The following is a 72,089-nucleotide window of genomic DNA, read 5'->3' as shown; positions in this document are numbered from 1 at the left end:
CAAAGCTGATCAAGGACATCAACAAGTCAAAATCAAAGTCAAGAAGAAAAATATGGCTATTATGTTATGTAATAGGAGTAGCTCATAAATTGTAGTATTTTTTTAGCTTATTTTTCATGTGTGTGCTTTGTGCATGAGCTAATCTTTATCTAATCTGATTAGGAGTGAGTATGATGATCAGTTAGAAACTTGAGAAGTTATTTTGAGACATTAAGTAGAGTTTTTGAAAACTGACTCAAAATAATAGATTATCATTAAATATAATCGATTATTCCAGCAACAGGTAAAAAGGATACCTTGCTGCAATAATCGATTATTTGTGAAATAATCGATTATCCCAGGAATCACTCTCTGGAATAATCGATTAAATTGTTCTTGGTTGATTTCCAGAAATCATGAAGAACAAAATAATCGATTATTCTTTAAAATAATCGATTATTCTTTAAAATAATCGATTATCTGGTTCTGAAAATGTTATAAATAGTTCTTACATTTTGAAACTTCAAAACAATATAGAACAGAGAATTAAAAAGAGAAAAACGTTATTGTGAAGTCTTTGTGACCTTCTTGGAGTGTTTTCTTTGTGAAACCAAGAAGTAAAACGTTTTTGAAATGCTTTGAAAAAAGATCATCATCATCATCACATTCTTGAAAAAAGAAAGATTAAGATTTTCTTCTGAATTCCAGGTGAATTCGTTCCTTAATTCTTTGTGAATAATTGTAAATCTTGAGTAGGTTTCTCAAGTGGTAAGGAATTCTTGTAGTGGGTTTCTACAAGGGGTGTTTTCTTGGGGTCAAGAAAGTGGTTATCTTGAATGTAGGAGTGTATGCATGTGTGGTATGCTTGTAAAACTTCTTCATTAAGATAGTGAAACAAATCTTGATCAGGTTATGATTGAGGACTGGATGTAGGTCACATGTGGAGTGGCTGAACCAGGATAAAAGACTTGTGCAATCTTCTCTTATCCTTATTCTTTACTTTGAGTATTCTTGATTACCATGTTTGTATGCACAACATTGTTTTAGACTGAATCAAAGTATTGCATATTGATTGCTCCTAACTTTGAATCTTATTAATGATTAATCAAGAAAGCATATAGGATTCATTCTTCATTAACAAGTCTTTAAGGAACTTCTTTGAAAATTCGTATTAGAAAAGTTTGAATTGAAATAAATATCCTAAGAACTCTAAAAAATTTTAAAGTGTCATAGAATCCAATTCACCCCCCCCCCCCTCTTGGATTGAGCCATTCTTTTCTAACAATTGGTATCTAGAGCAAGGTTCTTGAGTGTTATTCAAGATTTCAAAAATGGCCAATAGCAACCTACCTTATGGTGAGGGTGTGTCTATTCATAGACCTCCTGTTTTCAATGGTGAAAACTATGTCTACTGGAAAATTAGGATGAGAATTTTCATTGAAGCAATTGACATTGCTGTGTGGGATGCAATTGAAAATGGACCCTATATCCCTATGACCAAAGATGATGATGGGAAGAGAGAAAAATATTGGAGTGAGTAGAGTGATGATGAGAAGAAGAGAGCCCAATATGACTATAGAGCAAAGAACATCATTACATCTACATTTTTTATTGATGAATTTTTTAGAATTTCTCAATGCAAATCTGCTAAAGAAATGTGGGATAGTTTGCAAGTCACTCATGAAGGGACAAGTGATGTAAAGAGATATAGAAAGCATACTCTCATAAGAGAATATGAATTGTTGACAATGAAGAATGGTGAATCAATTTCTGATTTTCAAAAGAGATTTACACACTTGATAAATCACCTTGTTGATCTTGGCAGGAAATTTGAAGAAGAAGAACTAAATCTAAAAGTGTTGCAACGCTTGGACACATCATGGCAAGCAAAGGTGACTGCCATAGAAGAATTAAAGGACTTGACTTCGTTGACCCTTGCTACTCTCTTTGGAAAGCTAAGAGAGCATGAGCAAAAGCTGCATATATTTGAGGAAAATGAACAGCATGACAAGAAGGGCAAGGGAGTGTCACTAAGGAAGAAGAGGAATTCCCCCTACAAGTTCAATAAGAAGACTAACAAGAAAGAGGAAGCAAGTACATCCTCCTACAATTGCTTTGAGTGTGGGAAACCGGGACACATAAAAGCTGAATGTCCAAACCTCTTAAAGAAGCAACAAGAGGAAAAGAAAATGAAGAAAAATGGCAGAGGAAAGAGAGCCTACATTGCTTGGGAAGACAATGACTCAAACACAACAAGTGATGAATCTGAATTTGAAGAAAACAATTTGTGTTTGATGGTTGGAGCTGACCAAGACACAATAGTAAGTGATTCTGACCTTGAATCTAATCCGGACTATGATCAACTTCAAGAAGCTTTCATTCAAATTCACAAAGAGGCTGTGGAATTAGATGCTTTAAATTCAAAACTTAAAAACAAGCTATCATGGTATGAAAATGCTTTAATTAAGGATGAACAAGAGCTTGAGGATTTGAAAAATGAGCATGACAATCTTCAAACTATTTTGAACTTTAATGAAGCTCATTGTGAAACCTCCCCTTCTTCAAAAGGTGTTTGTGAAAATTGCAAGACTTTGGAAAAGGAAAATGCTGATTTGAAAATCACTCTTGCAAAGTTCACAAATGGAAATGCAAATTTGAATATCATTTTGGGAAAACAAAGAAATACTTTTGATAGAAGTGGACTTGGTTTTAATCAAAGCATGAACATGCCATTAAAATCAAAGAAAGAAGTTTCTAAGAAAAACCAAGTTTTCAGAAAATATAAAAGCAATTTCATTAGACAAACAACTTGTTATTATTTTTGTAAGAAAGGTCATACAATAAGGAATTGCTACTCTAGGAAGTATGGAGTTCCAAATGGAGAAATGGTTTGGATTAAAAAGAGCCAAAGGCTGAGAACTAAATATCAAGGACCCTTCACATGGGTACCTAAATCGTTTTTCTGATCTTTGTTGTAGGAATGCTTGAGGGCCAAGAGCTTACTATTGATGGAATCATGCTTTGGAGTGCAAGAGGTGACATACTCAAAGAACCAAGAGGAGTTGGCTAGACATGAAGGTTTGGGCCAGTCAGGGCCCAATGGGCCTGATGGGCCTAGGAAGGCCCAAGTTGAACTTTTCATGGGCCATATTTTGTTATAGCTATTTTCATATGTTTTGTATACATCATGTTAGTATAGGTATCATATATTTTGGTCTTGTATTTTGGACCACATAGAGTAGCATTTTAGGTTTTAGGCTAGTTGGGCCTAGTTTTGGGCTTCATGGGCCTTTGGGCTTTTGGTACCCAATATTGGGCTCATTATTTTCCTTGTAATATTTCCTATTGATTGTATTCATTAGACCATTGTATTTTGGTCATTAGTTTAGGGTTTAAGGAGGTTTAATAGTTCATTTGAATTAGGACAAATTAGGTCAAATTTAGGATGAATTTAAGTTGCATTTAGGTCACACTTTTGGCACCACCTTGGTTGCACAAGTGTGACACCGAAATGCAACCCTAAATTCACTCTAAATTCAACCTAATCTCTCATTTAGCTCTACATGACCGGTCATGAGCATGTGACACAAGGTTTGAATTCAAATTTGAATTTGAATTCAAATCTTGGCGCCAACATGTGACCAATCATGTGGCGCCAAGTGTTCTCCTCAAATTCGGATGCTATATGTTTCCCTCCTCTCACCTATTGTACTCACTTTGAACATTATTGAAATTTGAGAGCCAAGTGCCGAGTTTCTTCAAAGTCTTCTAGAGAGAGAGAGTGAGCTTCACCTTTAGGAATTCATTAGGATTTCCTTCTCTTTGAGTGTGAGCTTTCTCTTGCATCTTGAGCTTGGATACTTCCATCCAAGGCTTTAGCCTTCATCATCCGTGTTCATTCATCCTTCAAGCTTCATTTCTATTTGGTGTTATCTCCTTAAAGAGGATCCGTGGCTAGGAGGAGCTAAGGAGAAGAACATCCATCACTTCTCCCTACTTTCTTCCATCAACTATGGTATTTTGATAGTGGCTGCTCAAGGCATATGACTGGAGATCCTTCAAAATTCTCAAGTCTAAAATTGAAGAATGAAGGGTATGTTACTTATGGTGACAACAATAAAGGGAGAATTCTTGGTCATGGTAATTTTGGTAACTCCTCTTCCCTAACATTTATTGAGATTGTATTGCTTGTTGAAGGGCTGAAACATAATTTGCTGAGTATAAGTCAACTTAGTTATAAAGGTTTTAAAATTGAATTTGATAATACTTGTTGCTTGATCTGTGATAAAAAGACAAAAGAAATCAAATTCATTGGAAAAAGAATTGACAACATATACATGCTTGACTTAGAGCACTCAATAGCAATTTCCAACACCAAGTGCTTAATAACCAAAGAAGACAACATTTGGCTTTGGCATAGGAGAGCTACACATATTCACATGGATCACTTAAATAAACTTAGTAGAAAGGAGTTAGTGATAGGATTACCTAAACTCAAGTTTATTAAGGACAAACTATGTGATGCTTGTCAAAAGGGCAAGAAAGTGAAGGCTAGCTTTAAAAGCAAAAATCAGATTTCAACCACTAGACATTTACAATTAATTCACATGGATTTGTTTGGTCCTTCAAGAACCATGAGTCTAGGTGGTAACTACTATGGGTTAGTTATTGTAGTTGACTATTCAAGATTCACATGGGTTATGTTTCTTGCAAATAAAAATGAATCTTTTAATGCCTTTAAGAAATTTTCCAAGCTTGTTCAAAATGAAAAGAACTTAAACATCACCTCTATTAGAAGTGACCATGGAGGTGAATTCCAAAATATTTTGTTCCAAAAATTCTGTGAGGAGCATGGTATTAATCATAATTTTTCAGTACCTAAGACACCTCAACAAAATGGGGTTGTTGAAAGGAAAAATAGGTCTCTTAAGGAATTAGCAAGGACTATGTTGAATGAGACCAAATTACAAAAAATATTTTTGGGCTGATGCCATTAACACAGCTTGTCATGTGTTAAACAAAGTTCTGATCCGGCCCACTAAAGAAAACACCCTATGAAATTTATAATGGGAGGAAACCAAATATTTCATACTTTAGAGTATTTGGGTGTAATTGTTTTGTGCTGAACAATGGCAAAGAGCAACTTGGAAAATTTGATGCAAAAGTTGATGAGGCAATCTTTTTAGGATATTCTACAAATAGTAAAGCCTATAGAATATATAAAAAGAGAACTCTAATTGTTGAAGAATCAGTTCATGTTGTGTTTGATGAGACTAACAAACAAGAGACAAAGCAAACTGAAATAAAAGACTTGACTGATTTGGTTGATCAACCTTTATTAGAAACTGAACCTAATGAAAAGCCTAAAGAGAGTGAATCAAATGAAATCACTAAGGATACAAGTGAACAATTTCCTAAGGAATGGAAAACTTCTAGGGACTTATCAATGGAAAATATAATTGGAAATATTGGTAAGGGAGTGTCAACTAGAAGAGCCATCAAGAATATTTGTAATACTATGGCTTTTGTTTCACAAGTTGAACCTAAGACTATAGATGAAGCACTAAAAGATGAACATTGGTTAATGGCTATGCAAGAGGAACTAAATCAGTTTGAAAGAAATGAAGTATGGGATTTAGTGCCATTACCAAATGATTATCCAATTATAGGAACCAAGTGGGTTTTTAGAAATAAGCTTGATGAATATGGAATTATTATAAGAAATAAGGCAAGGTTAGTGGCTAATGGGTATAATCAAGAAGAGGGAATTGATTATGATGAGACTTTATCAAATGGATGTGAAAAGTGTTTTTCTTAATGGGTTGATACAAGAAGTGTATGTGGAGCAACCACCTGGTTTTGTGGATTTTAAGTATCCTAATCATGTGTACAAACTTAAAAAGGCACTCTATGGCTTGAAACAAGCTCCAAGATCGTGGTATGACAGGCTAAGCAAATTTTTGATTGAAAATGACTATGTAAGAGGGAAAGTAGATAATACATTGTTTGTGAAAAAGTTTAAAAATGATACAATGTATGTTCAAATCTATGTGGATGACATTGTTTTTGGATCCACTAATGTCTCTCTATGCAAAGAATTTGCTAAGACCATGCAAGGAGAATTTGAAAGGTAAATGATGGGGGAGCTTACATTCTTCTTAGGGTTGCAAATCAAACAAATGAGTGATGGAATCTTCATAAGTCAAAGCAAGTATTACAATGAACTACTGAAGAAGTTTGGTATGGAAAGGTGTAAGGAGGCTGCAACACCAATATCAAACACATGCAATCTGACTTGGATGAGAAAGGCATAGTTGTTGATAACTCAAAGTATAGAGGTATCATTGGATCACTTTTATATTTGACAGCTAGTAGGCCTAATATAATGTTTGTTGTGTGCTTGTGTGCAAGATTTCAGGAAAATCCAAAAGAATCTCACATGAAATCTGCAAAGAGAATTCTTAAATATCTGAAAGGAACAACTAATGTAGGTTTGTGGTATCCAAAAGGAGTCTCACTAAGTCTGATAGGCTACTCAGATTCAGACTATGCTGTGTAATACCCATTTTTTTTATTATTAATTATCAATGGCATTTTCGTAAATTTTATAAAGATATAGGGGTATTCTTGTAATTTTATTACTGATGGCATTTTCGCAATTTTAAAAAAACTTAAGGGGTGTTTTGGAAACTTGGAACGGGTCGTTCCAAAAGCAAAACGGGCCGTTCCAAGCTTAAAAATTATACTAAATTTTTTTAGTGAGAACGGGTCCAGAATGGGCCGTTCCAACTAGGAGTACGGGTCATTCTAGAGGGAGAACGGGCCGTTCCGGAAGGAGAACGGGCCGTTCTGGATGAGTCTCGGAACGGGCCGTTCTGATTTTAGAACGGGCCGTTCTGCTTTTTGGGAACGGGCCGTTCCGATTTTGGAACGGGCCGTTCCAGTTTAAAAATTTGCGTACATTTGAAAGATTCGGAACGGGCCGTTCTGAATTCAATACGGGCTGTTCCGGGTGACTCTGGTTGCCTATAAATAGGGGCCAGGGGGTGAAAAAAAATATACTGAGGGAAGTGAAAATCTTAGAGAGAGAGAAAGAGAAGAGAGAGAGAGAAAGAAAAGAAAAGAGGAGAGAGAAAGAGGAATCCAGTAGAGGAGGTTCTGCCAGGGGAGAGAAAAGAGGAGGGAGAAGAGGAGATTCTGCCCGAGTTTCGGTCCTTGCTTAAGGAGAGAGGTGGAGGTTCTGCCCGAGTTTCGGTTCTTGTTTAAGCAAGAAAGAGGAGAAGGTTCTGCCCGAGTTTCAGTTCAGGTTTATCCAAGTAAGGGTAGTGCTTATAAAATTAATCTAGTATATATGAGCATGATAGGAATAGTATAATTTTAATATGCTATTTTATGTGGAGATTTTCATTTCATATAGTATAATTTGGATCAATTGATGGTTGTTTTGGATATTTAATTATTTATATTATTATTATATTGACAAATTGGCATGGTTATGGTTATGTTTAATTATGGAATATGCTATGTGTATGTGGTTTGGAAAAGTAAATAGGACTTAAAGGAGTAAGGTTATGGTATGGATTAGATCTCTTGGTGAGATCAGGATATAATCTTTGGAAAAATATGGAATTTGGGAATCCCATGGTGAGGATTCCAATGTGAAACTTTTCCAAAGGTTATATAATAAACCACTTCAGATGTTAGGTGGATTCTGAAGTACTCCTCTAAGTATTCTATTTGCTACCGGTATGGGTCTAGGCCGAGTCATATCGATGGATGAGGTGGCCTCACCAGGGTTACGTGACGACGTAATCCAACTGTATATTTTTCATGAGAGGTTAGGCGTGGGACATGGGTTGCTGACATGTTTCACCGTATCAACACTTGGTTTGGATGGTGTTGAGGCCAACATTTGGTTTGGATGTGTTGGTTACATCATGGATTATACAGTGGTGTGACTTTGTTTTGGATATGGAATATGTATACATATGGTATGGATTGTATACATTGGTTATGGATTATTTTATTATCATAAAATATGTATACATTGGCATGGACGTGTATACATTATATTTTGGGTTGGTCTATATTTAGCTTGAAAATGACTTGTTGGTCTGGATAAATACTGTGGATAAATATTTGTTTAATGATATTTTATTATGATGTACTATGATTGGTTTTATATGTGCTAACCCTTATATTTCCATGATGTGGATTGTGATGATCTCACTATGTGGGGGAGCAGATCAGGTATGAGGCTTTGGGATAACAAGGAGTCTTTTGGATAGCTGCTTTGAGAAGTGGCTAGGTTTAGAGCTTGACCAGCACCTAGGGTGTCTTATTTTGATGTTTTCATGACATTGTAATTATATTATCTTTTTGGATTACTGTATAACTTTACTAAGGATGATGACTCTGCTATAGAAGATTATATTATATATTTTGGAAACAATTTATATGTTATTGTATAATTACACTCTAGCGTAGCTGGCTTTTGCTCTATTTTCTTTATTTTATATTATTTTATTTTGGTTGGTTATTGATGTGACGGCCTAGGGTGGGTCGTTACAATTTTGGTATCAGAGCTGGTCGAGTCTCTTTAGGGTTTGTGGGAAATGGTCTTATTATGTTTCTGTTGAGTGGAAATAGATTTTTTTGAAAGGAATTTCTTATGTGTTTTAGTGTAAACTCATGGGTTCCTTGATCTTTTATCTTTATTAGGATGGTTGGTAGGGGAAACCATTCTCATCCTTCTTCAGGTGTAGATGAGCGGCAGATTGCTCAGGTTATGGAGCTAATTGCTGCTGCTATTGGACAACAGAATACTTTGTTGACTCAGATGGAGACCAACCGGGCTGCAGCTGAAGCAGCTAGGACTGAAGTACCTGATGAGTATAGAGGCTTGTCAGAGTTCAGAAAAGGGAATCCTCCTCAATTTACAGGTGTTAATGGACCTGAAGTTGCTGATCAATGGATTGAGGAGATGGAGAAAATCTTTATGGTGATGCATTGTCCTGAGGAAAGGAAGCTAGTTTATGCTGTTTATATGTTGGTGGGTGAGGCTAGTTTCTGGTGGAAAGGTGCTCAAGCTATGATGGAAGCTAGAGGGGAGGTGATAAATTGGGAAAATTTCAAAAAGGTATTCCTAGAGAAATATTTTCCAGATAGTGCCAGATATGCTAAGGAAGCTGAATTTTTGAGATTGCAACAAGGAAATATGTCAGTACAAGAGTATGTGGTCAAGTTTGAACACTTGGCTAGGTATTATTCTCAAGCTATCACTGAAGCCTGGAGATGCAGGAAGTTTAGTGAGGGTCTAAGATTTGAGCTGAAAAAGACTATTGTCCCTATGGAAATTATGGAGTTCCCAGTTCTAGTTGAAAAGGCAAAAACAGTTGAGAGATTTGAAGGAGGAAATAGAGTGGCAAATGGTCTAGAGGGATCATCTGGATTTGGGAGGAGGAAACATCCTCAAAAGAGACCATCTCAGTTTCAAATTGGAAATGCTAATAAGAAACCGATGGGGACTACTACCACAAGAGATGTTCAGAGTATTAGATGTTATATCTGTGGAGGCCCACATATGATGAAGGACTGTCCTACAAAGAACTATACGTGTTTTAAATGTGGCAAGGTGGGTCACATGGCTAAAGATTGCAATGTCAAAAATATTCTAGCTAGAGAGAACCAGAAAGTGGATCGGCCTACTGCAGTAGGTCGTGTCTTTGCTTTAACAGGTGCTGAAGCTGAAACGACATCTGAGCTGGTAAAAGGAAAGGGCAAAGCTGATGGTAATGATATTTCTATTTTATTTGATTCTGGTGCTTCACATTCTTTTATTTCTTATGAATGCGTGGCAAGGTTAAATTTAGTTGTGAGTTCCTTGTGTGTGGATCTAGTTGTTTCTACCCCAGCTTCAGGGTCTATTTTGACTTCTGAGGTTTGTTTGAGATGTCCAGTGGAGGTGGAAGGGCGTTGTTATAAAGTGAATTTGTTTTGTTTACCTCTATCCGATTTGGATGTGATTTTAGGGATGGATTGGCTTTCTGCCAATAGGATTTTGATAGATTGTTCAGAGAAGAAATTAATCTTTCCTACTGATGAACAGGAGAGATTTATTTCTAATAGACAGGTGGATGGGTTGTTGAAGGATGGAGCTCTTGGGTTTATGATCTTATCTTTTATTAGTGTAGAGAATGAAAAGTTGTTGAATAGTATTGATGTTGTTAGAGAATTTCCAAAGGTTTTTCCGGATGATGTTCCGGGATTACCACCAAAGCGAGAGTTAGAGTTTAGTATTGATCTTATACCAGGGGCGGGACCAGTGTCCATTTCTCCTTATAGAATGGCACCAGCGGAGTTATCTGAATTGAAGAAGCAGGTTGAAGAACTTTTGGAGAAGCAGATGATCAGACCTAGTGTATCTCCGTGGGGAGCACCAGTATTATTGGTAAAGAAGAAGGATGGTGGTGTGAGGTTATGTGTGGATTACAGGCAGTTAAATAAATTGACAATCAAGAATAAATATCCATTGCCAAGAATAGATGATTTGATGGATCAGTTAAGGGGAGCTACTATTTTCTCCAAGATTGATTTGAGATCTGGGTATCACCAGATTCGGGTAAAGGAGGAGGACATACCAAAGACTGCTTTCAGGACTCGGTATGGCCATTATGAGTATGTTGTCATGCCTTTTGGAGTGACGAATGCTCCAGCTATTTTCATGGATTATATGAACAGGATTTTCAGACCCTTTCTGGATAAGTTTGTGGTGGTGTTTATTGATGATATTCTGGTTTATTCTAGATCTATGGAGGAACATAGAGAACATCTGAGGATAGTTTTGCAGGTATTGAAGGAGAAACAGTTATTTGCAAAATTGTCAAAATGTGAGTTTTGGTTATCTGAAGTTAAATTCTTGGGTCATGTGATTTCTGCACAAGGAATTGCAGTTGATCCTACTAAGGTGGAAGCGATTTTGAGGTGGGAGCGTCCAAAATCAGTTACTGAAATTAGGGGTTTTGTGGGATTGGCTGGCTATTATAGAAGATTCATAGAAGGATTTTCTAAAATAGTTATGCCTTTGACACAGCTGACCAGGAAGGATCATCCTTTTATATGGACGGAGGAGTGTGAAAGGATTTTTCAAGAGTTAAAGGAAAAGTTGACTTCGTCTCCAGTGTTGATTCTGCCAGATCCTAATAAATCTTTTGAGGTTTATTGTGATGCATCTCATCAAGGTTTAGGATGTGTTCTTATGCAAGATAGACAGGTTGTGGCTTATGCATCTAGGCAGTTAAAGACTCATGAACGAAATTATCCTACGCATGATCTAGAGTTGGCTGCGGTGGTTTTTGCTTTGAAGATTTGGAGACATTATCTCTATGGAGCAAAGTTTGATGTGTTTAGTGATCATAAGAGTTTGAAATATTTGTTTGATCAGAAAGAGTTAAATATGAGGCAAAGGAGGTGGATTGAGTTTTTGAAAGATTATGACTTTCAGTTAATGTACCATCCAGGTAAAGCAAATGTGGTGGCAGATGCTTTGAGTAGAAAATCTCTTCATATGTCTTACATGATGGTTAAAGAGATGGAGTTAGTAGAGAAATTCAGGGATATGAATCTTAATGTTGTGATTGCCTCAGATTTTATTAGTTGTGGTATGACTACCATTACTAGTGATTTCTTGGAGATGGTGAAACAAAAACAAGTTCAGGATACGAGATTGAATAAGGTTAGAGAGTTGTTGGGTTCTGAGAAAGCTGAAGGATTTGAACAAGATATGGATGGAATCTTGAGGTACAAGGGTAGAATTTGTATTCCACAAGATGAGGAGTTGAAGAAGTTGATACTTGAGGAAGGTCATAAAAGTAAGTTGAGTGTACATCCGGGTATGACAAAAATGTATCAAGATTTGAAGAAAATGTTCTGGTGGAATGGTATGAAGAGGGAGATAGCTGAGTATGTTGCATCTTGCATTGTGTGTCAAAAAGCTAAAGTAGAACATCAAAAACTAGGAGGTTTGTTACAAATGATGGAAGTGCCAGAATGGAAATGGGATAGTATAACCATGGATTTTGTTGTTGGATTACCAAGGTCTGCTAAGAATTGTGATTCTATTTGGGTGATCGTGGATAGATTAACTAAGTGTGCTCATTTCCTTCCAATGAATATAAAGTGGTCCTTGGAAAAGTTAACTCAATTGTATATTAAGGAGATTGTTAGATTACATGGTGTACCCTCCAGTATCATCTCTGATAGGGATCCTCGTTTTACATCCCGATTTTGGCAAAGTTTGCATCAAGCGTTAGGGACTAAGTTGAGGCTCAGTTCTGCTTATCACCCACAAACTGATGGGCAGTCTGAGAGGACTATCCAATCTTTGGAAGACTTGTTGAGGGCTTGTATTTTGGATCATCTAGGGAATTGGGAAGAGATGTTGCCTTTGGTCGAGTTCACTTATAATAACAGTTTTCATGCAAGTATAGGAATGGCACCATTTGAGGCTCTGTATGGGAGGAAATGTCGAACACCTTTGTGTTGGTTTAAAGAGGGAGAATCAGTGATGGTGGGGCCAGAGATCATCTTACAGACTACTGAAAAGGTGAAACAAATTCAGGAAAGAATGAGAGCTGCTCAGAGTCGGCAAAAGTCTTATGCAGACAAAAGGAGGAAACCTTTGGAGTTTTCAGAAGGAGAACATGTGTTTTTGAAAGTAACTCCTACCATAGGTGTGGGAAGAGCTATCAAAGCTAAGAAGTTGAATCCTAAGTTTATTGGGCCGTATCAAATTCTCAAGAGGATTGGACCAATGGCATATCAGATTGCATTACCTCCATTCCTTTCTAATCTGCATGATGTGTTCCATATTTCACAACTGAGGAAATATATTCACGATCCAAGTCATGTATTGGAATCAGAGGCAGTACAAGTTAAGGAGAATTTAACTTTTGAGAAACAGCCAGTTTCAGTGGCAGATAAGAAAGTTAAACAGTTGCGAGGTAAATCTATCAATTTGGTGAAAGTTATTTGGGATGAGATTACTAATGAAGCTACTTGGGAGTTGGAGGAAAGGATGAAGGATCAATACCCATATCTCTTTTAGAGTAAGTGAATTTTCGAGGACGAAAATTTTTGTTGTTGGAGAGAATTGTAATACCCATTTTTTTTATTATTAATTATCAATGGCATTTTCGTAAATTTTATAAAGGTATAGGGGTATTCTTGTAATTTTATTACTGATGACATTTTCGCAATTTTAAAAAAATTTAAGGGGTGTTTTGGAAACTTGGAACGGGTCGTTCCAAGCTTAAAAATTATACTAAATTTTTTTAGTGAGAACGGGTCCAGAACGGGCCGTTCCAACTGGGAGTACGGGCCATTTTGGAGGGAGAACGGGCCGTTCCGGAAGGAGAACGGGCCGTTCTGGATGAGTCTCGGAACGGGCCGTTCTGATTTTAGAACGGGCCGTTCTGCTTTTTGGGAATGGGCCGTTCCGATTTTGGAACGGGCCGTTCCAGTTTAAAAATTTGCGTACATTTGAAAGATTCGGAACGGGCCGTTCTGAATTCAATACGGGCCGTTCCGGGTAACTCTGGTTGCCTATAAATAGGGGCCAGGGGGTGAAAAAAAATATACTGAGGGAAGTGAAAATCTTAGAGAGAGAGAAAGAGAAGAGAGAGAGAGAGAAAGAGAAGGGAGAGAGAGAGAGAAAGAAAAGAAAAGAGGAGAGAGAAAGAGGAATCCAGTAGAGGAGGTTCTGCCAGGGGAGAGAAAAGAGGAGGGAGAAGAGGAGATTCTGCCCGAGTTTCGGTCCTTGCTTAAGGAGAGAGGTGGAGGTTCTGCCCGAGTTTCGGTTCTTGTTTAAGCAAGAAAGAGGAGAAGGTTCTGCCCGAGTTTCAGTTCAGGTTTATCCAAGTAAGGGTAGTGCTTATAAATTAATCTAGTATATATGAGCATGATAGGAATAGTATAATTTTAATATGCTATTTTATGTGGAGATTTTCATTTCATATAGTATAATTTGGATCAATTGATGGTTGTTTTGGATATTTAATTATTTATATTATTATTATATTGACAAATTGGCATGGTTATGGTTATGTTTAATTATGGAATATGCTATGTGTATGTGGTTTGGAAAAGTAAATAGGACTTAAAGGAGTAAGGTTATGGTATGGATTAGATCTCTTGGTGAGATCAGGATATAATCTTTGGAAAAATATGGAATTTGGGAATCCCATGGTGAGGATTCCAATGTGAAACTTTTCCAAAGGTTATATAATAAACCACTTCAGATGTTAGGTGGATTCTGAAGTACTCCTCTAAGTATTCTATTTGCTACCGGTATGGGTCTAGGCCGAGTCATACCGATGGATGAGGTGGCCTCACCAGGGTTACGTGACGACGTAATCCAACTGTATATTTTTCATGAGAGGTTAGGCGTGGGAAATGGGTTGCTGACATGTTTCACCGTATCAACACTTGGTTTGGATGGTGTTGAGGCCAACATTTGGTTTGGATGTGTTGGTTACATCATGCATTATACAGTGGTGTGACTTTGTTTTGGATATGGAATATGTATACATATGGTATGGATTGTATACATTGGTTATGGATTATTTTATTATCATAAAATATGTATACATTGGCATGGACGTGTATACATTATATTTTGGGTTGGTCTATATTTAGCTTGAAAATGACTTGTTGGTCTGGATAAATACTGTGGATAAATATTTGTTTAATGATATTTTATTATGATGTACTATGATTGGTTTTATATGTGCTAACCCTTATATTTCCATGATTTGGACTGTGATGATCTCACTATGTGGGGGAGCAGATCAAGTATGAGGCTTTGGGATAACAAGGAGTCTTTTGGATAGCTGCTTTGAGAAGTGGCTAGGTTTAGAGCTTGACCAGCACCTAGGGTGTCTTATTTTGATGTTTTCATGACATTGTAATTATATTATCTTTTTGGATTACTGTATAACTTTACTAAGGATGATGACTCTGCTATAGAAGATTATATTATATATTTTGGAAACAATTTATATGTTATTGTATAATTACACTCTAGCGTAGCTAGCTTTTGCTCTATTTTCTTTATTTTATATTATTTTATTCTAACAAGTGTGTTAGTGTTTCAGAAAAAAATAAGTACAAGAAAGTTGAAGAATAGAGCATGTGCCACTTCCTACACCAAAACCAAGGTAAAGGGTAAAAGTGCCAAGCATCAGATGGAAATGTCAAATGAAGCCAAGCCTAGCACAAGAAGGAAAATAATTAAGCTCTAGACGATACAGACCAAAGACGAAAGCTTCAAGGATTAGACAAAACAAAGCCAAATGATAGATGAAACAAATGATAGAGGAAATTGATGGAGACCTCCTTTCCATAGTTGACAATGGCATCTTGAAGAGGGTCACCTTGCCCATGATCTAGCCTCACCAAAGGTTAGGAAATGGGATGTTTAAGGTGGAGAAGGGATGATAGGCGTGAGGTAGTGAAGGTTGGCGGAAGTGTATGGTGCTTAAGGTGGGTTGGCTCACTCCAAGTGAAGGTGGAGGCCACTCTAGGGTTTCACTTTCCAAGGGTGGAGAATGAAGGTGGTTAGCCGAAGTTAACCTAGGGACTAAGGATAGGATTTGAGGTAAAGAAATGCTCTCTCAAATTCATATAATCCAAAGTATTTACATGATGCATAGCCTAGGGTATTTATAGGAGTGAGAGGCATCTAGGGTTGCATTTGGAGAATGCATGGCCGAAATTCAGAAGCCAAATGCACACCAAATGAAATGCAAATTAACCCTAGATGCAACTTGGTGGCCAAGGATGGAATCTTTGGGTTTAGTTAGGCTACATCTAGGTGCATGATAAGACCATGCAACATTTGTCCTCCACTTGGGCCTAAGCCTTTCTAACACCAAAAATAGGTCTAATAGCCACAAAAAATACGTCTAGGTTTTTGTTCCCACCCTAATCAAATACCTTAGCCCAAAAATAAAATCCTATGATCTAAAGCACCCCATAATACAAGGGTAAAATAGGAAATACAAAGAAAATAAACCCTATGACTAAAATACCCCAAAATACAAGGGTAAAATTGGAAATACAAGTAAAATAGATCCTATGTCTAAGATACCCCAAAATACAAGGGTAAAAATGAAAAATCAAAGACAAGGGCAAAATAGGCATAAAAATAAATTCTAGGCTACCAAAGCTTAGGAGAGTGATTAGTGTATTTTAATCTTGATAAGCATGTCTTCTAGGGTTTTGACTTCCCTAACCTCTTCCAATCTCCTAGCCATTAGCCTAGTGATGGGTCCCACATGAAGCTTCATGGATGGTCCTCCATCAGAAATTGAGCGTCAACATATGATAAATGAAGTAACACATGAGCGCCAGACGATAATGAATCAAATATCAGACGAAGGTGTGTCAAGCACAACCTAGAGCGCAACATAAGAATTCAGACGAAGATTGGTCAAAGATCAGAAGAAAGTCAACTAAATATCATACAAAGGACAGCACGGACTGAAAGGTATCCCAGACGAAAACAAAGTCTGTCCATCTACATTGTTGACCAGATAAAAGAAAGTCAAAGCATTAATGACAAATGCTCAGATGAAGATCAAGACTTGAGATGCACATGGACTAATAGACGTAGACGAAGACTGCCATAAAAGCATTTGAAGAATCAAGTCTCAAAGAACAACTCAAGCATCGTCTACGATCACACAAAAACTCTCAACATGATCGCGTGATTAAAGGAAGAGAAGAAGAAAAGAAAAGCAAGCTAAAAGTAAAAGCATGCATGTGTTAGAAAAAAAAGGACATTACTTTTTCAGATAAAGACAACGCCTCTACAGCTACGCGACCAGAAAAGGACAAAAAGTTCCTAGGTCTCAGCTAAAGTTAGACACTGTTGCTAACAAAATAAAGAAGACTTCACGCAATGTCTATAAACAAGTTGCAACATTTAATGCAAGATCTTGTTCATTAAATGAAAGATCGAACTAGTCATGAATGACTACGTTCTGCTTCAATGGACATTTACAACGGACAAATTTTACAAGACTATATATATGAGATTTTATGCTACTCTTGATTTTTAAGAACTTTTTATTCTTATCAAAGATCGCTAATTCTTTGTGAATAATACTCTTACTTATCAACCAATCTTGATCATGGCTTGTTCTTGATCAATTCTCATCTATTCACTTATCATTCTCTTGTTTGTTGGAGTTTCTTCGATGGTGAAGTTGATGACAAATTCCAGAACGGTGTAATTCGTTTAGACCGAAGGCTAGGATGTTCATCTATGCTTAAGCGTATCAAATCAAAAAAGGACGAGACAATTTAGGCTGCACCAATAGCACTCACAACTAAGATGATTTGCATACAAGCGGCCAAGACAAAAAAAAAATACCCTCAATATTTTGAAAAACTGAATTTAATAGGGGTGCACGTGTGTGCTTCTGTGCTTATAAAGCGAATATACTCACTATTTCGTGCAAGAGGACTGATGAAATTTGACTTGTTATAGTGCGTTTTACATAAAATTTAACATAGGGAATTGAAACTTATCTTTAGGTAGCATGCGACGCTAAATGATGGATCGGTTTTGATAGGGAAATAATTCTCTAAAGATATACTATGTAACGGAAATTTAAAATTATAAAAAAAAAAAAAAAAAAGTAAAGAACAATTGCTTAGTTTTTTATATTTGCTAAAAAGAACTTAGACTAAATTACAAATTTAGTTCCTATTTAACTCTTAGTTCATCATTTTGATGCCTCTATTTTTAAGTATACAATTTTGCTTCTCCAATCTTAATCCAACCGTCAAATTTGTAATAAAAAAATAGATGAGTTAAAAAAAATTATTTATTGAATTTTTATCTATTTTCATTTTTAGTCTCTGAACAAACTTTTTACTAGTTATAGTCCCTGAACGTTCCTCCTATTAACAATTTTGGTTTTTGGGTAAAAAAAAATTTTCAGGAAAGAAAATTTTAGAGACTAAAATCAATTAAAATTTTGTTCAAGAACTAAAAATGAACATTGACAAGTTCAGCAACTGAAAACATGTAATCCAAAATAGATACTCAAGATTAAATAGAATTAAACAAGACAATCGTGAACATGCAATACACGAGAGCAAAACCCATTCGTAAAAGGACCCAAATAACAATGAATACATAAATAAATAAATAAATAAAATGTTAATTAATCATTTTGACAAAGACTTGCAAAAATCCCTAATCTGTATAAAATACTCGCCATATATATAATGTTTGCAAACTAGCACTGCTACAAATTTATGAAGCAGACATAACAGTTTATGATATCAGAACAAGATATAAAATTTGAAGAGTGAAACAAATTCCAGCCAAACTGAAATTAACGCAGTGCTATAGCTTACTCTTCTAATGCAATGCTAACAGTAAAATAGCTGAGAGCTCACAACAGCATGTTTCAAATCACAATCACAAGTTTTTGAAAGCAGACTCATGACTCACCTTTTGTGGGGTGAGTCTAGCCAGAAGTGCCTTATTGTGGCAGTGCTCGGTGTCCACAAAGTAAAAGTTTCCATTGGCCTTAAATGTCACAAAAGGCCTATTGGTTTCTGGTGGTCGAATATCAGAAAATTTGATAGTCTTTGGAATGTAAGTTGCCAGCCAGGACAACATCTCCACCTCGAAGCTGTCCGAACCTGGCTGCCACCTGAGTTTGTGAATGTACGGGCTAACAAACCAGTGAAGGGCGCCAGTTGTAGAAGCACTCAAGAATATCACAGTTGATGCTACTGCACCTTTCAGGATGACATTCATATCAGGGGATGTCATGAAAGTTATGACCGGACCGAGCGACACGGAGAGACAGCATGTTGAGAGAGACAAAAGTTTTACTTTCTTTATGGTATTTGAGATCGGGCCATAGTAAACAACTCCTGTTTCCTTGTCACCTTCGCTTGATTGTCCTCCACTATGAGGTCCGATGCTAATCTTGTTGTCTTCCTCAGTGGTTGGGGCTTGTGATGCCCATCTTTGGAAAACAGTAAGATGGGAGGGAGTTCTGAATGAATGATTGGTGTTATTGGGCCGTCCACAGGTCGAGGACCTAAAACAATGATATGCTGAACCATGGCAACAAATATATACAAGTAAAAACAAAAACATTAATAGATATATTGGTGAAAATAAAAAATAAAAATAAAAACTCAACCAGTCTTAGCATTCTACCCAAGGAAGAGCTCTATAAAGTTACTCAAGAACAAATAATCATTTGATATAATAAGCATAGTTTTAGTACTGAATGGGAGGGGGATAATAAAATGGTAAATTAGCAATGAAAATTTTCAAATAAAAAATGAAACATCATACAAGTGGTGTTTTCTCAAGATAAGAAACCATTAAATGGCTTACATGAGTTATCCTTGGTTCACTGTAAGCATAACTGTAACGTAGTTAGTAGTTCAGAATGGGCCGTTCCCAAATTGGAACGGGACGTTCCAAACTACTAAAATAAGGGTGATTTAGTAGTCTAGAACGGGTCATTCCCAAACTGGAACGGGCCATTCCGAACTACTAAATAGGCCTAAAAATCTTTGTTGGGAACGGGCCGTTCCAAACAAGGTCGTTGTGAGTTAAAGGCCACCCAAGAACGGGTCGTTCTGGTTTGAGAACGGGTCGTTCTGCATGTAAATTTTACACATGACGTTTGAGTGCAGAACGGGCCGTTTCGGATTCAAAACGAGGCGTTCTAGCCACTCTAGAATTCTATAAATAGGCCAGTTGAGGAGTAGAGGAGGGGAAATTAGATAGAGGTTTTAGAGAGAAGTTTTAGAAAGAAGGACTATGGGTCTGTGAGCTCCTTTCTTTCCCAAATTTCTCTATATGATTCTTCTTCTCTTCTAGATCACTAATGTCTTCTATCTTTTCTTAAAATTCAGACTAGGAAACTTGCTTTGGGTGGATTGAAGTTTCGGGTTGAGCTTCGGAAGGAAATTTTACTTCTCAGTTCTTGGCCATTTTGGGCCAATTTTCAGGTAAGAGAAGCTAGAATGTTTGTTGTTTAGGTTGCATGTAAGTTTAGAAACTCAATTGATGCATGAAAGTCGAGGATCCATGGCTGGATCGGAGAATTCGCTCATTTTTTGGGTTTTGGAAAAAATGGAGTTTTTTGTAATTTTGATGCATTGGATGAGTGCATGTTGATTTTGAGTTTGTTTTGTGTTGTATGGAACCTGGGCATTGTGTTTTTGTGTTTGCATGTGGCTGAAATTGTTGGTTCGAATGAGTTTTTGAACTCTCTGACAGGGATTAGGCCGGGCGCAGGTTGAGCACGCCAGGCATGGAAGAGCTTAGGGCTCTCGGGTTGGATGTTAGGTCGGGGGTGAGTGGGTTTGATGTTTTTGGATTGAAATTGATGCTTATGCATGTTTAAAGTTGAAATTTTAGATCATGTATGTATGATATATGATATATGGTGAGGTGTGATTCATATGTATGCTTGGTAATGATATATATGAATGTTTAAATATGATATGATATGTGTATATGTTCATATGAGTATGATTATTGATCATGATGGTGGGTAGACCATGTATGATGTATGATGCATTATTGCATGTGATGTCTTATGGCATGTATATGATTGTTGATCATGATGGTGGGTGGACCATGTATGATGTATAATGCATAATTGCATGTGATGCCTTATGGCATGAATCTAGCCTAGGACTTGAGGAGAGGGAAAATATTTTCAAACTGAAAGAGCTCATATAGAATCTCTTGAGAGTGGTGCTTGGATAGGCCACTAATATATGAGAGTGGTGCTCAGGTAGGCCACTGGATTTGGGTGAGACTAGTGCTCAGGTAGGCCACTGGGTTGGGTGAGTTTCCTCTAAGTCCTTAGCTAGTATTGGAGCGGAGTATGAGGTCGAGGTTATTCCCTTAACCAAGTACTTGGAAAGGTCCATGGATCCTTGCGGATAGTCGGAGAGCGAACTCCACAAGTGAATTGGTAATGCATGTCAAGGTCGTGGTAAGCCTATACCCGGCTGTGCTATACTTGACGGTGGATCTAGACTTCCAATTGTGTAAGTGACATCATCCGAGTAAACCTGAGTGAGGATTTTTATCCTGTTTAGCTGTGACCGAGCGGGCGCATTAGGCGTGAAAACGGTTGGGGTGGTTTCGGTAGAATTGGGATGTCACTTTCACTGCTCAACTGTTAGGGAGATCTCCTAGTTGTATGTGTGACAACGCATTAGATAATTGATATGCATTGATATCTGTCATAAGTTGCATGTATTGCATGATTGTTATGATGATGAAGTGTATGGTGTTTGACTTCATTTTTGATGAATGGATGATTGATTAAGATGGAAGTTCCTTTGGGCCTTGATTTGGATGCATGTGTAGTATAGATTTTATTTTGTACTTATATGATTGATTTTTGAACTCTAGCTTACCCTTCTATTTCCATGTGGTGAGACTGCGATGATCATACTTGGTATGGGAGCAGGTCAGGGATAGCTTGGAGTTAAGGTGACCGCTGGGGAGTTTGATCCTCGTGTTAGAGTTACCATTTTGGGTAACAGTTTTGTTTGTGCTTGACCGGCACTAGGGAATATTATTTTTGGGATGACTGTACATAATGGTGTTTTATTTTGTATACAGAAACTTAGTTATTTTTATTCTTATCTATACCTGTATGTATGAGTTATCCAGCTTAATATTTATCTTAGTTTGCTAGTAGTAGTGCGATTCCACTAAGTGTAGAGACCATGACGGATCCTTATAATAACCCTGTCATTTTTCTATCTCCAAATTACGGTTTGGGTGTTTAGAGTTATTTAATGGATCCTGATTTGAAGTTATGCATGAAGTTTGTTTCTACCATTTACTATTACTTTATGTCATTTGATGGGTTTTGTTATAGTTGACAGAGTATTAGCATTTGGCAACAACTGACAAAATGATGAACATGGCTGGGAAATTGGAACCTATAAGAGAATATCATTTCTCAATTTTTATTTTTCGTGTATTTCTGTTTTCTATTGTTTGTTATTTCTAAATTGTTATAATCGGCTTATGGTTAGTTATAACAACTAGTCTTGAACCTATTCCTTTAATATAAATAGAACTCATGTATAGAGGACAGGTATCAATACATTTTGTATAATTCTACTTTCATAACAGTAATAACAAATGAAATTCTCTCAAGTTCAGTATTCGAACATAGTATCAAGAGCCTAGAACCTAGTGTTTTTCCTTTCTTTGATTATGAATCCTTCAAATCCACCGCCATCCCCACCGCACTCCTTGTCGGCGTCTCCAACAGTACCTTCGTTAGGACGTCTCACATTTTCTCATTTGATCACTAAGAAACTCACCAAAGACAATTTTCTTCTATGGCGCCAACAAATTGAACCTGTCATCAAAGGCCATCCTCTTCATTCTTTTTTGGTGAATCCTCATATTCCTTTGTGATTTCTTTTTGAAGAAGCTTGTGCCACTGGATAGGCAAATCTAGTGTATTAAGCATGGGAGCAACAAGATCAATTGTTACTTTCTCGGTTGCAATCGACACTCACAAGTAATATAGTCACACAAATTATAGGTTGTGTGCATTCTTGGGAACTTTGGGAGAAACTTCACGAGCACTTCAATGCGCACATGCAAGCACAAGTTATTTGCGTACGGAGCTATGTAACACAACTCTTGAAGGAAAAAACCATGGCTGAGTTTCTTGCTCGAGTCAAAGCACTAGTTGTTGGTCTCTCATCGATTAGGGATCCTATTTCTCCACATGAACATCTTGAGGTTCTTCTACATGGCTTACCACACTATTACAAATCCGTGGTAACCCTAATTAGCAGCAAATCAATTCGACTAAAGGTACCAAATGTTGGAGTACTTCTTGCACATGAAGCTCAGATGATAGACTATGGCCAAGGCCAAGGAATCCAAGAGGTGATATCTTAAAAGAACCAAGAGGAATGGGATGATACTAAAGACCTTTCATATGTTTGTACATATAGTAGTCTCTTTGTATAGGCCTATTTTTGCCTTTGTATTTGTGAGGCACTTTACTTGCTTTTAACTAGTGATTGTATATTGATTTTAGGGTGGGTTACTTGGAGAGTTTAACTCTATTTAACCTTCTTTATTGATACATTCATTTTATATTTTTTCAGTAGGAAAAAAGGGGTGACATTTAGTAATGCTTGAGGGTGTGACTAGTAATTGGGCCAGAATTAGGCCTAGGCAAAATTTTGCATATTAGACTCATTTTGCTCCTAATTTTTCATAGATTTGATTTAGCTAGGTCTCATCATCATATGATGAACCTAACTAAACCAAATCAAATATTTTTGAAATAAATCATGGAGCATTTTTTGAGTCTTGCCCGCCTAGCTCATTCCTTTTATTCTTGGCCGAAATTTCTAGCTTCTCTTACAAGCTTTGAAGCTTTCCTTCCAAGCTTCTAAACCTTAGTAGGTTTGGCTGACCTTACCATGGTTCTTAAGTGAACCATGGTTAAGGTTAGCTTCTCCTACAAGTTTTAGAAACCATGGATGGTTAGCTACACCTTACCATGGTTCCTAGTGAACCATGGTTAAGGTTAGCTTCCTCTACAAGCTACCTCTCCCTATATATTTCTAAATTGCTCATGGTACTTCACTTTTTGAGATATGAAATCAGAATTTGACTCAAATTCTCTCCTCTTAAAGTCCTAAATTTCGTGGAGAAACTTTCTCTCGAAGTTTCTCTCAAAGGTTTCCAACCTTTTAGCTTGTTCAACAAGCTTCATCACTCTTTCATGGAGTAACCGAACCTCCTTGGTGATTCTTCTCCATTGAAGCTTCTTCAAAGGAGTTCCTCATCCAAATTCGTGGTCAACCTCAAGAGTTTAAAGGTCTTGGAATGGAGCACTTGAAGATTCATCAATCTTCTCCAAGTAGTTCCATCATCAGATCAAACAATACAAAAAACAAGCAGTAATCAACTCAACATCAGTTAATTTGACTCAAACAATGACTTTCAAAACACCACAATAAGTCTTGCACAGTTCTGAACCACTCAAGAAAATTTTACACTGGCTCCTAATAATTCTTTCAATGATGATTATGTGTCTAATACATGTAGAGGTAATCAATTTCACGGAGGAGGTCATATTGGTTGAGGAAGGTCACGAGGTGGATGTTTCTCCCTTCAATGTCAAGTATGTTCCAGATACAGACACTTTGCACTCAACTACTATGATTGTTTTGATCCAGCTTATGCCGCAACAACTTGATCTGAACAATTCAGACAGCAACAAAATTTCTCCTACCAAAACAATTTTTCAACACCAATAGGAATTCTTGTTCCTTCTCATCCACCAAAAAATTAATCACAAACCCCACACTATTGTCCTACAACACAAACTTTTTCTTAGGTGATGATTGCAAATACTACACCTATGAATGCTCCAACACAAATATAGCACAAGTATGGTATCCTGGCTTTGGCGCTTCACATCATGTCACAAATAGCTCTGAAAATATTCACCAATTTCAACCTTTTGAAGGACCAGACCAAATTCAAATCAAAAATGGCCAAGGTTTGAGCATCAATCAAAAATAATTAAACAAGCTCTTCAAGGCTCCAATTGGTATGCAGCCATGCAGACTGAATTCACAACACTATAATAGAACAAGAGATGGAAACTGACCCCTCTCCCACCTGGCAAAACACCCATTGGATGTAAATGGGTCTTTCATGTAAAGAAAATGTTGATGGTTCCTCAAATAAATACAAGGCAAGGTTGGTTGCCAAGGTTTCAACCAACAATATGGGTTTGATTTCACATAAACATTTTCCCTTATTATGAAGCTTGACACTATAAGAATCATTCTAACCTTAGGCTTGACTCATGGCTGGTTTTTATAGCAACTAGACATCAACGTGTTCCTACATGGCATTCTAGGAGAAGAAGTACACATGACTCAAATTCCTGGATTTGAAACTGAATATAATCTCTTGTATGTAAGTTTAGTAAAGTAATTTATGGTCTTAAGTAGGCTCCATGAGCCTGGTTTGATAAATTGAAAGATATTCTACTCCAGCTCAGTTTCTTAGCCAACAAGTGTGATCCTTCTTTGTTCATCTACTCTATCAACACTCAAGTAGTTTATTTGTTGGTCTACATTGATGATATCATCATCAAAGGAAACTGGCCTGACTTATACAACAGCTAACTCATAAACTTAACCTGAAATTTGCGCTTAAAGAGCTTGGCCAACTCAACTATATTTTCGGTATTGAAGGCAACAACTAGATGGATCTCTTTTGCTTACCCAAAGCAAATATATTCGTGATTTGCTCAACAAGGTCTCTATGTTAGATTCTAAACCCATCTCAATCCCTATGATTCGTGACAACAAGCTTTAAAAAGCAAGAACCATTTGTTCAGGATCCTACCATGTATCGTTCTATTGTGGGAGCACTCCAATACATCACAATCACTAGATCCAAGCTAAGTTTTGTAGTAAAAAAAAGTTTGTCAGTACATGGCATGCCCACTCAATAGTCATTAGGTTGTCGTAAAACGCGTTATGTGCTACTTAAAAGGAACCATACACTTTGGGTTGTCCTTTTCTTCTGTTGTTCCAAGAAAGCAACTTCCTCTTTGTGCCTTCTGTGCTGTTGATTTGGCTTCTGATCTAGATGATAGAAGATCTACCTCAGGAGCAACTATCTATCTTGGTCCCAATATCATTCATGGTGGTCGTGGAAGCAAACAGTTGTTGATCACAATACAGCTGAAGCAAAATACCGTAGCTTGGCTCAAGCCACTTCTGAAGTTCATTAGGTACAAACTCTACTTGTTTTCCCTATCTCTCATCCTGTAATTCTTTGTGATAATCAAAACATCGTGTCTTTATCTAACAATCCAATTTTGCATGCCAAGACCAAGCACACAGAGATCATTCTTTTCTGTTAAGACAGACAAAGACGAAAGCAATTCTCAGTAAGGTTTTGAATGAGACAAATATAATACATGTTATTTCTAACAAGTGTGTTAGTATTTCAGATATAAGTACAGGCGAATTGAAGAATAGATAACATGCATGTGTCACCGTCCCCCACCAAAACCGAGATATATGAGCTAAGCACTAGATAAAGGCTGATCAAAGGAAGACATCAGACAAAGATATCCAGACACAAGAAATAAAGAAAAAGGACAAAAGCTAACAGAATGTCAGATGAGGAGATCTTACAATCGAAACGGAATCAAGCCTAGCACAAGAAGGAAAATAATGAAGCCTCAAATGATACAAGACCATGGACGATGGACAAAACTAGGTCAAAGCATCCTAGACAGAGTCAAGATCTTACAACAGCCAACCAGACGAAGACTCGAATACACAGACGAAGATCAGGAATGTTGGATTGTGTTTGACGAACACAATGAGACAAACTACCGGCAGCCACACTCTCAGAAGAGCACATGAAGTCATCAGAATAAAAAAAAATGGACTAGCGTTTATTCACAATTCAAAAGCTGCGTGTGTTAGAACAAGTACACCTACCAGTCAGCAAAGGACAATGCCTCTATAGCTACAATATCAAGAAAATACAGAGATATCTTAATGATAGACAAAGAAGCAAACAAGTGGTACAAAAAGACCTCGCGGAACGCGGATTCAGCAAGCAAACATTTAATGCAAGATCAAAGGCATTAAATGCAAGAATCCACGAAGCCTGTGCAAGCTAAACAAGAGAATCAGATGATGGCAAGTCAAGCATCAAAGGTTAGGACTGATCACGGACGAAAGAATATTCAACAAACACTGGATAAGGACTACTATAGATAAGAGGAAATGAAGTATCAAAAGAAAAGCCAAGAATAAGATCAAACATGGAACAAGGAAAGTTGTGAAACCAGAAGATCAACTCTAATAAAAGAATAGTTGCGACAAGGCACGACATGAGAACCAGACAATTCAAGCTAATCAAACAGACAGGACAAAATGTGTACACCAAACGACTACAAGTCCAATATCAGATAGATGCGTATCAAAGAGCAACCTCCAAGGCATCATGAAGAAATGGACCAAGCATGAGACATATGTTAGATCGAGCGCTTACCACTAGGCCAAAAGCTATAGCTGATAGTCAAGGCGCAACTCTTTTTACTTAAGAGCGCAGCAGCCCAAGCGCCATGATTCGACAGTGACTTGGCCCACCTAGCCTCCGCCACGGGACAATTGATGCAACCCGCAACAATCTCCCCCTCAGCAATTGCCCCGCTAGGTATCAAACTCATGACCTTGGCTCTGATACCAATTGTTGGATCGAGCGCTTACCACTAGGCCAAAAGTTATAGCTGATAGTCAGGGCGCAACTCTTTTTACTTAAGAGCGCAGCAGCCCAAGCGCCATGATTTGACAGTGACTTGGCCCACCTAGCCTCCGCCACGGGACAATTGATGCAACCCGCAACAACATAGATAAGAAGAAGGTCAACAACACTAAAGACGAAAGACATTTCAAACGGAAACAAAGCCTATCTGCAGAGTTGACTAAACTAATGGAGAAGCCAATGCATCAATTCCCAGACAAAGATCCAAAACGTGAAAAGTACATGAAGTGATTAGACTCAGACAGAAATTATCATGAAGAAAAGAACCAGATCTTAGAGAAAGACTCAGACATTGTCCACAATCATACGAGAAGCTCTCAACATTAAGGGAAAGAAAGAAGAAGGGAAACAAGTCAAAATAGGAAGTATGCATGTGTTAGAAAAAGTGCGTCACTTTTTCAGAAAAAGACAATACTCTGAGTCACGAGACCAGAAAAGAACAAAAAGGTTCCTAAAACTTTGCTAAAGTCAGACACAGTTGCTAACAAGATAAAGAAGACTTCATGCAAGGTCTATCACAGGAAGCAACATTTAATGCAAGAACTCAAGCATTAAATGAGTAGATCGAACTAGTCCTAAATGATTATATATGCTTCAATAGACACTTGCAACAGGAAACTCCGCCTCAACGGATATATTCAAAATCAAGCAACAGGCAGATTCTACAAGACCATATATATATCACAACCTCAAACCTTAAAAAGTGAGGCTTTTTGCATTTTCAAAAATAATATCAAGCCCAAGCAGAAGTAAAACCAGATATAGATCTCTTAGAGTCAAATGTACCTTGATGTAATTATCTCTGTAAACTAATGTGTTCTAAGTGTAACTTAGGAACATGAACCTTAGTGAGTGTAGAAACCTATGTATCCTCTCCTTGAGAGTAACCCATACACTCAAACCAAACCTATCTAGCCAACATCGTAAAGCTTAAAGAGGCTAGGGAAAGAATACTTGTAAAGCCCAGACGGGCTTGTCAAAGAATACTCACTGCGAGCCAGAAGTGACTAAACAAAGAATACTAGCGCTAGTGAGCGAAGCTGGCGGGCCAGGAGTAGTCGAGAATACTTGGAGAACCAGAAGTAGTTTAAGAATACTAGCGCTGATGAGTGAAGTTGGCGGGTCAGGAGTGTCGCCACCGGCCCGAAACGGGCTTTCGGCATTCGCGAAGGATGGTTGGACTCGTTTAATTGTTTAAAAATATGGATTGCTAGAATGACGTATTCTCAAACTGAGACCTTGTCAAACGAGCAATTTTATTAAATGATTCACCAATCCATATTAATCCCAAGCGGGACCCTCCATGGATTAGTGGTTTTCGCAAAAGGAGGGGTTCGTGGAGTCGCCACCAATGTTTTACTCAAAACATTGGAAAAAGGGATAAGGCAATTGATTTTACAAATCAACTTTGGCCATTACAACCAGAGTTGGGTAAGGGAGTCGGTTACGCGTGGGGAAGGTGTTAGCACCCCACAGCGCCCCTTTCGGGTTCCCTATGACAGATTATTTTCTAAAATAACAGCGTAAAATTACTAAATTACCCCTATTTATTCTAAGCAATTATAAATTAACTATCTACATGATGACAGTTTAAATATGCACACAGAAAGCAGTAAAAGGAAGGATTTAAGAAGAAACCTCTTGAAGCGTGCTTTTATATATTGAGTAAAACTGGGAAGCTTTTTGGCGTTCCCTCGCTCTACAAGCTCGCTCGCTCCTTCCTAAAAACTTTTAACTATGGAAATCCGGAGGATTTCCCTTCGACTAGGTTCGATCCTCAAGCAAAATGGCTCGGGGCTCAAGAACTTTGTCGGATCAACTCTCCGAGTGATTTCTAGGGCAGAACACTGCTCAAAAACCCCAGAATACTCAAGGAGAGGGTTGAAACTATCTCCAAAAAGTGTGGAATGACGTCCAATTGACGTCATATTTATAGGGAATAGGCGCAATACGGCCTACAGGAGCAATACGGCCGTATTGAAATTTTTGAACTTCAATACGGCCGTATTGAGTTCAATACGGCCGTATTGAAATTCAGAAATTTCAATACGGCCGTATTGAGTTCAATACGGCTGTATTGAAGCTTCAATACGGCCGTATTGATTTCAGTACGGCCGTATTGAAGTTTCAGAAACTTCAATACGCCGTATTGAGTTCACTGCGGCCGTATTGAAGCTTCAATACGGCCGTATTAAGTTCAGTACGGCCGTATTGGGCTTCATTCCCTCCACTTCCTTATTTTGAGCTATTCTAAGACCTCTAGACCTACAGAGAACCCTCCTAGGGCCTTCCAGGAGTCCTTCTGGCTGATCTTCCTTCAGTCTTCGAGAGTCTTCAAGCTTTATTTCCGACCCGGACAAATTTAGGGGTCTACAGCTGCCCCCCCTTTACTTAGTCAAACGGTCTTTTGGTGTACCGGCTGACAAGTAAAGGAGTTGACCCAATTGTCCGGGTGATGCGCCGACCTTCTGACTTGTAGCGTCTTCCGGTGGAAAATTGTTGAGTAACCTCTCCAGGTTGTTGCATACCTCGGCGCTCCTGACAACCTCGGTAGCTAAGTTTACCCTCTTCAGGTCCTGCCTCTTAACATTCAGCAGTGTGAGTTTACCCTCTCCAGGTCCTGCCTCTTAACATTCAGCAGTGTGAGTTTACCCTCTCCAGGTCCTGCCTCTTAACATTCAGCAGCGTGAGTTTACCCTCTCCAGGTCCTGCCTCTTAACATTCAGCAGTGTGAGTTTACCCTCTCCAGGTCCTGCCTCTTAACATTCAGCAGTGTGAGAAATTTGGCCCGTGAGCTTGAGTTGAGGTTTCTCTGGGGAGTATTATTTCTGCGAGCCTCTCCAGGCTCAATTATTCTGCATACTGTGGAGGATGTGGAGTATTATTTTGGTAAGCCTCTCCAGGCTTAGTTATTCGGTTCAAACTGTTTGTTGGATTTTCTATATCCTTGCCTTTTTTCATTTTCGGCTTTTTCTGTATTTTGCCTTTTCTTCTGATTTGGCTTTTTCTGTATTTTGCCTTTTTTATGTTTTTGGCTTTTGCTGTACAGAAATTAAAAGTGCTAAAGAAATTAGATTCAGTTATTATGAGAGAGTATTATTTCGGCAAGCCTCTCCAGGCTCAGTTATTTTGCAGGAGTATTATTTCGACAAGCCTCTCCAGGCTCAATTATTCTGAAGGAGTATTATTTCGACAAGCCTCTCCAGGCTCAATTATTCTGAGAGTATTCTTTCGGCAAGCCTCTCCAGGCTCAGTTATTCTGTATGATGCTGTTGATTTTCTGAATCTTTGTATTTTGCTTGCTGCTGTCATACACAAGCAATTTTCTATTTTTCTATTTTATGTAATTGCCTCATGATAAGGTCTTTGAATGTGCAACTAATGTGTGTGATGCACGCGATGCAAGTTTTTATTTTTGTTCTTTTATTTAGAAAAGTGAATGACTCTCCCTATCCTCTTCTTTTTTGGAGGAGTTTCTGTCATAGACGCGAGGGAGGATTTTTGTGAGCCTTTTATGCAGGAGATTATGGATTTTACAGGAACCCCTCCAATTTTCTTTATTGACCGATTATTAAGGAATCTCATACAATTTTTAGAAATACCAATTTAAAGGCATAATCACATGGTCAAGAGAGAAAAGAAATGAATGGATATTTTATTAATATTCACAAATGTTTTTACAGAAAGATGTACAGAAAGAATTTCCGAAGAATGGCTGGCCAGGGTAGGCTATATACATTTTAGCTTTAAACAATTATATCTGTAATTGTCGCCCTTCCCGTTCCCCTAATTGCTTCGGGTGAGATGCCTGAGCCAGGAGTGTAGATACTGCAAGACGCTTGCTTCTAGAAGATTATCACTTATACCGCCTTTCGGTTTTCGATTCAAGTGATCGTTGCTTGCTTTGTTTTTACATCTTATTCTTTTGCCCCTAATTTTTGCCTAGGACGTATCCTAGCGGGAATAATTTTGCCTTTGTTTTGCCTAGTACCCTTGTACTGGCGGGCTTTTTGTTTTGCCCTAATTTTTGCCTAGGATGCCCCTTTTTGGGTTTTCATCCTAGCGGGCTTGTGCAAGCAACGTCTTCAAGCATAATACTTCTTTACCACGTCAGCGTTGACTGGGTATTGAAGTTCTTCTCCGTCCATGTTTGTGAGGATCAGTGCTCCTCCGGAGAAGGCTCGCTTTACCACGTACGGTCCTTCGTAATTCGGGGCCCACTTTCCGATTTTGTCCTTTTGAGCTGGTAGCAATTTCTTCATCACCAACTCTCCCTCATGGAAGACTCGAGGGTGGACTTTCTTGTCAAAAGCCTTTTTGATCTTCCTCTGATAGGCTTGACCATGGCATATGGCGTTCAGCCGTTTCTCTTCAATGAGGTTCAACTGGTCATACCGGCTTTGAACCCATTCTGCCTCGGAAAGTTTTGCTTCCATGATTACTCTCAGAGAAGGTATTTCGACTTCAACAGGCAGAACTGCCTCCATTCCATAAACAAGGGAAAATGGAGTAGCTCCTGTGGATGTACGTGCTGAAGTCCTATAACCATGGAGAGCGAAGGGTAGCATCTCATGCCAGTCTTTGAATGAGACAACCATCTTTTGTACTATCTTCTTGATATTCTTATTGGCTACCTCGACTGCCCCATTCATTTTTGGTCGGTATGGGGAAGAGTTGTGGTGTTGGATCTTGAACTCTTGGCACAGTTCTTCCACCATCTTGTTATTTAGATTGGATCCATTATCAGTGATGATTTTGTCGGGAATACCGTATCTGCATATGATATTCTTTCTGATGAAGGATGTTACCACCTTTCGGGTCACATGAGCATACGATGCCGCTTCTACCCATTTGGTGAAATAGTCAATGGCCACAAGAATGAACCTATGTCCATTAGATGCCTTTGGCTCAATGGGTCCAATAACATCCATGCCCCACATTGCGAATGGCCAAGGCGAAGCCAACACGTTTAGTGGAGTTGGTGGAACATGAATATTGTCGGCGTATGCTTGACATTTGTGGCATTTCCGAACGTATTGGTAACAATCCTTTTCCATGGTCGACCAATAATATCCCGCCCTAAGGATTTTCTTTGTCATTGCAGGCCCGGGGATATGGGTACCGAAAACCCCCTCATGTATTTCTCTGATCACATTTTGAGCTTCGACCTGGTCTATACATCTCAACAAGACCGAGTCATAATTCTTTTTGTAGAGGGTTTCTCCTATTAGCAGAAATCCCATGGCCCTTCTTCGGATATGCTTTTTGTCATTATCGTTGGCTATGTCAGGATATTCCCCTTTTTTCAGATATTGTTTGATATCGTGGAACCATGGACCATCGTCGATATCTTCATCTATCAGTAGGCAGAACGCTTGCTTATCGTGCCGCCGGATATTGATGATGGGCATTTCATGCTCCTTATCCAAGGCGAACATCGATGATAGTGTAGCAAGGGCGTCAGCGAACTGATTTTCCTCCCTTGGGATATATTCAAAGACGACATTTTGAAAGAATTGTATCAGGTCTTTGATATGCTCAACATATGGTATCAGCTTAGGATTTCGGACTTCCCATTCACCTCGCAGTTGGTGGATGACTAAAGCCGAATCTCCAAATACTTTGAGCTTTAGGATACCATTGTTGATTGCTGCTTGGATTCCTAACGCGCAAGCCTCGTATTCGGCCATGTTATTTGTACAGTCGAAGTTGAGTCTTGCCGTTAAGGGGATATGCTTTCCTTGTGGGGAGATTAATACTGTTCCAATCCCTTGTCCAAGCATGTTGGAGGCTCCATCAAAATACATGGTCCACGTATCGTCCTTAGGATCTTCATGTTGTATACTCATTATATGCTCATCGGGGAAATCATCCTGAAGGGATTGATAATCATTGGTCGGCCCATGTGCTAGGTAATCAGCTAGGGTACTGCCTTTGATGGCTTTTTGTGTGACATGTATGATGTCAAATTCTGATAATTGTACTTGCCATCGGGCGATCTTCCCAGTGATTATTGGCTTGTCGAACACATACTTAATTGGATCCATTTTGGAAACCAACCAAGTAGTATGCCTTATCATATACTGCCTGAGCCTTTGTGTTGCCCACGCTAACGCACAGCAAGTCTTTTCTAATGGTGTGTAGCGGGTTTCATAATCTAGAAATTTCTTGCTCAAGTAGTAGATGGCTCGTTCTTTCTTTCCAGTTTCGTCCTGTTGCCCTAGCACGGCTCCCATGGACTCATCAAGCACTGTTAGATAGAGGATTAATGGCCTTCCCTTGACAGGTGGCACCAATACTGGTGGATTGGCCAAGCACTGTTTGACCTTGTCAAAAGCTCGTTGACAATTCTCATCCCAAGTTTCGGAATGATTCTTGCGCAATAGCTTGAATATTGGCTTGCACGTGTCAGTCAACTGTGCGATGAACCTTGCAATGTAGTTCACCCTGCCAAGGAATCCTCTTATCTCCTTCTCGGTTTTAGGAGGAGGCATTTCTATTATTGCCTTTACTTTATCGGGGTCCACCTCTATGCCTTTTTCACTAACGATGAACCCGAGAAGCTTACCCGACCGGACTCCGAAAGTACACTTAGCCGGATTTAGCTTAAGCTGATACTTGCGAAGCCGATTGAATAATTTTCTCAAATATTGAATATGGTTCATCTCGTCTTTCGACTTTGCGATCATGTCATCCACGTATACTTCAATTTCCTTGTGGATCATGTCGTGGAATAGTGTCACCATCGCTCGTTGGTAGGTGGCGCCCGCATTTTTAAGTCCAAAAGGCATTACCTTATAGCAAAAAGTGCCCCAGGGTGTGATGAAAGAAGTTTTCTCGCGGTCTTCCATATTCATTTTGATTTGGTTATACCCCGAGTATCCATCCATAAAGGAATAGAGCGTGTTCGTGGCTGTGTGATCCACGAGTGTATCAATATGTGGCAAGGGAAAATCGTCCTTTGGACTGGCACGATTCAGATCCCTATAGTCAACACACACTCTAACCTTTCCATTCTTTTTGATAACTGGCACAATGTTAGCCAGCCATTCGGGATATTGGGATACAACCAAGAATCCCGTGTCTAATTGTTTTTCCACCTCCTCCTTGATCTTTAAAGACCATTCGGGCTTGATTCGTCGAAGCTTTTGTTTAACGGGTCGAAACCCTTCTTTCAATGGCAACTTGTGCTCGACGATTTTAGAGTCCAAACCGGGCATATCACGGTACGACCATGCAAATACATCCTTGTATTCCCTTAATAATTGGATCAATTGTGATTTTATTTCATCACTGATATGGGTCCCAATGTTGACCTCTTGTATTTCTTGACCCTGCCCCAAATTTAAGGTCTCCAATTCTTCTTGATACGGTTGGAGTAGACGAGCTTCTTGATCTAGCAGTCTTTGTAGATCCGGAGAGATGGTCTCCTCATCACTGTCCGACTCAACCCATTCATCCTCGGCTTTTGGATCCCGGTCAGAGCGAGCAATCACAGACATAATTATTTATTGGTTCTATTTAGGTTTAGAGTTTATTAATATTAATGAGAGAGAGAGAATAGAACAAAATGAGAGAATAATGTGTGAAAAATGCCTTTTTATTGATATATGTATGATGTACAAAACCCTTATTTACATGAAAGGTCCTCATGATCTCGGGTACTGATCATGAGTCCCTAAAAGAAAATTAAGAAAATTAAGGAGAGGCCCTATTATGGCTTGCCCTTCTCTCTACTCCTGCTTTGGCAGAGGGTTCTTGCTCACGTCGGGTGCTGTCGAATCGAAAGTGACCCACCCAGCATCAATAAGGCCTTGGACCTTGTGTTTGAGAGCTAGACAGTTCTCTGTTGAATGCCCTGGTGCTCCCGAATGGTATAGACATTTGTCTTGAGGCTTGTACCAATCGGGGTAAGGTGGGTCGATCTTTCTTGGTGGAATATAGCCTAGAAGTTGGGCTTCTACTAGCTTCGGCAGGAGATCGCTATAAGTGGTCGGAAGTTTGTCAAACTTCTTCACAGAGTTGTATTGCGATTTGCCTGACTTCGAAGTGGAAGAAGATGGAGAAATGGTTACAGCGTTGACTCCTCCTTCTTTCTTCTTCCCGAAGGCCTTCTTAGTTTCATATGGTTGGGAAGGCTTAGCCAGCTTCCCACTTTTAAGTCCTTGTTCCACCCTTTCTCCAATGGTGATGATGTCCGAGAAGAGTGTCGTTGTGTTCCCTATCATTTTATCGTAATAGGGACCAGTCAACGAGTTGATGAATAAGGACACCGTCTCCTTATCCGACAGCGGGGGCTCTATCTGTGCCGCCAACTCCCTCCAACGTTGGGCGTACGCCTTGAAGGATTCATCGTTCTTTTTACTCAAGGCTTGAAGATCAGACCTATCGGGTGTTAGGTCGATGTTGTATTTATAGCGCTTGAGAAAGGCGTCGGCCAACTGCCTCCATGTATGTACTAGATTTCCATCTAGCTGCATATACCAGTTGAGTGCAGTTTCAGCTAAGCTCTCTTGAAAGCAGTGGATCAAGAGCTTTTCATTTGTGGCATATGCGGCCATCTTGCGACAGTACATGGTGAGATGACTTTTGGGGCAAGTCGATCCCACGTACTTTGGGAAATCCGGCACTTTAAATTTAGGAGGGAGTTGGATGTCCCTCACTAAGCACATGTCAGCGGCATCTTTGATGTCAAAATCATGCCCCTCCATAGCCCTCAACCGACCCTCTAGGGCGTGGAATTGTTCTTTTGAAACCTCGGGCTCTTTAATCATAATTCCAGCCCCAAGGGGTACAGTGTGTGGAGGATCTTTTTCATGCTCTTCCTCCTCTCCCTCATGATGGGACTCATGTTCACTGTGATGAGATCCATGGACGTTGTGGTGACGCATGAGTTCCATCATTTGCGCCATTTGCTCTTTAAGCTGTGAAAGCTCGGTTGTGAGCTTCTTGTTTTGCTCCTCCAATGCTTCCATTTTCTTGATTCTCTGTGCGCGCGTAAGGACAGAGAGATGACCAGCCACTTTCTAAAATGAATGTTTAGTTAGTTTATTTTATGGAATGAATACACTCTTTAACATGAGCTTGATAAACCTCCATCTTTAAGGCGCTGCCTTTTTAAGACGGAAGTTTACCACCCTTCTTTATCTATGATCTCTCCCCAACGGAGAATCTCTATAGTCATGGGTCTCTTTCACTCATGTCAAGAGGTATTGGTGACCCTAAAATGTATGTTTTTATGAGGATGCATGGTCTCTTATTGGTAATGATGCACATGCCCCTTACTTTTATATTTTCGCACATTGGTTTTTCCTCTCATGTCATGACATTTTCATGCATGGGGATTTATTCTTAGACCTTATTACGAGGTTATTTATTAATGCACAAACAATTGCACATAAGCATTTACACAAACAATTCACTCATCCACGAACAGTCACAAACGAATCACGAGGTGGGGGTCTCCTGCAGAAAAGTGCATTTTCAAGGAGGATCTAACTGTTCTCACTTGGTCAAAGGCCCCCAAGGTGCCCCCATTATAGGGACCCAATTCCTCTCGTCGTAAGTCGATGGAAAGCTCCAACGCACTGTCGGACTCAAGTTCATGGTTATCACCTTGAGTGATGTTTTTCCGACAACGGTCTCGTAGGCTCCTATAGACCCATTCAACCGGCCGTACTAACATCCACTCCCTATGGATTACCACTCATGCCCCCGGGTATAGAGGGAACTGTTGTGTGCAAAGGTTTGTGTGCAATTTTTATTTCAAACAATTGCGGAAATTTAAACAAACAACAGTTATTTAAAGCCAAATATATAAAGCATGTTATCATACAAGCAAAGGGTAATGAAGTAATTTTAACTATTATTTGTTAAAAATAATCTGTCACTAAATGGGACTGACTCTCAAAGCTTCCCCAGTGGAGTCGCCATCTGTCGCCACCGGCCCGAAACGGGCTTTCGGCATTCGCGAAGGATGGTTGGACTCGTTTAATTGTTTAAAAATATGGATTGCTAGAATGACGTATTCTCAAACTGAGACCTTGTCAAACGAGCAATTTTATTAAATGATTCACCAATCCATATTAATCCCAAGCGGGACCCTCCATGGATTAGTGGTTTTCGCAAAAGGAGGGGTTCGTGGAGTCGCCACCAATGTTTTACTCAAAACATTGGAAAAAGGGATAAGGCAATTGATTTTACAAATCAACTTTGGCCATTACAACCAGAGTTGGGTAAGGGAGTCGGTTACGCGTGGGGAAGGTGTTAGCACCCCACAGCGCCCCTTTCGGGTTCCCTATGACAGATTATTTTCTAAAATAACAGCGTAAAATTACTAAATTACCCCTATTTATTCTAAGCAATTATAAATTAACTATCTACATGATGACAGTTTAAATATGCACACAGAAAGCAGTAAAAGGAAGGATTTAAGAAGAAACCTCTTGAAGCGTGCTTTTATATATTGAGTAAAACTGGGAAGCTTTTTGGCGTTCCCTCGCTCTACAAGCTCGCTCGCTCCTTCCTAAAAACTTTTAACTATGGAAATCCGGAGGATTTCCCTTCGACTAGGTTCGATCCTCAAGCAAAATGGCTCGGGGCTCAAGAACTTTGTCGGATCAACTCTCCGAGTGATTTCTAGGGCAGAACACTGCTCAAAAACCCCAGAATACTCAAGGAGAGGGTTGAAACTATCTCCAAAAAGTGTGGAATGACGTCCAATTGACGTCATATTTATAGGGAATAGGCGCAATACGGCCTACAGGAGCAATACGGCCGTATTGAAATTTTTGAACTTCAATACGGCCGTATTGAGTTCAATACGGCCGTATTGAAATTCAGAAATTTCAATACGGCCGTATTGAGTTCAATACGGCTGTATTGAAGCTTCAATACGGCCGTATTGATTTCAGTACGGCCGTATTGAAGTTTCAGAAACTTCAATACGCCGTATTGAGTTCACTGCGGCCGTATTGAAGCTTCAATACGGCCGTATTAAGTTCAGTACGGCCGTATTGGGCTTCATTCCCTCCACTTCCTTATTTTGAGCTATTCTAAGACCTCTAGACCTACAGAGAACCCTCCTAGGGCCTTCCAGGAGTCCTTCTGGCTGATCTTCCTTCAGTCTTCGAGAGCCTTCAAGCTTTATTTCCGACCCGGACAAATTTAGGGGTCTACAAGGAGTGGTTGAGAATACTTGGGAAACCAGAAGTGGTTTAAGAATACTAGCGCTGGTGAGTGAAGTTGACAGGCCAGGAGTGGTCGAGAATACTTGGAGAACCAGAAATGGTTTAAGAATACTAGCGTTGGTGATCGAGAATACATGGAGAACCAGAAGTAATTTAAGAATACTAGCATTGGTGAGTGAAGCCAACGAACCAGGAGTGGTCGAGAATACTCAGGTCCATAAGTGGACGATAATACTCAATGCTAGCCTGAAGAGGCTGAAAAGAAAATATTAGAGTTGATGAGTTAAGTCAACAGGCCAGAAGTGGTTGACAATACTTGTGTGTTGAATTGTTTATCTAGTGGAACCCTTCAATTAAAAGAGACTGGACGTAGCTTAATTGAGCGAACTAGTATAAAAATGATCATATTGTTTTATATATATTTCAGACGTAAACTCTTCTTAATTGACAAATCATATTAAAATCTCCGTCTACTGTCTATTCCTCATTAAAACCATTTTTCAGACGAAGACACAAATTTTGTTTAACAAACATATTATACAGAAAGTTTTATCTACTGCTTATCCTTAAATGAAATTATCTTAAAAAGGAAAATGCAAGAACTTTAATTATCATTATAAACCATTTTCCTAGCAGACAATAAAATCTTTTAGACGCAATGACCTTGTGTTAAGCAAATTCTGCATAACCGTCTGACATCCAAAAGTACATTGGACGAAAAACATTACTCTTGCGAAAATGATTTTAAAAATACCTTTGTTTTCACACACATATTTAACCCCCCCCTTCTATGTGTTTTTCATGTTTAACTTCATTTTCTTCGTTCGGGAAAAAGTTCTTGCAAAACAACTTTCTTTTACACATTTTCCTGCTCAAGATCAATAGGCAGATATTCTCACCAAACCATTGGCTTCCTCTCAATGTTTCTGAGCTTCAACTTCACATCATCCCCATTGAGCTTGTGGGGGGTTGTAAGAGAATATCATTTCTCAATTTTTATTTTTTGTGTATTTTTGTTTTCTATTGTTTGTTATTGCTAAATTGTTATAACTGGCTTGTAGTCTATTATAACAACTACTCTTGAACCTATTCCTCTAATATAAATAGGGCTCATGTATAGAGGATAGGTTATACATTTTGTATAATCCTACTTTCATAACAGCAATTCAAATGCAATTCTCTCAGTTCAGTATTCGAACAAAACCAAATCAAAGCAGAAATCATGATTCAATAGAGCTAGTTCCCTAAGATACATGGTGTCAAATAACCTTATAACCATATTAGTTATTAACAATTAGTTAGTTAGTTGGCCTTAGGCAATTTGAGAGGGTAGAATATCAGATGCAACAAAAAATTAGAAGAGAGAGAGGACAATTGTTATTGTGATTTGATAAAAGATTAGCTTGGATAAGAGTAGAGAGTGGATAGGATCTCTCCAGAAATTCATCTCTGGTTCTACTCCCAGAGAGTTGTACTAGAGAATATTATACAGTTATTCATTTTTCTTAATATATTTTCTCTATTTTTATCATTCTTATCCCGTACTCATCACAGTGGTTCAATTTGGTTTCTAAAATTTAGGAGCACTAGAGATCCATTTGGCTTGAGTTTTTATTAAATTTAAGCTTCAAAATCAAGCCAATTTGGGGGAAGAACACCTCTCGATCTGTGAATGGGATAAATAAACTTGAAAATTGTAGTTTAACATACTTGAAAATTGAAGCAAAGTTTTTTCTACTTTTGATAAAAAAAAAATTAAAAAAAAAGGAGAAAAATTATATTCTTAAGATTTGGTCACTGAAAGTGAAAGTATAAGTATGTTTCCACCAGGAATTTAAATAGTAGATTGTAAATAGTGAGCAAACAGAATCTGATAAAGGAGGCACATAAGAATTTTTGCCACATGACAATGCATAAGTTCTTCTATTCCAAGAATTCTTCTTTCAAATATATGCAACTAATCTGAAAATCTGAAAACATTTAGCTTAAAAGCAACTTAAAAGTAGAAGTTCAAAATAAAAGTGTTTGGCTCACAAGTCATGTTTACAAAAGAATGGGAAAATAACTGAATGGTTACATGGCAGTATATAAGAGTCAGGGGTGGGGGTTAGGCAAGAGTCACGCAGTGGGGCCCAAAGAGGAGAGAGAAAATGAGTATATATGGAGGAAGAGTAACCAAATGAAGGGGGATTATTCTGAGAATGATTTTGGGAGGTAATTTTGAGGAGGCTAGCTCTTCTCATCATCTGGTATTTGCTTTCTAGTTTTACTTGCTTAGTTGTTATGTCATACTTTGTAAGGAGATCATCTCCCTCCATAGTCCATAGTCCATAGTCATTGTTTTTTGCTACTCTGTTGGATTCCTCTCATATTCTACTGTATAGAGAGGAATTTTCCTCTTATCATACATAAATATCAAGCCTAGTTCGACAATTTCTCTTATCTGGTACCATGGTCCCTAACAAAAAAATACTTAAAGATAAAGTAGAATCTGACAAATTTTTTTTTTAATGTTTTAACCTAAAAGAGATGGCCCAAGAGAGACAAGGCAGAAAGAGAGGAGTAAGTGGGGAAAGTGAGGAGTAAGAGAGAGGAGAAAGGAAATAGGAAGACAGAATAGAAACTAGGTTTTTAGCATTAAGATATTTTATAAGTATTGAATTTGGGATATTACTGTTGTATCTTTTAACAAAGTGAAAAAAATCCATGGAAAACACACCATTGAAAGAACATGATAGTTAGAAATAGGTCATCCATTATACCAAAGAGAGGTAGAAATTCAGAACTACTCCCCATAAGGGATATATTAGAGAGCCTGATCCTTAGCAACAAAAGTACAGCAATTCAAAAAATCATATTTGAAAGGATGATTGAAATTACAAATATATATTGTTTACTGTATGCCATAATGCCATTAGATCTCAACATATATGAAACTTGTTTCTTAGCAACTAAGTACTGCACAAACATATCTTTTTGTTTCATATAAATTTATATTGATGGGAATATCTGACTGGGGTCCTCTGTGTTTGTAATCCTACTTTAGAACAGTTTTTATTAATTAAGTACAGTTGTTTTGGCATAATTGGGGCAAAAGGAGTGGCAGTGTTCAGTCAATGCATGCTGACATTTTTAGGAGTGCATCTCTGCCCTATAATATACCTTGGGACAGGATTGTGGTTTTCTTTTAATTATGGTGCTCTGCTATAATAGTGGTTTCAAGAGACCTTTTGTCTTATTTGGTTTGAAGAGATTGGGAAGGGGAAGAAGATAAACGAAAACAAGAAATCATATTTGTATTATTCGATATTTGGAACAAAAAAGAATGAAGTACACAAGTGTACCCCAAAGAAGCATCCTCCTGTCGAAACTACCAATTAGAAAATTCGCTCCCATCTGTATATCCAGAAGGGTATTTATGGCCAAAACTAAAAACTTGTATAATTACCACTAATCTGCCCTTTTATTTTTATCTCTCACAATAGACCCTGTAAGGCCTGTTCGGGAACTGCATTCTCATGCCAAACAATTTCCATATCTGCGTTATATAGCAATTGAGAAGCCTTGCTGCATTTTGTACTCTTGATGTATTTTCTATTTATTCCTTGAAGAATTTCCTATCCTCTTAGTAGCTGTAGTTTGTGTCTCTTCTTTCTCAAAAAATTAAACTTTTTATCATAAAAATTTTCATCAATAAAAACGACCTTTTCTTCCATAAATTTATGTCAATGAGGTTTGAACTTATTACATCATGTAACCTTGAAAACAACCTCTTATATTTTTCTCATTAAATAATCATTTTGCAAGTTTAAACGAAAACCTTACATGAATTATAATTTTAGTCGAAGGCAATATACAACTACAGAGCATTTCTTTTCACCCTCACCTGTTCAAGGGCAGAAAAAGCTGGTCTTGTTCTGGGCAATACTGGTAAAATTGAAGTAATTTCACAAGCACAATACTAATATATCAACAAAAAAAAAAATCTTTTATATACTAAACCAACAGTTTTGAATTCCGACAAGACTATTAATCAACCATAACCTGACTTTAATCAAACCAAGGTAATTTTGTTGTGACATGGACTGTTCATATCAATGATTTACATCTCAACATCGGTCAATATCTCATAGAATTTCAGAACGAATTCCGATGAAAATGATCCAAACCCCTATTCATGGTTTTAAAGCCGTGGGACACGATTTTCACTACAACATCAACGATTTTGGGCTCTCTGCATTTGTTCTCAATTTCTCGAAATACCAAGGAATCCCCGAGACCATTTTTTAAACCCCCTAATAATAGATTTAAAATCTGACTCACGTTGCTCAAAATTATATAAAATCTTGTAAATCATCAATCATTTTTTTTTCAGCGCCTTAAAAATTTAAAATGTAATTACTGGCGCCGATTCTTGGGATGCCACAAAAAGAAACGAAAAACCCAGAAAGAGATCATGCAAAGTTTAAATCTTTTCAGGTAATGTTGAGAACGCAGAAAAAGCAGCGAGAGAAAGAGCACAACGAAAGACAGTAAAGAGAGTGAACCTGAAGGGGTGTTTGTGAACACGTGGCGGCGACTGTGTGACCGCAGCAAGTAAAGGAGAGCTGCTCTAGCCATTGCTGCGCTTCAACATTACACTGTCACACACCAAGTTTAGGGCCATATTGTACAGCCCTGTCCGTCGGGTCGGGTTGTAAATAAATAAAGTATTAGTAATCTAACCTCTATGATGGGCATTTGGTCTGGTGGTATGATTCATAGTGTGCAAGAGGTCCCGAGTTCAACTCTTGTAATGCCCTATTCTTTTTATATATATAACCTCTTTAAGTCTCACGACTTTATCAAGTCTACATAGTACACTTTATGTATCATTATAATAAAAATTTTAATAAATAAACTTATTTTTAGGGATGTTATACTTAGGAATTATGATTTTTAGATTAATTAAAATATGTTTAATTACTCATTAAGGCTCCTTAGAATATTTATATAGGATTCTCGATAATTAAAGATTTTTGGACTAGTTAAAATATGTTTGGTTACTCATTAAGGTTCCTTAGAATATTCATATAGGATTCTCGATAATTAAAGATTTTCATATTTAGTTACACTACTATTCATATGAGACTAATTAAAATACGTTTGGTTACTTATATAAGATTCTTGAGAATATTAACTTACCAAGTTGTGATCCTTAATTCTCTCAAAGTAAATAGCAATATTAGTAGTACCTCTAAGATATTTGAAAATAAATTCATAACAGTTAAACGTGTCTCCCTTGGATCAGATAAATTTGGCTCATAAGCATGTGATGTACATTATATCAGGATTGGATGAAGTAAGGTAGAGAGGGTATCCTATCATTCCTCAGTACACGGTTTAATCTACCTTCTTTGATTCTTCATTCATTCCTAAAGTGGTCGATGGATGCATAGGTGATGGAACTAGCTTCAAGAATGATTGATTTCTTCTTTTAGCTTCTTCCTACTCTATTTATCTTCATCCATGAGAATCTTTGAAGAAGAATGAGCTCAAAAATGGTTGAAAGGATGAGTAATGGTGGCTCCACTTCTAAAGAGAAGATAAGCTAAGAAGGTTTCTCACCATAAGGAAAGGATCCTTGATAAGAGATTCAAATAGAGTTGCACTTAAATACATGAAATCTGAGACTTTTGGTCTTAGAGAAAATCATCTTGTAAAACCCTAATTTTTATATTACTTATCTATATAATTTATTGCAAATTATTATATGTTTTATTTTAATAAGTATTATGTAGTTTATTGTGAATGAAATTTATGTAATGTAAACTAGTAAAATTTTATGAATTTAGTGACATAAATTTTATTGTCAAAATTAACTGTTCTATGGACAGTGTTGTGAATAGGTAAAATGTGAGATATTAGATTTAAGAAAGTTTAAGCTAGGAGAGAAAAAGTCAAAATTAGAATTTATAGAAATTTTCTAAGGATTTAATAAAAAAATTATTTTTCTAAAATATTAAGTTAGAAAATTATAGAAAAATGTTCAATGTGCAATATAGGATTTTATCTTAATTGTAGTATGTTTAGAATAATAAATAAATTTGTCTAAGAAAAAGTAAAAATTCAAGTTTCAACCAATCAAAATATTCTTTGTAAGGGGTTTATTCCTATGTTTTTGTAGGTGAGGAATTTAATTGTGAATTTAGTTTTTCATAAATTTAATTAGATTGCTAGACAATGTAAATATTTATAAAAATTTCTAGAAAATGCTACAAAATCCTATAAAGATGATCTAATAAGAAAAATCAAAGGACTTATTTTGAGAAGCCATTTGACTTAGAGTCTTGCCACAAAATGGGTCAAAACACTTGACTAAAATATAGCCAAAAAGTATGTTGGTAGAAAGGCCAAATAAATTGAAAAAAAAAATTGAACTAAAGTCGTAAGATAAAAATCAACACAAAATAAAACTGTGGAGAAAAGATAGACACTAAAAGGAGGGTTGGATAGTGTATATCAAAAACTCACGTTTTCAAGTAAGTGAAGTAGTATCTGCAACAAACAAAGGGTTAGTAAGAGTAATCAATGAACATAGTGCTTTTATACTAGTTCACCTGAACCACCGAGGTTATGTCCAATTTTCAATCCATCCAAATTGAGTTCCACTAATTTTCAACACAATTACAAGTATTCTTTTACTAAGCCACTTCTAGCTTAAACAAGTGTTCTTTAACTAGTCTCTTCAAGCCACAACCTAAGTATTCTTTTACAAACAAGCCCCTTCAAGCTCAACCCCAAGTATTCTTTTATAAATAAGCCTCTCTAGGCTCAAAACAAAGTATTCTTCTATAAATAAGCCTCTCCAGGCTCAAACCCAAGTATTCTTTTAGAGTCAAGACTCTCTAAGCTCTATCGTATAACAATAGTTATGAAGGTATCACAATATTGCAATTCTTGTCTCTTTTAGACGTGATTACAACAAATCATTTTAGTACAAGAAAACTCTTGAAGAAGATATTCTAAGTGATGTGTATTGTATCTTAGAATCTTTCTGTATTTACATTCTATGCTCTATTGTGTTTCTTCTAAGTTTTAGAGCTTCTCATATAGTAACTTTGAAAGAGATGACCATTATAGCTTCTTGAGTCTAATTCATAGAGTTTCTTTGCCTTAATCCTTCATATGATCTTTAGAGGGAGGAAGTATTCGTTGGTGCATTAAATGATTCAATTAATGTCTTTCACCTAAACGTACTCCTTATCTTTAATAGATTAAGCTACTTATTAAAGCAAAGTAGCAAAGTGGGAATAACAGGAAACAAAGTCAGCGTGTAGGCAAGAATATAGTCCTTTTTCAACGCCTTTTTTGTGAAATTCAAGATCTTTTTCCTTTGTTCTACTACTCTTCATGCTTTTATACACTTTTAATAAAATGTGAGTTCCAAGACAACTCATTTGAACATTTAAAATGGTCAGTCACAATAAATAATGATCGTTACGAACAGTTTATATCTTTCATCTAATTAGTTTCGTCTTACAAATTCTATTTCATCTTTCATAGTCTAAAACAATGACTTACACAACGCATTTTCTTACTAAAAACTATACTATTTGTTATTATTAAAACTTATAAAAATGAGAGATATAAGATTATCTTTTGACTTAACAGTCTCTCCCTTTTTGATGGTGACATATTAAATAAAGCTTATTTTACCGTTTTGTAAGAAAACTTTCGATCTTGGTTAGACTAAGACAGTTTTTCGCATGATTTTTTAGAAAAATAATTTTTTTTAGCTTATAAATATTTTGTGTTTAAGTACAAGCTCTTTGCTTTTCAGACAAAGTAAACCTTACTACCAAAGACATAGCTTTTTAAACATAAGCAGTTTGTTGTAGGGAGTAAGTCTTTGAAATCTATAATCAATTGAACTTAGCATGATATATAGACTTACGAGACTATGCATGGTTATTCACATACATATATACTTGCATTTACGGATGTTTCTAAATATTACATTCAATATAGATAAGTCATATAGACGATACTTCAAATGAATGCAACAAATTAGGTAGGGAAACTCCACCTGAAAACATGCATGTTCTAGTGCATATTCAAGCAATTGTGAGAGCATGTTATTGTGTCAATCACACAAATTGTGCAAAATACCAATATAAATGTAAAATAATGCCAGGCATAATAGTGTAAATTGCAAATAAAATCAGAAATTGCAAAATAAGTTAGAGTAATCCCAAAATTCAAAAATATACTAAAACTCATAAATTCAAAATAATATAAACTAAAATTCAAAAATTCAAAAATATATATACTCTCATAAACTAGGCGTGTCCCTAGTGGAAGCCTAAGTACTTCCACAAGTACTAACGAGTACTAAGTTTCGCTAATAATACCTAGGAGAGGTGGGAAAACACTAAAGGCTTCCCAAAACACTCATAAAGGTCAAGTACAAGCTTAAGAAAATAAGAAATGTCAAAGAAGTTAACCCACAATGAAACTAAATGAAATATAACGGATTTTGTGACGGATTGGCTCGCAATGGAACAATCCCGTCTCTAATTTTGTTGCTATTTCCTATTTTGAAATTTTTCCTACAAAATGAACACACAAGTTAGCCTCACTAACATGTTTCACTCACGCTTTTAGGTGCCTTAGTCTCCAAAAAGTTGCAGCCCCCTTTAATGCAGTTCCAATATGTCTCAATTATCAACTTCTTTCCAAGTGTGAGAACTAGAAAATGAACCTATCACCACCAAGAGTTAACAATCAACAAGAGAGAGTGGAAGCCAATAAAATTAAGACTAAAAAGAACAATTAGAAGAGGCTAAACTCAAATAGGAATAAATGTACAAAGTCAAAGAATATTAAAAGACACAAAGCAAGAAAATAAAGGACAATTTCAACACTAACTTTCAAAGGAATAGTCTTAGAAATGACACTAGAGTTGATTACAAATTGAAACAAAAATTAATTTTTGCTAAAAATTTGAATGATTTTAATGTGTTTACAGCCATCAAACAAAAAGTACATAAAAGGAAAAAAAACACAAAAATTCACAACACCAAGTGCTTTAAACTTTCTTTGTTTTATACTTTTGTTTTTCTAGCTTTTGCTTTTGTTTTTTGTTTTTTACTTTTGTTGCCTTCTTGGCTCTTTCTTTTTTTTTTTTTTTTACACTGAATATGAGAACTAAATAGAGGCCTAACAATGAATTAAAAAGGTTTACAAGTAGTGGAAAAGAGGTATACAAAGTGTAAGTCTACTAGATAAGTTTATGTGTTACTAGTAACTAGTTTTGCTTCTATTTTGTTTTTTCTTGTACAGTTTCGTTAATTTTCGTTTCACACTTCCTAATTTGATTGTATTGAAGTTAGACGAAAAACACATAGAATGGGGGTTGAATATGTGTGTGTCTGAACGAGGAAATTTTGAAATCGTTTTCGTAGAGAGACTCTTTTTCATCCAATAAAAATATTATTTTGAATACTTAAGAACTGTGTAGAATTTGCTCAACAAAGGATTTTGCATTTGAAAGTTTATCATTTTCACAAGGAAAATGTTTCTTAAAAGGAAACTATTTCTTAAGATGATGAATTAAACAAATGTATTTTTTGTCTGAAGATAGTTACAGTGAAGAATAAGTAATGGATGAAATTTTCAATATGATTTAACAGTTAAGTGAAATTACGTCTGAAACATAAATAAACAGTGCAAGGATTTTCATACTGGTTAGCTTAGACTGAGCTACGTCTAGTCTCCTTCAAATGAAGGGTTCCACTATATTTTCAATGAAGTACAAGTATTATCACTACTTCTAGTTTACCGAGTATTGTCGACCACTTCTGGATGCCAACTTCACTCGCTAGCGCTCGTATTCTTTTATTAGCCTCTTCAGGCTCGTAGTGTGTATTCTCAACCACTCCTGGTCCTGAGTATTCTCAACCACTCCTGGTTGGCTAACTTCACTGATTAGCTCTTGTATTCTTTGTTCAGCCTCTTCAAGCTCTTAGTGAGTATTCTCAACCACTCCTGGTCTCATGTATTCTCAACCACTCCTGGTTGGCTAACTTCACTGATTAGCTCTAGTATTCTTTGTTCAGCCTCTTCAGGCTCTTAGTGAGGATTATCGACCACTCCTGGCCCACTAACTTCACTTATTAGTGCTAATATTCTTTTTTCAGCCTCTTTAGGCTTGTAGTGAGGATTCTTTGAAAAGCCTCTCCATGCTTTTACAAGTATTCTTTCCCTAGCCTCTTCAGGCTTTACAAATGATAGATAGATGATTTAGTTTGGGTGTTTGGTTTACTCTCACAAAGAGGATATAAATATTTGCTATACTCACTAAGGTGCATGTTCCTAAGTTACACTTAGAACTCCTTAGTCTACAGAGATAAATACACTATGGTACATTTGACTATATAAGCTCTGTCTCTAGTTTCGTTGCTTCATGGGCTTGATATCACTCTTTGCCAACCTTTCCAGGTTTGAAGTCATGACATATATATAGTCTTGTAAAATTTTCCTGTTGCAAATGTTCGTTAAAGCAGAATGTAGTCATTCATGACTAGTTCGATCTTTCATTTAATGCGCAAGATCTTGCATTAAATGTTGCTTCCTGTTTATATACATTACATGAAGTCTTCTTCATTTTGTTAGAAGTAGTGTCTGACTTTAACTGAGACCTATGAACTTTTTTTCCTTTTCTGGTCACGTAGCTGTAGAGGCGTTGTCTTTATCTGAAAAAGTAATGTCCTTTTTTTGACACATGCATGCTTTTACTTTTGGCTTGCTTTTCTTCTTCTTCTTCTCTTCCTTTAATCACGCGATCATGTTGAGAGATTTTTTTTGATAGTAGACGATGCTTGAGTTATCCCTTGTGACTTGATTCTTCAAATGATTTCATGGCAGTCTCCGTCTACGTCTGTTAGTCCATGTGCATCTCAAGTCTTGATCTTCGTTTGAGCATTTGTCATTAATGCTTTGACTTTCTATGGTCTGGTCAACAATGTAGATGGATAGACTTTGTTTTTGTCTGGAATACTTTTTAGTCTATGTTCTTATAATCTTTGACCAACCTTCATCTGAGTTCTTATGTTGCACTCTAGGTTGTCCTTGACACACCTTCGTCTGACATTTGATTTATCATCGTCTGGCGCTCATGTCTTACTCTATCTATCATTTGACTTGCTTTGTTTGATCCTCGTTATGTGTTTTGCTTTGACTAATCTTCGTCTTGTACTTGAAGAATTTTTGTCTATGATCTGTATCTTCTGAAGCTTGATCATTTTCCTTTTTGTGCTAGGCTTGCCTTCATTTGACCTTTCCATCTGATGCTTGAAGCTTTTACCCTTTATTTTCGTTCTAGTGTAGGAAGTGGCCCATGCTCTATTCTTCATCTTGCCTGTACTTATGTTTTTCTTAAACACTAACACACTTGTTAGAAATAACAACATGTATTATATTTATCTCATTCAAAACCTTGCTGGGAATTTGATGGACTATGGACCAAACGCCCAATCACTAGAGTTATGGCCTGGGTGATTCAAGAAGGATTGGACAACTTGAAGACCAATGGGCTGTCCAAGCCCAAGGTATTATTCATTTGGACCAACCTATCATGAAGAAAAGGCATGGCTCTATTATATATAAACTTGTACATAGTTCCATTTTATAGGCTTATTTTTGCCTTTGTATTTGTGAGGCACTTTATTTCATTTTATTGATCATTGTATATTGTTTCTAGGGTAGGTTACTTGGAGACTTTGACTCCATTTAACCTAATTTTGAAGAACACTCTTTTTCTATTTTTCAATAGTAGAAGTGGGGTGGCAATTAGTAATGCTTGAGGGTGTGACTATTAATTAGGCCTAGGCAAAATTTTACATATTAGACTTATTTTGCTCCTAATTTTTCAAGGATTTGATTTAGCTAGGTCTCATCATCTTTGGATGAACCTAACTAAACCAAATCAAACTTTTCTCAAAACTGGATTTGGAGCAAACAAGCCTAAATGGCCACCTAGCTTGCCTTGGTTCATACCTTGGCCGAATTTCTCTTCTTCCTTCAAAGCTTGAGAAGCTTGTGCTACAAGCTTCTCATTTAGCTTGATTCCCAAGCAAGCTAAGTGAGAATCTTGCTCCACAAGCCTCTTAACTAGTTGGACAGTCAAGCAACTAAACCATGGTTCACTTGAACCATCCTCCTTCTATATATTTGTAATTCTAACCTTTTCCCTCACTTTGTATGAATAAACTCAGAATTTCTCTCAAATTCTCTCTTCCAAAGCCTCTCAAAATCGTGAAGACTTTCTCCTCTAGGTCCCTCCACAAAGGTTTCCAACCTTTGTGCCTTGGTACCTCTTGCTTCTACTTCCTTTAGAAGCAACTGAGCACACTTGAGTGCTTCCTTCTCCATTGAAGTTTCTTCAAAGGAGATCTTCATCATTGGCGAGTCAATACCTCAAGAAAAGAAAGGGAATAAATGGTGGAAACTTGAAGAACAACAATCCTTCTCCATGAATATCCATCATTTTTTGTATCTAGAGCCTTGGTGCTCTTGAGGTTATGTGTTCCTAAACTTTGTTTTGAATCCGTGTTGTCTCTTCCATCTTTTACATGTCAAATACTTGTTTTCTGAATGGATCTAGGTCTAATGCATATCTTGATGGATCCTATATGTCACATGAGAATTGATTGATTCACATTTTTCTTGTTCCATTACTCTTGAATCAATCTGGTTTTGTGCTTTAGGTTTCTTGTGCTTGTGCTTTTTTATTTTTGCTTGAGTCTTGCCTGTTGAGATTGTTGAAGCCTGAGCTTGATGAGATCACCTCTGAGGCTTGAAGAGTTTTGACGATAACAAATGTGTGCCAAGGACAACAACAACTTAGAAGGCAAAAACAAAGTCAAAAGAAAGTGCTATGTAATAGGAAATAGTTTATAAAATGTTTTGATTGTGTGCTGTGTACATAAGCTAAATCTATATCTGAACTGATTAGGGAGTGTATGATGATGAGTTAAAAGGATTAAGAAGTTATTTTCAGACTTAAAACGAAGTTTTGAAAACTAACTCAAAATAATCGATTATCATTAAATATAATCGATTACTCCAGCAATAGGCAAAAAGGGATGCCTTGCTGCAATAATCGATTATTTGTGAAATAATCGATTATCCCAGAAATGACTCTCTGGAATAATCGATTATCCAGCAAAATAATCGATTATATTGTTCTTGGTTTGTTTCCAGAAAACCTGAAGAACAAAATAATCGATTATTCTTTAAAATAATCGATTATCTGGTTCTGAAACTTGTATAAATAGTTTGAACATTTTGAAACTTCAGAACAGAGTTAGAATTGAGAATCAAAATTAGAAAAGCGTTTTTGTGAAGTCTTTGTGACAATCTTGGAGAGTTTTCTTTGTGAATCCAAGAAGAAAAATGTTTGTGAAAAACTTTGAAAGGATCATCATCATCATCACATTCTTGAAAGGGAAAAGATTAAGATTTGCTTCTGAATTCCAGGTGAATTCGTTCCTTAATTCTTTGTGAATACTTGTAAATCTTGAGAGGGTTTCTCAAGTGGTAAAGAATTCTTGTAGTGGGTTTCTACAAGGGGTGATTTCTTGGGGTCAAGAAAGTGGTTATCTTGAATGTAGGAGTATATGCATGTGTGGTATGCTTGTAAACCTTCTTCATTAAGATAGTGGAACAAATCTTGATCAGGTTGTGATTGAGGACTAGATGTAGGTCACATGTGGAGTGGCTGAACCAGGATAAAAGACTTGTAATCTTCTCTTACCCTTATCTTTTACTTTGTGTAATGTATTGATTGTGCATTAAAGAAGATTGTTCTTGATTAACATGTGTGCATGAATAATGTTGGTTTAAACTGTATTAAAGCATTACATATTGGTGTTAACTTTGAACCTCATTATTGTGTAATCAAGAAAACATATAGGTTTCATTCTTCTATAAAAAGTCTTTAAGAAACTTCATTGAAAATTCATTTTTAGAAAAGTTTAATTGAAATAAAGATCCTAAATACTCTGAAAATTTTTAAAGTGTCATAGAATTCAATTCACCCCCCCTCTTGGATTGTGCCATTCTTTTCTAACATTGCCTACTCCTAAATCTGAATTCTTGATTGGATTATAATAATGAATAGCATGTGTTTGTTGTTTTTGAATCATATGTTTTGTCTAGAGTCATGTGTAGTCCTTTGTATGTCATAAATTCCTAGACTAGCTTGTTAAACATTTTGTTTTGTGTTGTTTTGTGTCTATTTTTGGTGCGATTTTATTTTGATAATCTTGTGCTGACCTAAATGTTCTTTTGCTTTACATATTTGAGTTCTTAATTTGTTATTAGTTCTAGCAAATTTCCTAGAGTTAGGTTTCCTTTATGTCTTGTTAAAAGTTTGTCAAGAAAATTACTACATTTTCCTATTAGGTTTCCTTGAATTTCTGTGTTGTGGCTGAAACTTGTATCACTTTTTAAGTCATCAAAATAGAGGCAAAGCAGAGGTATGAGTTTGATTAATACATTATAAAAACAAAAGAAAAGAGTGCTTGAAAAAGTGACCTAAAAATTTGTACAAAAGTGTGAGCACTAGAAAAACAATTTCACTTGTTTACATCTTGTTTTGTGAAAATTTTGGCAGCAGTTTTAATTCATCAAAGCCGAGACTTATACATGTATAAAAGGCATTAATACTCCTATTTGATAAAAGAAAATGAAGTTAAAAATATTTTGCAAAAAGAAGAACAAAAAAAAAGCAAAAGAAAAAGCCAAAAGGAGTGGAAAACTAGTAAAACTAGCTCTCGGTTTTTGTGTATGCTTGCCTTCTAATTTTCTGTCCAGCCACACATTTCTTGCTTTTGAGTATTTTTTTGTTTTGTAATCTTAGATTTTGTTTTTGTAATCTACTCTAGTACCATTGATAGGTCTTCCTTTGTGTGCTAGCCTTTCTTTGGTGCCTTAATTTTTGCTTGTCTTTGTTTGGAATTCTTCATAGTTTTGTCTCATTAATTTCCACCATTTGGTGTAGCTTCTCCTAATTGTTCCTCTTCAGTTTTTACCATATATTCCAACAACTTAAGGTGTGTTGAGTGCTTCTTGAAGGTGTGGAAGGCCAAGCTACAAAGGAAGCCAAAATTGGAAGGTTTTGTGGTGGCCTAGGAAGCTAGTCTCTCCATTGGAGGAAGGCTTTGGGACTTTAAACACCTAGGAATAACCAACATGAAGGTTATTCCTAAAAGAGGAGTGAAACACTTGGAGAGTTGTTGCAGCTGAAAGGAACTTGAAGGAGCAATCAAATTTTGTGAAAACTAAAGACTAGTTTAGAGACAAATATTTTTTGCCTCCAAATTTTTCCTAGTTAAATTCATCTCTAAATTTATCACTAATTTAGTGGCTGAATTTTGTTTTCTAAAATTTGGTGCAGCCACTGCATTTCATTTAGTGTGAATTTACATTTCATTTGAGTGTGAATTTACATTTCATTTGGTGTGAATTTACATTTCATTTGGTGTAAATTTACATTTCATTTCTTGTAAGTTTCAATTTCATTTTTGTACAAGGCCTTTAGGAGTGTCTTGGAGTGCCTTTGGTGCATTTCCATCTCTTCTTAGTGTTTTCCTATTAGGGTAATCACGTCTAGTACTTGTTGTCGCAACTAAAAAATTTCTGATCTCAAGACCTATAGTTTAAACATCCTTTTAAAATTATCATCAATTCAGGAATTCCTGGACACCAGACTAATCCTTAATTAATGGTTTTGAAAAATAGGTTCATGGAGTCGCCACCAATATTTTACTCAAAACATTGGGAAAAGAAAAGGTTTTTAAAGATCCAATAATGGCCTTGATAACCAGAATTAGATTCGGGGGTCAATTACGTGTAGGGAAGGTATTAAGCACCTCTAAAACGCCCTTAATCGATATCCTATGATGAAGTTAGCATAGTAAAAATTAATAATATAAATATTTAATCCCTTTTATGAATGGTTAATTACATGCTCAAATTTAAATAAGCGATTGACTCTAAAATGTCTACATGATTGCTTTTATTATAACAATGTTTATCAAAGATAAGAAATAAAAGGGAGAAAAGAAGATTGACTGAAATACCTCTTGAACGAGCTCTATTGAATCTTCAAATATGGAGATTTTTAGGTGCTTTGTGGAAACATTTCACACTACAATATGCCTCAAAAAAATCTTAAGAAATACAAAAAGAGAGAGAGAAAGAAAGAATTTTTTAGCTATAAGGAGCTTTGGATTAATTTTCTGGCCTTGAGAATTGTGCCCGAGTCTACTATTTATAGACATCAGAAATTTCTAGAATGGCCCGTTCTAGATTCAGAACGGCCCGTTCTGGATCTGTACGTTATGTGTTAATTTCGCATCTAGAACGACTCGTTCTTAAACCATAACAGCCCGTTCCAAAGTTGAGTTTTACACGTAACTGCCTATGCTAGAATGGCCTGTTTTGAACTAGGGTTTTAGACTTTTTTAGTAACTTGGAACGGCCTGTTCCAATTTAGGAACAGCCCGTTCCGGCTTAGGAACGACTAGTTCAGTTTAGGAACGACCCGTTCTATTTTTGGAACAGCCCGTTCTAGGCTACTAAAAATAGCTTTTTTGGGCTTTAGGCCTTCTGATGTCATGTCCTGTTGTTTCCATGCTTGGGAGCTCCTTTTCTTTGATAATGGAAGTCCATTTCCTTGTTTGTATGCCCTTGGACGAAATTGGGTGTCTACAGCTGCCGCTCTTTACTTGTCCTTTGGAATAGCTATGTGTTGTTTTTCCAAAGGCAAGTAAAGACGTAGACATTTCGTCCAGGTCTTCTCTTCGTCTCTTTGGTGTTGGGGCTTCTATGTTTGTTTCCCTTGGATAGGTGTATTTGCTCGTATCCTTGCCCTTTAGAGTAGTTGAGTGTTGGTTGCGTACTCTATTAGGTAACAAGGCTGACAAACTATACACCTGATCTTCAGTTTTCAAGTAGATGCTCTATTGTTTATCTTGTGATAGTGTGTTCTTTTATTCATAGCTTGTTGAAGAGGGAGTATTATCATGTCGACCTCTCCAGGCCAGTTGCTAATGTTTTGAGTATTATTGTGCCGTCCTCTCTAGGCTGGTTGTTGATGGTGACTATTGTTGTGCCGACCTCTCTAGGCTGTCTACTGATGCTGAGTATTATTGTGCTGACCTCTCCAGGCTGCCTGTTGATGTTGAGTATTTTTATGGCTGGCCTCTCCAGGCTACTTGCTGAATATTAAGTATTATTAGGCCTAGCCTCTCTAGGCTGGCTATTGATGGTCAGTATTATTATGCCTGGCCTCTCCAGGCTGGCTGCTGATGATGAGTATTATTATGTCGGCCTCTCTAGGTTGGCTGCTAATGGTGAGTATTGTGATGACTAGCCTCTCCAAGCTGGCTACTGATGGTGAGTATTGTTATGTCGGCCTCTCCAGGTTGGCTGCTGATGGTAAGTATTTTTATGCTGGCCTCTTCAGGATGGCTGCTGATGCTGAGTATTATTATGGCTGGCCTCTCCAAGCTGCCTACTGAATGTTGAGTATTATTATGGCTGGCTTCTCCAGGCTGCCTGTTGAATGTTGAGTATTATTATGCCTGACCTATCCAGGTTGGCTACTGAGGGTGAGTATTATTATGCCTGGCCTCTCCAGGCTGGCTCTTAATGGTGAGTATTATTATACCAGCCTCTCCAGGCTGGCTGCTAATGGTGAGTATTGTTATGTCGGCCTCTCTAGGCTAGCTATTGATGGTGAGTATTGTTATGTCGGCCTCTCTAGGCTAGCTATTGATGGTGAGTATTGTTATGCTAGCCTCTCTAGGATGGCTGCTGATATTGTGATTTGATTGCCTCTTTTCTTTGGCGAGGACATTTGATAAAGATGAGGATTGCTGGTAGGTGGTGCCCTTATGCTGGTGGGAAAGGAGTAGATGGGTGACAGGGATTTTGGTGCTGCCCCTGCCATGTGAGTATTGTGATGCCTCTCCAGGCGTCTGCTTGTGGTAGTTTTTTTTTTTTTTTATGAATTTCATTTTTGTTTAGCTTTGGCTCTATCATGTTTGAAGCTTTCCTTTTTCTATTTTTCTAAATGCTACATCTTTTTCAACATTTACGAAGCTTGCCTTTTTCTCATGTTGTTGCTTTTGCTCTTTATTGTTATCATTAGTGGAGGGATTTATTCCCATGATGTTATTTGCTGAATCTTTATTGATGAGTATTATTTTGGAAGCCCTGGCTTTGGTTAGGGAGCCATTTCTGGTCTTGGCATTCTCTTGGATCATCGTTCATTTGGTTGAGAAGTAAGGCGCGATGGCCTCTTTCTACTTAAAGGCTTGCTTATTTGGTCGATTCCATTCTATTCCACTATTGGTATGTCTTTGCTTAGTGGGCACACAAAATCACTTGGGGTTGTCATTTGACACCGCTTCAACTCATGCTTGGCTATTTAGCTTTTACGAGTGCTTTGTCTTGATGACTCCTTCTGACCCATAGCAAGTAGAATGCATGGATGCATGGATGCAATGAAAATGCAAGACAGGAATGATTTTATTATTTATTCCCTTTTTTGTGTAACACCCTTCCATATGTCCCTACCTCATATGCATGGGATGCAGTTTATGCTCAAGTGTTTGTTCCTAAACATGCAATTCAAAAAAAAAATTTAATGTCGAGAAATTAACCTGTACACGTTAAGGTTAATGTTGACGATTCCTTTCTGTCCGTGCCATTTTTTATTATTGCCCAGATATATTCCTTTGAACCCAAGGTCTTAGTGGCTCCTTAATTATCTGGTCAAACGTCTCCAGACTCCGTTTAGGGACATCTCTGTCTTCCCTCTATGTGTATTCACTGTGCATTTTCTGTGTATCTTTTTGGTGTTGTTTTAATGCCATAAGGGTCAAGAGAAAAGAAAGAAGGGATGTTTGTATTCCTTCAAAAAGGTTGTTAGATGGGATTTTTTCAAAAGGGTTTTTTAGAAGAATGGTTGGTTAAGGTAGGCTTTGGTGTTTAGGGTTATCAAACAAAACGTATTTGCTACAAGGAAGCTATCATTGTGTTTTAGCCTTTTTGGAAAGTGGAGTGATGACTTGGGGTTGTGCTCTGATTGGATGATTCCCCTGAGTCGCTTTTCAGTTTTCAACTTAGGTTTCTGCTTTAACGTCCTAACTTTTGCCTAGGTCACTTGGGATGTGTTCCCTAGTAGACATTTTTCTTTTGATCCTTACTTTTGCCTAGGTTACCCTTTTTGATTGTGGGTCCCCTAGCGGATCTTGCCCTAATTTTGCGCAGCCCCCTTAGTGGGTTTCTGCTAGGCTTTCATTTTTGCAGCGTTTGTGCGGGATGCCCTATTTTTATTAAACCCTAGTCATGTTTGGATTCCTGATTGTTCCTTTGTTATTCTTTCCATGCTATTATCGAGTAACATCTTTGTCGCAAATACATTTTGTTTATTAAGGGTTGATGGATGAGGCCTAGAGTGAATATTTAAAGGGAGAAGATAATTGAAAGAGTGTTATGGCATTTAAAACAGTACCTTCAATTTACACGTGCCCTTTTAGCAAAGCTCGAAGGCCCGGGCGTGCCCCGAGTTTGTGATTCGTACACGGAGAGATAGAAGAAGGTTGCCCCCTAGAGAGTCATGGTTAATCTTATCTTTTTAGAATCATCCTTCCACTTGCTTGGTGCTTTGGATTCGGAATAAAACCTTTATAGATTCTTGCTTCTCAAAGGGAATACTCGAGCTGCCTTTCAGTTTTCAACTTGAGCAGGTGTTGTTGTTTTTTTTTATCCTTTTTAGATCCCTAGTTTTTGCATAGGACGTATCCTATCGGGATTTTTGATTTTTTTTTCTTTCCCTTAATTTTTTCCTAGAACGCACTACCTTGTCGCTTCCCAATGGGGAAGTCTTGGTGTTTGAATCGTCAATTTGGGCGTGTTGTGCCCCCCGTCCTCTTGCGCAATTATTGACTTTTAAGTGTTTCCTAATTTCATGTGTCGAGTTCGCACTTAATTACTAATCATCTCATTACCCGATTAACATGCACAGATTAGGTTTCCCTTTTTATTCTTATTTATTATTTACAAGGAATGCATGTTATCTATATGAAGTGCAATATAGAATCCAAAGACAATTGAGAAATTCAACAAATATCATTCTCATTGATTTATTTGCTTAGAGAACATCTTTGCATACTATTATATGTGCCTCCCATTTCTAATGAATGTATGTTAATGTACTATCCTACGAGATGCATGATGTTTATTTTCTGCCTAAATTTTATCATTGTTTTTACTAAAGGTTATGATGCATGATTTTTGCTATATATTTGTTTTGTTTTTTTTTTCGAAACAAACTATCCTATATGATGCTTTAGAGCTAGGGTATATAGAAGAGTGTTAGTTTTTTTTTATTGATATCTATTTGTTTGTCTATAATTACTTTATATTTGAAATGAACAAAAAGAGAACACAATAGATGCAACACGCATATGGTCAAACAAATGTACATCCGCGAACAGTCACGTTCAAATCCTTGGTCTGTGGTCCTTGTAAGAAAAGTGCATTGCATAGGACAATTCTAATCTCACTGGTCTTAAGGCCCTCACGGTGCCCCCATTATAGGGATCCAGTATCTCTGTACCCGTCACCTAGCAAACTCTAAGGTCTGTCGTAGTATTTCGGGCTAGAGTAACCGGTAATCACCTTGAGTGTGATTTTCGACAAGGCTCGCAAGCTCCAAGGCCAAACTTGGGCCGGTCGTACATCAACCACTCCCTATGTTTAATACCCTCATGCCCCCGGGTGTAGGGGGACTGTTGTGTGCAAAGGTTTGTGTACAATTTTTTATTCAAACAAATGTGAAATTTAAACAGGCAAACAGATATTAAAGCCATGCAAGTAAAACAAACAAGTGAAGGGGATGAGATATTTAAAACATAATTGTTATTATGCTAATTTCATCATTTATATGGGCCTGACCCTCTTTAAACTTCCTAGTGAAGTCACCATCTGTCGCAACCCGAAAATTTCTGATCTCATGACATATGATTTAGACATCCTTTTAAAAATCTGATCAATTAAGGAATGCCCAGACACCAGACTAATCCTTAATTAATGGTTTTGAAAATAGGTTCATGGAGTCGCCACCAATGTTTTCCTCAAAACATTGGGAAAAGAAAAGGTTTTTAAAGATCCAATAATGGCCTTGATAACCAAAATTGGGTTCAAGGGTCGATTACGTGTAGGGAAGGCATTAAACACCCCTACAACGCCCTTAATCGGTACCCTATGATGAAGTTAGCATAGTAAAAATTAATAATATAAATATTTAATCCCCATTATGAATGGTTAATTGCATGCTCAAATTTAAATTAAGCAATTAACTCTAAAATGTCTACATGATTGATTTTATTATAACAATGTTTATCAAAGATAAGAAATAAAAGGGAGAAAAGAAGATTGACTGAAATACCTCTTGAACGAGCTCTATTGAATCTTCAAATATGGAGATTTTTAGGTGCTTTGTGGCAACCTTTCACACTACAATATGCCTCACAAAAATCTCAAGAAATACAAAAAGAGAGAGAGAAAGAGAGAATTTTCGAGCTATAAAGAGCTCTGGATTAATTTTTTGGCCTTGAGAATTGTGCCCGAGTCTGTTATTTATAAACATAAAAAATTTCCAATACGGACCATTCCAAATTTAGAATGGCCTGTTCTGGATTTGTATGTTATGTGTTAATTTTGCATCTGGAACGGCCCGTTCTTAAACGAGAATGACCCATTCCAGAGTTGAGTTTTACATGTAATTGCCTATGCTAGAACGACCCATCTAAACTTTTAGACTTTTTTAGTAACTTGGAACGGTCCGTTCCAGTTTAGAAATGACCCGTTCCAATTTAGGAACAGCTCGTTCTGGCTTAGGAATGACCCGTTCCAGTTTAGGAACGACCCGTTCTAGTTTTGGAACAGCCCGTTCTAGGCTACTAAAAACAACTTTTTTGGGCTTTAGGCCTTCTGATGTCATGTCTTGTTGTTTCCATGCTTGGGAGCTCCTTTTCTTCGATAATGGAAGTTCATTTCCTTGTTTGTATGCCCCTAGACGAAATTGGGTGTGTACACTTGTAAGAGTGGTCCTTGGTATTTTCCAAGCTCTCACATAGGTTTACTAGTCTTAAACGCCTAATTTATGTTTTCTTGTCTTTAAGTTTTCATGCAATTTATGTTTTAAGCAATTTATGTTTTCAGAAATTTATGTTTTCAAGCAATTTATGTTTTCATGCAATTTATGTTTTCAAGTCTTGATTAATTGTACACATTAGGCACTTGCTTGTTATTTTTCTTTTGAAGAATACTTTGTGAAAATTTTTTATGCAAGATAAAGTACAAGGGGGTTTAGAGATTTTTACTTGAAGAGGCTTGGTTATTAAGTGGCTCTTTGTAGCTCACCACCCTCCATAGTTCAATTTGTACTCTTAGACCTTTAAGTACCAAGTCTAGCACTTCAAAAAAAATATTATTTTCTTAAAAACTATTTTTGTGTGAAAATACTTCTTGTTTAAAAATGTCTCAAAACTCTGACTATATTGGAAATGATAGCTCTCCAAAAAGCCTTTCTTACTTAACTAAAGAGCTAAAATCGCTTAAACTATGGAGGAAGCAAGAAGCCATTCAAAAAGAGAAGGATAAAATTGAAAGAGAGGCTTAACTTGATATCCTTGAAGAGGATTTGAGAATTCTTAAACAAGAAGAAGAAAAATTGAAAGAAGACATGAGAAAGCAAAAGAGAAGGAGTAGGAGCTCACACTCTCAATATTCTTCTCCCAATGAGAGTCTAAATATGGGAGACCACTATCAACCCACACCTAGGAGAACCATTAAACCTAGGGAAGTCAAAGTTGACCTCCCACAATTCTTTGGAAAGGATGATGTGGAGTTGTACTTAGATTGGGAGATGAAAGTTGAGCAACTTTTTGCTTGTCATAAGGTAAATGAAGAGAGGAAAGTCCCTCTAGCTACCCTTAGCTTCCAAGGGCATGCCATGTATTGGTGGACAGCCTTAGAAAGAGAAAGGCGCCTCCATAATGACCCTCCTATCCAATATTGGAATGACCTTAGGAGTGCCATGAGGAGGAGACATATTCTCACCTATTATGGAAGAGAGCTTATGAATAAGCTCCAAAGGCTCCAAAAAAGGGACTTGTCTGTAGAACACTAAAGGCAACAAATGGAGCTTTACATGATGAGGGCTTGTATAAGGGAAGAGGAAGCTACTACTGTAGCTAGATTCTTGAGTGGTCTTAACTTAGAGATAAGAGACCAAGTGGAGCTACTACCCTATAAGGACCTAAATGACTTGGTTCAACTTTGTGTAAAGGTAGAACAACAAAAATTGAGAAAATCCTCTTTTAAAAGAGAAAGCTCCCACTCTTCATCTCTAAGGAAAGATTACAAAAAGGAGGGAAAGTCCATTGAAAAGAAAAAAGTTTTAGAACCCTCCAAGGATCTAGCTAGAGAGAAAGACAAAGGAAAAGGGAAGGTTACTCCACACACTAGTACTAGGACTAGTGATATAAAATGCTTTAAGTGTTTAGGGAGAGGCCACATTGCCTCCCAATGCCCCACAATGAAAGTCATGATCTTGAGGGGGCATGACACTTATAATAGTCAAGAAGAGACTATTACTTCCTCTAGTGATAGCGAGGAAGAAGAAAGTGATCATGAAGAGAATGTGGAGGTTACTTTTCCTTATGAAGGGGAGCTCTTAATGATTAGGAGATTCCTCAACAACCAACGTAGTGGTACTCTATCACAAAGGGAGAAAATTTTTCATACTAGATGCAATGTTTCAAATAATGCATGTTCTCTCATTGTTGATAGTGGATCATGGTGCAACTGTTGTAGCACTAGGCTGGTTGAGAAGTTGGGCTTAACTACTAGTCCGCATCCTAAACCTTATCAACTTCATTGGCTTAATGAGGATGGTGACTAAGTAGTTGACCAACAAGTAAAGGTTAATCTTTCCATTGGGAAGTATGAGGATGAGGTGCTATATGATGTGGTACCAATGGAAGCTTGTCATATCTTATTAGGAAGGTCATGGCAATTTGATAAGAAAACCATGCATAATGGCCTTACAAATGAGATATCCTTTACACACAAGGAAAATAAATTTGTGCTTCATCCTCTTTCTCCTCAATAGGTGGCTAAGGATCAAGCACAAATGAAACTCAAAAGAGAAAGTGAGAAAATATTTCAAAAAAAAGAAGAAAATAGGGAAAAAAAAGTCCATGAAAAATAAGGACAAAGAGGATTCTAGGGAGAAAGGAGTCCCCTCCCTAGAAGTTGTTAATCAAGAGAAAAACATTTCAAAACAAACCCTCTTGATTAAACAACCCTCTTTTATCCTTCTGTGCACAGGGACTCTAACTTGCACTGCAACATCTAGTGGACATGAGACTCTACCTAAGGGGGTCAAAATTCTTTTGAAAGAATTTGGTGATCTATTTCCTCCTGATGATCTATAATCAAATTAGAATAAAAGAAGGTGATGAATGGAAAACCTCTTTCAAGACCAAGTTTGGATTATATGAATGGTTGGTGATGCCCTTTGGTCTCACCAATGCTCCTAGTACTTTTATGCGTCTCGTGAATCATGTTCTAAGGGATTGTATAGGAAAATTTGTTGTAGTTTATTTTGCTAATATTCTTATATATAGTAGGTGCCTAAGTGATCACATAGGACACATAAGGAAAGTCTTTAATATTCTTAGGAAAAATCATCTTTTTAGAAATTTAGAAAAATGTACCTTTTGTGTAGATAGTGTTGTGTTCTTAGGTTTTATTATTAGTAAAAAAAGGGTTCATGTAGACCTCAAGAAAATCAAGGCCATCCAAGAATGGCCTACTCCTAAGAGTGTTGGAGATATTAGGAGCTTCCATTGTTCCTAATTTCTCCATACTTGCCTCCCCATTGAATGAATTAGTAAAGAAAAATATTGAGTTTCTATGGGGAGACAAACAAGAGAAAGCCTTCCTAGCTTTAAAGGATAAGCTCACCCATGTACCACTTCTAGCTCTTCCAAATTTTTCAAGAACTTGAGTTAGAATGTGATGCCTCTAGGGTTGGCATAGGGGCAATTTTGTTACAAGGTGGGCACCCAATTGCTTATTTCAGTGAAAAACTTAAAGGTGCCTCCCTTAACTACCCTACCTATGAGAAAGAGCTCTATGCTTTGGTTAGGGCCCTTCAAACTTGGGAACACTACCTTATTCCCAAAGAGTTTGTCATTCATAGTGACCATGAGTCACTAAAATATTTGAGGGGTCAAGGAAAACTAAGCAAAAGGCATGCTAAATGGGTAGAGTTCTAGGAACAATTTCCATATGTGATCAAATACAAGAAAAGGAAAAATAATGTTGTAGTTGATGCCCTTTCTAGGAGACATACTTTACTAGTCTCCCTTGGATCTCAAATCTTGGGATTTGATCACATTAAGGAGTTGTATTCTAATATGACTGAGTTTATTGATTCTTATACTCAATGTTTAGCAAAGCCTCAAGGAGGTTTCTATATTTCTGAGGGGTACTTGTATAAGGAAGGAAGAATATGTATACCCCAAGGATCTACTAGAAAACTCCTTGTAACAGAAAGTCATAAGGGTGGACTCATGGGGCTCTTTGTAGTTGAAAAGACTCTAAGCTTTCTAAACGAAAAATTCTTTTGGCCCCACATGAGAAGGGATGTTGAGAGATTTTGCTCTAGATGTATAGCTTGCTTGCAAGCAAAGTTTAAAGTAATACGTCATGGATCCTATACACCCTTGCCTGTTGCTAACTCTCCATGGGTTGATATTAGTATGGATTTTATATTGGGCTTGCCCAAAACCTAGAGAGGCATGGATTCTATCTTTGTGATAGTTGACAGATTTAGTAAAATGGCTCATTTTATACCCTGTCACAAGATAAATGATGTATGCAACATAGCAAGACTCTTCTTCAAGGAAGTGGTTAGGCTTCATGGTCTACCCAAAACCATTGTGTCAGATAGGGACACTAAGTTCCTTAGCCTTTTTTGGAAGAATCTTTGGAGTAGGCTAGGAACTAAACTACTTTTCTCAACTACTTGTCATCCCCAAACTGATGGGCAAATAGAAGTAGTTAATAGATCCCTATCTACCATGTTAAGGGAAGTCCTTAAAGGTAACCACAAGTCTTGGGATGAGTACTTGCCCCACATTGAATTTTCCTATAATAGGGTTGTCCATAAGACTACCAAAATCTCACCTTTTGAGGTTGTTTATGGTTTTAACCCTCTCACTCCTTTGGACCTAATACCTCTACTTGATTCTTCTCATTATTTTCATAAAGAAGGGGTATCTAGGGTTAATTTTATGAAGAAATTACATGAGAAGGTTAAAACTCATATTCAATAACAAAATGAGAGAACTACTTTAGAAAGAAGCAAGGGCAAAAAAGACCTCATTTTTGAGGAAGGAGATTGGGTTTGGCTTCACTTGAGAAAGGAAAGGTTTCCTTCTCAAAGGAAGTCTAAACTCAATCCAAGAGGAGATGGTCTTTTTCAAGTCCTATAGAGGATCAATGCTAATGCCTATAGGTTAGATCTCCCTGTTAGAAAAGAATGGCTCAATCCAAGAGGGGGGTGAATTAGATTCTATGACACTTTAAAAATTTTCAGAGTATTTAGGATCTTTATTTCAATTAAACTTTTCTAAAAATGAATTTTCAATGAAGTTCCTTAAAGACTTGTTATTGAACAATGAATCCTATATGCTTTCTTGATTAACCAATAATGAGATTCAAAGTTAATACCAATATGTAATGCTTTGATTCAGTTTAAACCAATGTTAATCATGCACACATGTTAATCAAGAACAATCTTCTTTAATGTACAATCAAGATATTACACAAAGTAAAAGATAAGAGTAAGAGAAGATTGCACAAGTCTTTTATCCTGGTTTAGCCACTCCACATGTGACCTACATCCAGTCCCCAATCATAACCTGATCAAGATTTGTTCCACTATCTTAATGAAGAAGGTTTACAAGCATACCACACATGCATATACTCCTACATTCAAGATAACCACTTTCTCGACCTCAAGAAAGCACCCCTTGTAGAAACCCACTACAAGAATTCCTTACCACTTGAGAAACCCTCTCAAGATTTACAAGTATTCACAAAGAATTAAGGAACGAATTCACCTGGAATTTAGAAGCAAATCTTAATCTCTTCCCTTTCAAGAATGTGATGATGATGATCTTTTCTCGAAGCTTTTCACAAACGTTTTTCTTCTTGGATTCACAAAGAAAACTCTCCAAGATTGTCACAAAGACTTCACAAAAACGCTTTTCTAATTTTGATTCTTAATTCTAACTCTGTTATGAAGTTTCAAAATGTTCAAACTATTTATAAAAGTTTCAGAACTAGATAATCGATTATTTTAATGAATAATCGATTATTTTGTTCTTCAGATTTTCTGGAAATCCACCAAGAACAATTTAATCGATTATTTTGCTGGATAATCGATTATTCTAGAGAGTCATTTCTGGGATAATCGATTATTGTGAAATAATCGATTATTACAGCAAGGCATTCCTTTTTGCCTGTTGCTGGAATAATCGATTATATTTAATGATAATCGATTATTTTGAGTTAGTTTTCAAAACTTTGTTTTAAGTTTCAAAATAACTTTTTAACCTTTAAACTCATCATCATACACTCCCTAATCAGATTAGATATAGATTTAGCTCATGCACACAGCACACACAAAAGATAAACTCAATCAAAATAATTTTATACACTATAAACTACTCCTATTACATAGCATCTTCCTTTGACTTTGTTTTTGCCTTCTTTGGTGTTGATGTCCTTGGTACACATTTGTTATCATCAAAACTCTTCAAACTTTAGAGGTGATCTCATCAATCTCAGGCTCTCCAATCTCAACACTCCCTAGTGATTATGGAGTAAGTAACACTTTTAATGTTAATGATCTTATTCCCTTTGCAGGTTATGACCAGTGGGCTCTCCAAGCCCAAGGTATTATTCATTTGGACCAACCTATCATGAAGAAAAGGCATGGCTCTGTTGTATATAAACTTGTACATAGTTCCATTTTATAGGCTTATTTTCGCCTTTGTATTTGTGAGGCACTTTATTTCATTTTATTGATCATTGTATATTGTTTCTAGGGTAGGTTACTTGGAGACTTTGACTCCATTTAACCTAATTTTGAAGAACAGTCTTTTTCTATTTTTCAGTAGTGGAAGTGGGGTGGTAATTAGTAATGCTTGAGGGTGTGACTAGTAATTGGGCCACAATTGGGCCTAGGCAAAATTTTACATCATCTTTGGATTTGATTTAGCTAGGTCTCATCATCTTTGGATGAATCTAACTAAACCAAATAAAACTTTTCTCAAAATCGAATTTGGAGCAAACAAGCCTAAATGGTCGCCTAGCTTGCCTTGGTTCATACCTTGGCCGAATTTTTCTTCTTCCTTCAAAGCTTGAGAAGCTTGTGCTACAAACTTCTCATTTAGCTTGCTTCCCAAGGAAGCTAAGTGAGAATCTTGTTCCACAAGCCTCTTAACTAGCTTAGACGGTCAAGCAACTAAACCATGGTTCACTTGAACCATGGTTAATGTTAGCTTGCTCCCTAAGCTACCTCTTTCTATATATTTGTAATTCTAACCTTTTCCCTCAGTTTGGATGAATAAACTCATAATTTCTCTCAAATTCTCTCTTCCAAAGCCTCTCAAAATCATGGAGACTTTCTCCTCTAGGTCCCTCCACAAAGGTTTCCAACCTTTGTGCCTTGGTACCTCTTGCTTCTACTTCCTTTAGAAGCAATCGAACACACTTGAGTGCTTCCTTCTCCATTGAAGTTCCTTCAAAGGAGATCTTCATCATTGGTGATTCAATACCTCAAGAGAAGAAATGGAATGAACGATGGAAACTTGAAGAACAATAATCCTTCTCCAAGAATATCTATTAGGATTGCTTCGTCTAACTTAACAATCTCGCCCTTTTTGATGATGACAAATATAATTGATCAAATTGTTTCAGATAAAGCTAAATTAGAGAAATTCATAGTTCATAGCAAGTTAGCATATTAAACATGTATTACAACTCTCCAACTCACGTGAACAGTGACTCTCCAACTCAGTTGTAGCACCATATCATTGGTTCGAAATATTATCTTACTGATGTAAACCTATATTCAAATCCCAGTAACCACTAAGTGTCATTACCATCATTGAACACATACATACAAATGAAGCATTAGCATGCATCTCTATTCACGGGATTAAGCAAACCATGAGTAAAGCAAGGCAAACCAATTAAGTTGAGAGCAAAACCATTAAGCATGGAAACAAAACCAACACCAACAGATTTGTAGGGATTAGAATGTAAGAACACCTTGAATGAATAAGACTCAATGATTGCATTAAACTGAGTTAGAGAGTGTTACAGATTAGCCTTCCATGAAGGAAGACAACAACAGAAAAAAAATGAAAGAAGAAGAAGAACAAGCTACAACAAAAATGAGTGTGCAATACAAAAATGATGGTCTCCCTCAACTCGTCCAGGAGCCAAATCAAGAGTGGCAGCTGTGTGCTGTCCCCACTAGTCTGACCTAGGTATCTCAGACCTAAAAAACTTAAATGGCCCCTTGTCCATGTGTGATAGACCATGGGCCAAGGGTGAAGTTTAATGAAAACACACAGAAGGGGGGTTGAATGTGTGTGAACGAAGGATTTTAAAACCATTTTCAAAAATGTTCTTCCTTTTGTCTGATAGTAAGGTTATAAATGCTTTGACGAAAATGCAGAATTGGTTAACATAAGCCTTGCATCCAAAGATCTATCGTCTGTTCAAGAATGGTTTCTTGAATCCAATAAATATAACTTTGTTTATAAATGATTTTAAAAATGAAGTAGTAGTAAATAAATTTTGTGTTATAGATCTGTATAAGCAAAAACTATGTTTTTAACACAGATAATAATGCACAGAGTTTTAATATTGGTTCACTCGTTTTGAGCTATGTCCAGTCTTCTTCAACTAAAGGGTTCCACTAATCACAACGGATTACAAGTATTCTTAACCACTTCTGGTTCGTCAACTTCACTTGCTGACGCTAGTATTCTTAAACCACTTCTGGTTCCCCAAGTATTCTCAACCACTCCTGGTTTGTCAACTTCACTTGCTGACGTTAGTATTCTTAAACCACTTCTGGTTCCCCAAGTATTCTTTCGCTAGCCTCTTCAGGCTTTACAGACGATAGTTGTTTTGAGTGGGTTTGTAACTTCACAGAGAGAATGAAATGGTTTCAACACTCACTAAGCTTTTCAACCCTAGTTTTACAAGAATGTGTTTTGTGTGTGTATGTAACTCTCACAGCGAGGATAAAATGATTTCTACACTCACTAAGATTGGCTATCTTAGTTTTACACTAATATTCAACTTTTGCACAAGAAGAAAAGTAAGGTTGTTTTGACGTTTATTTTTTTATTTTTTGCTTATTGCTACTCTCTTCTACTTCTTTTCTTCTCAGGACTTGATATTTATAGCCTTGTGATAGATCTGCCCGTTATTTGAACTTGAATGTGTCTGTTGAGGCGGTTCTTTTTTTTGGTGTAGATAAGCGTTCCTTCATGGCTACACAGATCTTCTTCATTTAATGCATTTGATTTTGCATTAAAAGCTTTTCTTGTTTAATCTGTGTCACGTGAAGTCCTTTGCATAATTTGTCTCTTTTTTATTTCTAACTTCAATCATGACCTAGGTATGTTTGTCCTTTTTCTGTCATTATAGCTGCGGAAGCGTTGCCTTTCTCTAAAAAGTAGGTGTACTTGCCCTAACACACACAGCTTTGACTTGTGATTCACGCTCTTGCCTTTTTCTTCTTTCTTTTCATATCTTTGATAACTCTGTGCACTTTTCTTATAACTGGAGATGATGTATGATCTTCCTCGTTGTGATTAATAGATTCTAGATGTTTTCCATCATGCTTCGTTTCCGTCTGGGAGAATGAGTCTCCGTTTAAGGTTTAGACTTTGACCTTTTCATTTCGTCTGATTAGTTTTGAGGATGAACAATTCTTATTCCGTCTGGAATGCTTCTTCGTCTTGGATTATCCAACGACTGATGATTGTTTTGTTGACTTGAGTATGTATGATCAACCCTTTATCTTTGTTTGATGTTTATTTGTTGTTTGAGCCAACTTTGTCTTGGTCTTGCTTTGCTTTTGTTTTTTGATTTATACTGCGCTCTGGATTGTTATTGGCGTATCTTCGTCTGGCATGTATTATCGTCTGATATTGATCCTTCTATTATTTGGCTTGTTTTGTCGGATCCTTATTTTGCTCGACTCTGTTTCATGTTTTAGTTTTGCTTGTTCTTATTCATATCTGAAACACTACTACACAGATTAGTAATAATAATATGTATTATATTTGTCATATTCAAAACCTTGCTAGGAATTGCTTCGTCTGACTTAACAATCTCCCCCTTTTTGATCATGAAAAATATAATCTATCAAATCGTTTCAGATATGATATAGTTTTAAGCAGTTTATACAATTCATATGTCAGTTCAGTTTGATTTCTGGATTTTCTAAATGTTCAAGACAGGGGTGGTCTCCCCCTTAGTAGATTATTCTAACATAGATAGAGTTGATAGATTCATTCCTATTTCTCCCTCTTTTTAATCATCAAAAGGAATAGGGGTTGAGAAGCAGCAACTTATTATTCACCTATCAGCTCCATGCCTAGCCTATCTCTTAGCAGGTGTATCTATCTTCTTGAAAAGGTTTTGTAAAAATGTTAGCTAATTGTTCCTCTGTTTTGACATATATTAGATTGAAGGTTCCTTTTTGTACATGATCCCTAATGAAATGATGTTTAATCTTAATGTGTTTAGTTCTAGAGTGCAGAACGAGGGTTTTAGAAATGTTAATAGCAGCAGTGTTATCACAAAGTACAGGAATACTACTTTCATAAATGTCGTAGTCTTCCAGCTGATGTTTGATCCAGAGCAGCTGCGTAAGGTAGTGTCTTGCAGCGACATACTCAGCTTCGGAAGTTGATAAGGCAATCTTGCTTTGCCTTTTGCTAGTCCATGAAACCAAGCAGTGATCAAGAAAGTGACACCCTTCACTAGTGCTTTTTCTCTCCCATTTGTCCCCTGCATAATCTGCATCATAATAACCTAACAGGGTAAAATTTTGTCTTCTATAGAAGCTGATTCCTAGGTTAGTTGTTCCTTTAATATATCTCAAAATACGTTTAACAGCTTGTAAATGTACCTCCTTAGGTTTTACTTGAAATCTGGCATAGATGTAGACGCTAAACATAATGTCAGGTCTAGATGTCGTTAGGTATAAGAGTGAGCCTACGATTCCTCGGTACATGGTGCTATCTACCTCTGGCGAGTCTTCGTCCAGACCAAGGGTTGTGGATGGATGCATTGGTGTCTTCATAGGTTTTGCATCATCCATCTTATATTTCTTTAGTATCTCTTTTGTATACTTCATCTGATGAATTTTGATTCCTTCATTTGACTGGACGATTTGAAGTCCTAAAAAGGACTTCAGTTCTCCCATCATGCTCATCTCAAATTCATCCTGCATAAGCTTAGAAAACTTTTGACAGAGACTATCATTAGTAGCTCCAAATATTATGTCATCTACATAAATTTTAACTATTATGAAATCATCTTTTATTTCTTTCCTAAAAAGTGTGCTATGAATATTTCCCCTTATGAAATTATTACTCGTTAGAAAAGAGCTCAATTTATCGTACCACGCTTGTGGTGCTTGTTTAAGTCCATACAAGGCTTTCTTTAATTTGAAAACATGAGATGGAAGCAGGTCACTTTCAAAACCAGGGGGTTGGTTTACGTACACTTCTTCTGAAATTGTTCCATTTAAAAATGCACTTTTAACATCCATTTGATACAATTTCATACTAGTGCAAGCAGCGAAGGCAAGTAATATTCTAATAGCTTCTATTCTAGCAACAGGTGCAAAAGTTTCAGTAAAGTCTATGTTAAGTCAGACGGAAATTCCCACCGAGGTTTTGAATATGACAAATATAATACATATTGTTATTACTAACATGTGCATTAGTGTTTCAGATGGATAACAATAAGATCACGCAATAAAGTATGATCAAGCATAATCTAGCTGGATAAAACATCAGACAATAGCAAAGCTAGTATCAAGACCAAGGTTGATTCAGGCACAAATAAAAATCAAAATACAAGATAAGACAAGACTATCAGTGGAAGCCTAAGGCATTAGACGCAAGATGAAAAGACATCAACATTAAATGATAGAATCAACCAGAAGACGAAGTTATCACTCTTATGCCTAGATGAAAAGAGTAGTCATGATCAGACGAAGTGTCTTGTATCCAGACAATGTCAAAAATACTGAA

At 37.1% G+C, this 72,089-nt stretch overlaps 2 protein-coding genes across 2 annotated transcripts; both read right to left on the bottom strand.

Moving 5' to 3' along the window:
* Positions 1-18,472: 18,472 nt before the first annotated feature.
* On the bottom strand, positions 18,473-18,832 carry LOC145949246 (uncharacterized). The gene has a single exon (XM_083069990.1). It carries the CDS (start codon positions 18,830-18,832, stop codon positions 18,473-18,475), a length of 360 nt encoding a protein of 119 aa, XP_082926116.1.
* Positions 18,833-25,982: 7,150 nt separating this feature from the next.
* On the bottom strand, positions 25,983-43,265 carry LOC109813145 (uncharacterized). The gene is made up of 2 exons (XM_083061606.1): positions 43,140-43,265; positions 25,983-38,847 (listed from the first exon to the last, which is right to left on the bottom strand). The coding sequence occupies exon 2, from the start codon at positions 34,903-34,905 to the stop codon at positions 31,489-31,491; it is 3,417 nt and encodes a 1,138-aa protein (XP_082917732.1). The 5' UTR covers positions 34,906-38,847; positions 43,140-43,265; the 3' UTR covers positions 25,983-31,488.
* Positions 43,266-72,089: the final 28,824 nt, after the last annotated feature.

Source organism: Cajanus cajan, chromosome 1 (assembly GCF_000230855.2).
Source record: "Cajanus cajan strain Asha chromosome 1, NIPB_CcT2T_4, whole genome shotgun sequence".
NCBI lineage: Eukaryota > Viridiplantae > Streptophyta > Magnoliopsida > Fabales > Fabaceae > Cajanus > Cajanus cajan.
The sequence above is the reverse complement of the archived record's forward strand: the minus strand, read 5'-3'. Positions and strand labels throughout refer to the sequence as shown.

Bases quoted from the DNA above. Each gene is read 5' to 3' on its own strand.
- LOC145949246 (XM_083069990.1), bottom strand. From the start codon at position 18,832: ATGACATCCCCTGATATGAATGTCATCCTGAAAGGTGCAGTAGCATCA.
- LOC109813145 (XM_083061606.1), bottom strand. From the start codon at position 34,905: ATGTCTGTGATTGCTCGCTCTGACCGGGATCCAAAAGCCGAGGATGAA.